Source organism: Calliopsis andreniformis, unplaced genomic scaffold (genome assembly GCF_051401765.1).
Source record: "Calliopsis andreniformis isolate RMS-2024a unplaced genomic scaffold, iyCalAndr_principal scaffold0025, whole genome shotgun sequence".
NCBI classification, from domain to species: Eukaryota; Metazoa; Arthropoda; class Insecta; order Hymenoptera; family Andrenidae; genus Calliopsis; species Calliopsis andreniformis.
Window position 1 is genome coordinate 4,928,211 of NW_027480434.1, and position 72,089 is coordinate 5,000,299.

The following is a 72,089-nucleotide window of genomic DNA, read 5'->3' on the forward strand; positions in this document are numbered from 1 at the left end:
GCCTAGGTTGCTCGGAATGTAGAAATGACCATAAGTTGCATACTCATTGCAATTATTCGTTTTATACGATGGAAAAATTGTTGTATTTATATTGTATTTTATGCTTCTGGCGTTGACTTCTACGGCCCTATATATTCGATCTGGTGGAGCAATGCTTCAGAGTTAAGTCTAGGATGCCCGAAACGCCGAAATGATCATTACTTTCACGCTTGTTGCAATTATTCCTGTTATACGATGAAAAGACTGTTGTATTTTTATTGTATTTAAATGCTTCAGGCGTGGACTTCTGAGGCCGTACCTATGCGATGTGGTGGAAGGACGCCATACAGTGAAGCCTAGGTTGCCCGGAACGTAGAAATGACCACTACATTCACACTGTTTGCAATTATTCATTTAATCCGATGGAAATGCTGTTGTATTTATATCGTATTTTATGCTTCGGGCGTTGACTTCTTAGGCCCTAACATTTCGATCTGGTGGAGCAACGCCCGACAGTGAAGCCTAGGTTGCCTCGAACGTAGAAATGACCATCACTTTCACACGGGTTGCAATTATTCCTGTTATAGGATGGAAAGACTGTTGTATTTTTATTGTATTTTATTCTTCTGGTGTTGACTTCTTAGGCCCTAACTATTCGATCTGGTGGAGCAACGCCCTAGAGTGAAGCCTAGGTTGCCCGGAACGTAGAAATGACCATAACTTTCACACTGGTTACAATTATTTGTTTTATACGATGGAAAAGCTGTTGTATTTATATCGTATTTTATGCTTCTGGCGTTGACTTCTAAGGACCTAACTATTCGATCTGGTTCGAGCAACGCCCTAGAGTGAAACCTAGGTTACCCGGAACGTAGAAATGACCAGTACTTTCATACTGTTTGCAGTTATTCCTGTGATACGATGGAAAAACTTTTGCATCTTTATTGTATTTTATGCTTCTGGAGTTGACTTCTAAGGCCCTAACTGTTTGATCTGGTGGAGCAACGCCCTAGAGGGAAGCCTAGGTTGCCCGGAACGTAGAAATGTCCATATCTTTCACACTGTTTGCAATTATTCATTTTATACGATGGCAAAGCTGTTGTATTTATATTGTATTTTATGCTTCTGGCGTTGAGTTCTTAGGCCCTAACTATTCGATCTGGTGGAGCAACGCCTCAGAGTTAAGTCTGGGATGCCCGAAACGCCGAAATGATCATTACTTTCACGCTTGTTGCAATTATTCCTGTTATACGATGAAAAGACTGTTGTAGTTTTATTGTATTTTATGCTTCAGGCGTGGACTTCTGAGGCCGTAGCTATTCGATGTGGTGGAAGAACGCCATACAGTAAAGCCTAGGTTGTCGGGAACTTAGAAATGACCATAAGTTTCGTACTGGTGCGAATTATTCCTTTTATACGATGAAAAAGCTGTTGTATTTATATCGTATTTTATGCTTCTGGCGTTCACCTCTTAGGCCCTAACAATTCGATCTGGTGGAACAACGCCCTAGAGTGAAGCCTAGGTTGCTCGGAATGTAGAAATGACCATAACTTTCACACTGGTTGCAATTATTCGTTTTATACGATGGAAAAACTGTTGCATCTTTATCGTATTTTATGCTTCTGGCGTTGACTTCTTAGGCCGTAACTATTCGATCTGGTGGAGCAACGCCCTAGAGTGCCGCCTAGGTTGCCTGGAAGGTAGAAATGACAATCACATTCACACGAGTTGCAATTATTCCTGTTATAGGATGGAAAGACTGTTGTATTTATATTGTACTTTATGCTTCTAGCGTTGACTTCTGAGGCCGTTGCTATTCGATGTGATGGAAGAACGCCATAGAGTGAAGCCTAGGTAGCCCGGAACGTAGAAATGTCCATATCTTTCACTGTTTGCAATTATTCAATTTATACGATGGAAAAACTGTTGCCTCTTTATCGTATTTTATGCTTCTGGCGTTGACTTCTTAGGCCGTAACTATTCGATCTGGTGGAACAACGGCCTAGGGTGTAGCCTAGGTTGCGCGGAACCTAGAAATGACCATAACTTTTACACTGGTAGCAATTATTCGTTTTATACAATGGAAAAACTGTTCTATTTATTTTGTATTTAATGCTTCGGGCGTTGGCTTCAAAGGCCCTAACTGTTTGATCTGGTGGAGCAACGCCCTAGAGTGAAGCCTAGGTTGCCCGGAACGTAGAATAGACCATAACTTTCACACTGATTGCAATTATTCGTTTTATACGATGGAACAGCTGTTGTATTTATATCGTATTTTATGCTTCTGGCGTTGACTTCTAAGGACCTAACTTTTCAGTCTGGTGGAGCAATGCCCTAGAGTGAAGCCTAGGTTGCTCGGACTGTAGAAATGACCATAAGTTGCATACTGGTTGCAATTATTCGTTTTATACGATGGAAAAACTGTTGTATTTATATTGTATTTTATGCTTCTGGCGTTGACCTCTAAGGCCCTTAATATTCGATCTGGTGGAGCAATGCCTCAGAGTTAAGTCTAGGATGCCCGAAACGCCGAAATGATCATTACTTTAACGCTTGTTGCAATTATTCCTGTTATACGATGAAAAGACTGTTGTATTTTTATTGTATTTTATGCTTCAGGTGTGGACTTCTGAGGCTGTAGCTATTCGCTGTGGTGGAAGAACGCCATACAGTGAAGCCTAGGTTGCCCGGAACGTAGAAATGACCACTACTTTCACACTGTTTGCAATTATTCATTTAATACGATGGAAATGCTGTTGTATTTATATCGTATTTTATGCTTCGGGCGTTGACTTCTTAGGGCCTAACATTTCGATCTGGTGGAGCAACGCCCGACAGTGAAGCCTATGTTGCCTGGAACGTAGAAATGACCATCACTTTCACACGGGTTGCAATTATTCCTGTTATAGGATGGAAAGACTGTTGTATTTTTATTGTATTTTATTCTTCTGTTGTTGACTTCTTAGGCCCTAACTATTCGATCTGGTGGAGCAACGCCCTAGAGTGAAGCTTAGGTTGCCGGGAACGTAAAAATGACCATAACTTCCACACTGGTTGCAATTATTCGTTTTATACGATGTAAAAGCTGTTGTATTTATATCGTATTTTATGCTTCTGGCGTTGACTTCTTAGGCCCTAGCTATTCGACCTGGTGGAGCAACGCCATAGAGTGAAGCCAAGGTTGCCCGGAACGTAGAATAGACCATAACTTTCACACTGATTGCAATTATTCGTTTTATACGATGGAACAGCTGTTGTATTTATATCGTATTTTATGCTTCTGGCGTTGACTTCTAAGGACCTAACTATTCGATCTGGAGGAGCAACGCCCTAGAGTGAAGCCTAGGTTGCCCGGAACGTAGAAATGACCATAACTTTCACACTGGTTGCTATTATTCGTTTTATACGATGGAATAACTGTTGTACTTATATTGTATTTTATCCTTATGGCGTTGAATTCTAAGTCCATAGCTATTCGATCTGGTAGAGCAACGCCCTAGAGTGAAACCTAGGTTTTCCGGAACGTAGAAATGACCCGTACATTCACACTGGTTGCAGTTATGCCTGTTAAACGATGGAAAAACTGTTGCATCTTTATTGTATTTTATGCTTCTGGCGTTGACTTCTAAGGCCCTAGCTATTCGATTTGGTGGAGCACCGCCCTAGAGTGAAGCCTAGGTTGCCCGGAACGTAGAAATGACCATAACTTTCACACTGATTGCAATTATTCGTTTTATACAATGGAAAGACTGTTGCATCTTTATCGTATTTTATGCTTCTGGCGCTGACTTCTTAGGCCGTAACTATTCGATCTGGTGGACCAACGCCCTGGAGTGAAACCTGGGTTGCCCGGAACGTAGAAATGACCACTACTATCACACTGGTTGCCAATTATTCCTGCTATACGATGGAAAAACAGTTGTATTTTTATTGCATTTTATGCTTCTGGAGTTACACTTCTTAGGCCGTAACTATTCGATCTGGTGGAGCAACGCCCTGGAGTGAAACCTAGGTTGCCTGGAACGTAGAAATGACCACTACTATCACACTGGTTGCAAATTATTCCTGCTATACGATGGAAAAACAGTTGTATTTTTATTGCATTTTATGCTTCTGGCGTTGACTTCTTAGGCCCTAACTATTCGATCTGGTGGAACAACGCCGTAGAGTGAAGCCTAGGTTGCCCGGAACGTAGAAATGACCATTACTTTCACACTGTTTGCAATTATTCCTTTTATACGATGGAACAGCTGTTGTATTTACATCGTATTTTATGCTTCTGGCGTTGACTTCTAAGGACATAACTATTCGATCTGGTGGAGCAACGCCCTAGTGCGAAACCTAGGTTACCCGGAACGTAGAAATGACCAGTACTTTCATACTGTTTGCAGTTATTCCTGTGATACGATGGAAAAACATTTGCATCTTTATTGTATTTTATGCTTCTGGCGTTGACTTCTAAGGCCCTAGCTATTCGATTTGTTGGAGCACCGCCCTAGAGTGAAGCCTAGGTTGCCCGGAACGTAGAAATGAGCATAACTTTCACACTGATTGCAATTATTCGTTTTATACAATGGAAAGACTGTTGCATCTTTATCGTATTTTATGCTTCTGGCGCTGACTTCTTAGGCCGTAACTATTCGATCTGGTGGAGCAACGCCCTGGAGTGAAACCTGGGTTGCCCGGAACGTAGAAATGACCACTACTATCACACTGGTTGCCAATTATTCCTGCTATACGATGGAAAAACAGTTGTATTTTTATTGCATTTTATGCTTCTGGCGTTCACTTCTTAGGCCCTAACTATTCGATCTGGTGGAACAACGGCCTAGGGTGAAGCCTAGGTTGCCCGGAACGTAGAAATGACCATAACTTTTACACTGGTAGCAATTATTCGTTTTATACAATGGAAAAACTGTTCTATTTATTTTGTACTTAATGCTTCGGGCGTTGACTTCTAAGGCACTAACTGTTTGATCTGGTGGAGCAACGCCCTAGAGTGAAGCCTAGGTTGCCCGGAACGTAGAAATGACCATAACTTTCACACTGGTTACAATTATTTGTTTTATACGATGGAAAAGCTGTTGTATTTAAATCGTATTTTATGCTTCTGGCGTTGACTTCTTAGGCCCTAACTATTCCATCTGGTGGAACAACGCCCTAGGGTAAAGTCCAGGTTGCGCGGAACGTAGAAATGACCATAACTTTCACACTGGTAGCAATTATTCGTTTTATACAATGGAAAAACCGTTCTATTTATTTTGTATTTTATGCTTCGGGCGTTGACTTCTAAGGCCCTAACTATTCCATCTGGTGGAGCAACGCCCTAGATTGAAGCCTAGGTTGCCCGGGAAGTAGAAATGACCAGCACTTTCTCACTGGTTGCAATTATTCCTGTTACACGATGGAAAAACTGTTGCACCTTTATTGTGTTTTATGCTTCTGGCGTCGACTTCATAGGCCCTAGCAATTCCATCTTGTGGAACAACACCCTACAGTGAAGCCTAGGTTGCCCGGAACGTAGAAGTGACCATTACTTCCACACTGTTTGCAAATATACATTATATACGATGGAAAAGCTGTTGTACTTATATTGTAATTGATGCTACTGGCGTTGACTTCTTAGGCCCTAACTATTTGTTCTGGCGGAGCACGACCCTAGAGTGAAGCCTAGGTTGCCCGGAACGTAGAAATGACCATCACTTTCACACTCGTTGCAATTATTCCTGTTATACGGTGGAAAAACTCTTGTATATTTATTGTATTTTATGCTTCGGGCGTTGACATCTAAGGCCCTGTCTATTCGATCTGGTCGAGCAATGCCCTAGAGTGAAGCCTAGGTTGCTCGGAACGTAGAAATGACCATAACTTTCACACTGGTAGCATTTATTCGTTTTATACAATGGAAAAACCGTTCTATTTATTTTGTATTTTATGCTTCGGGCATTGACTTCTAAGGCCCTAACTATTCCATCTGGTGGAGCAACGCCCTAGAGTGCAGCCTAGGTTGCCTGGAACGTAGAAATGATAATTACTTTCACACGGGTTGCAATTATTCCTGTTACAGTATGGAAAGACTGTTGTATTTATATTGTATTTTATGCTTCTAGCGTTGACTTCTGAGGCCGTTGCTATTCGATGTGGTGGAAGAACGCCATAGAGTGAAGCCTAGGTAGCCCGGAACGTAGAAATGTCCATATCTTTCACTGTTTGCAATTATTCATTTTATACGATGGAAAAACTGTTGCCTCTTTATCGTATTTTATGCTTCTGGAGTTACACTTCTTAGGCCGTAACTATTCGATCTTGTGGAGCAACGCCCTGGAGTGAAACCTAGGTTGCCCGGAACGTAGAAATGACCACTACTATCACACTGGTTGCAAATTATTCCTGCTATACGATGGAAAAACTGTTGTATTTTTATTGCATTTTATGCTTCTGGCGTTCACTTCTTAGGCCCTAACTATTCGATCTGGTGGAACAACGCTGTAGAGTGAAGACTAGGATGCCCGGAACGTAGAAATGACCATTACTTTCACACTGTTTGCAATTATTCCTTTTGTACGATTGAACAGCTGTTGTATTTATATTGTATTTTATGCTTCTGGCGTTGACTTCTAAGGACCTAACTATTCGATCTGGAGGAGCAACGCCCTAGAGTGAAGCCTAGGTTGCCCGGAACGTAGAAATGACCATATCTTTCACACTGGTTGCTATTATTCGTTTTATACGATGCAAAAACTGTTATATTCATATTGTATTTTATGCTTCTGGCGTTGACTTCTAAGGCCCTAACTATTCGATCTTGTGGAACAACGCCCTAGAGTGAAGCCTAGGTTGCCTGGAACGTAGAAATGACCATTACTTTCACAATGTCTGCAATTATTCATTTTATACGGTGGAAAAACTGTTGTACTTATATTGTATTTTATCCTCTTGGCGTTGATTTCTAAGTCCCTAACTATTCAATCTGGTGGAGCAACGCCCTAGAGTGACGCCTAGGTTGCCCGGAACGTAGAAATGACCATTACTTTTACAATGTATGCAACTATTCATTTTATACGATGGAATAACTGTTGTACTTATATTGTATTTTATCCTTATGGCGTTGAATTCTAAGTCCATAGCTATTCGATCTGGTAGAGTAACGCCCTAGAGTGAAACCTAGGTTATCCGGAACGTAGAAATGACCCGTACATTCACACTGGTTGCAGTTATTCCTGTTAAACGATGGAAAAACTGTTGCATCTTTATTGTATTTTATGCTTCTCGCGCTGACTTCGAAGGCCGTAACTATTCGATCTGGTGGAGCAACGCCCTAGGGTGAAGGGTAGGTTGCGCGGAACGTAGCAATGACCATAACTTTCACACTGGTAGCAATTATTCGTTTTATACGATGTAAAATCTGTTGTATTTATATCGTATTTTATGCTTCTGGCGTTAACTTCTTAGGCCCTAACTATTCGACCCGGTGGAGCAACGCTCTAGAGTGAAGCTTAGGTTGCCGGGAACGTAAAAATGACCATAACTTCCACACTGGTTGCAATTATTCGTTTTATACGATGTAAAAGCTGTTGTATTTATATCGTATTTTATGCTTCTGGCGTTGACTTCTTAGGCCCTAACTATTCGACCTGGTGGAGCAACGCCCTAGAGTGAAACCTAGGTTGCCCGGAACGTAGAAATGACCATTACATTCACACTGGTTGCAATTATTCCTGTTATACGATGGAAAAACTGTTGTATTTTTATTGTATTCTATGCTTCTGGCGTTTAATTCTAAGTCGCTAGCTGTTTGATCTGGTGGAGCAACGCCCTAGAGTGACGCCTAGGTTGCCCGGAACGTAGAAATGACCATTACTTTTACAATGTTTGCAACTATTCATTTTATACGATGGAATAACTGTTGTACTTATATTGTATTTTATCCTTATGGCGTTGAATTCTAAGTCCATAGCTATTCGATCTGGTAGAGCAACGCCCTAGAGTGAAACCTAGGTTATCCGGAACGTAGAAATGACCCGTACATTCACACTGGTTGCAATTATTACTGTTATACGATGGAAAAACTGTTGCATCTTTATTGTATTTTATGCTTCTGGTGTTGACTTCTTAGGCCCTAACTATTCGATCTGGTGGAGCAACGCCCTAGAGTGAAGCCTAGGTTGCCCGGAACGTAGAAATGACCAAAACTTTCACACTGGTAGCAATTATTCGTTTTATACGATGGAAAAGCTGTAGTATTTATATCGTATTTTATGCTTCTGGCGTCGACTTCTTAGGCCCTAACTATTCCATCTGGTGGAACAACGCCCTGGAGTGAAGCCTAGGTTGCCCGGAACGTAGAAATGACCATAACTTTCACACTGGTAGCAATTATTCGTTTTATACATGGAAAAACTGTTCTATTTATCTTGTATTTTATGCTTCCGGCGTTGACTTCTACTGAACTACCTATTCGATCTGGTGGAGCAACACCCTACACTGAAGCTTAGGTTGCCCGGTACGTAGATATGACCATAACCTTCACACAGGTTGCAATTATCCGTTTTGTACGATGGAAAGACTGTTGTATTTATTTTGTAGTTTATGCTTCTGGCGTTGACTACTAAGGCCATAGCTCCACGATCTGGTGGAGCAACGCCTCAGAGTTAAGCCTAGGATGCCCGAAACGTCGAAATGATCATTACTTTCGCACTGGTTGCAATAAGTCATGCTATACGATGGAAAAACTGTTGCATTCTTATTGTATTTTATGCTTCTGGCGTTGACTTCTAAGGCCGTAGCTATTAGCTGTGGGGGAGCAACGCCCTAGAGTGACGCCTAGGTTGCTCGGACCGTAGAAATGACCATTACTTTCACACTGGTTGCAATTATTCCTGTTACACGGTGGAAAAACTCTTGTATATTTATTGTGTTTTATGCTCCTGGCGTTGACTTCTTAGGCACAAACTATTCCATCTGGTGGAACAACGCCCTAGAGTGAAGCCAAGGTTGCCCGGAACGTAGAAATGACCAGCACTTTCTCACTGGTTGCAGTTATTCGTTTTATACAATGGAAAAACTGTTGTATTTGTTTTGCATTTTATGCTTCAGGCGCTGACTTCTAAGGCCCTAACTATTCGATCTGCTGGAGCAACGCCCTAGAGTGATGCCTAGGCTGCGCGGGAAGTAGAAATGACCATAACTTTCACACTGGTTGCTATTATTCGTTTTATACGATGGAAAAGCTGTTATATTTATATTGCATTTTATGCTTCTGGCATTGAATTCTAACTCCCTAGCTACTCCATCTGGTGGAGCAACACCCTAGTGTGAAGCCTAGGTTGCGCGGAACGTAGAAATAACCATTACTTCCACACTGATTGCAAATATACATTACATATGATGGAAAAGCTGTTGTACTTATATTGTAATTTATGCTTCTGGCGTTGGCTTCTTAGGCACTAACCATTCGATCTGGTGGAACAACGCCCTAGAGTGAAGCCTAGGTTGCCCGGCACGTAGAAATGACCATTACCTTCACACTGGTTGCAATTATTACTGTTATACGATGGAAAAACTGTTGCATCTTTATTGTATTTTATGCTTCTGGTGTTGACTTCTTAGGCCCTAACTATTCGATCTGGTGGAGCAACGCCTTAGAGTGAAGCCTAGGTTGCCCGGAACGTAGAAATGACCAAAACTTTCACACTGGTAGCAATTATTCGTTTTATACGATGGAAAAGCTGTAGTATTTATGTCGTATTTTATGCTTCTGGCGTCGACTTCTTAGGCCCTAACTATTCCATCTGGTGGAACAACGCCCTGGAGTGAAGCCTAGGTTGCCCGGAACGTAGAAATGACCATAACTTTCACACTGGTAGCAATTATTCGTTTTATACATGGAAAAACTGTTCTATTTATCTTGTATTATATGCTTCCGGCGTTGACTTCTACTGAACTACCTATTCGATCTGGTGGAGCAACACCCTACACTGAAGCTTAGGTTGCCCGGTACGTAGATATGACCATAACCTTCACACAGGTTGCAATTATCCGTTTTGTACGATGGAAAGACTGTTGTATTTATTTTGTAGTTTATGCTTCTGGCGTTGACTACTAAGGCCATAGCTCCTCGATCTGGTGGAGCAACGCCTCAGAGTTAAGCCTAGGATGCCCGAAACGTCGAAATGATCATTACTTTCGCACTGGTTGCAATAAGTCATGCTATACGATGGAAAAACTGTTGCATTCTTATTGTATTTTATGCTTCTGGCGTTGACTTCTAAGGCCGTAGCTATTAGCTGTGGGGGAGCAACGCCCTAGAGTGACGCCTAGGTTGCTCGGACCGTAGAAATGACCATTACTTTCACACTGGTTGCTATTATTCGTTTTATACCATGGAAAAGCTATTCTATTTATATTGCATTTTATGCTTCTGGCATTGAATTCTAAGTCCCTAGCTATTCGATCTGGTGGAGCAACGCCCTAGAGTGAAGTCTAAGTTGCCCGGAACGTAGAAATGACCAAAACTTTCACACTGGCAGCAATTTTTCGTTTTATACGATGGAAAAGCTGTAGTATTTATATCGTATTTTATGCTTGTGGCGTTGACTTCTTAGGCCCTAACTATTCCATCTGGTGGAACAACGCCCTAGGGTGAAGCCTAGGCTGCCCGGAACGTAAAAATGACCATAACTTTCACACTGGTGGCAATTATACGTTTTATACGATGGAAAGATTTTTGTATTTATTTTGTAGTTTATGCTTATGGCGTTGACTTCTAAGGCCCTAACTCTTCGATCTGGTGCAGGAACGCCTCAGAGTTAAGCCTAGGATGCCCGAAACGTCGAAATGATCATTACTTTCGCACTGTTTGCAATTAGTCATGCTATACGATGGAAAAACTGTTGCTCTTTTATTGTATTTTATGCTTCTGGCGTTGACTTCTAAGGCCGTTGCTCTTAGCGGTGGTGGAGCAACGCCCTAGAGTGACGTCTAGGTTGCACGGAACGTAGAAATGACCATAACTTTCACACTGGTAGCAATTATTCGTTTTATACGATGGAAAAGCTGTAGTATTTATATCGCATTTTATGCTTCTGGCGTTGACTTCTTAGACCCTAACTATTCCATCTGGTGGAACAACGCCCTGGAGTGAAGCCTAGGTTGCCCGGAACGTAGAAATGACCATAACTTTCACACTGGTAGCAATTATTCGTTTTATACGATGGAAAAGCTGTAGTATTTATATCGTATTTTATGCATCTGGCGTTGACATCTAAGGCCCTAACTATTCGATCTGGTGGAGCAAGGCCCTAGAGTGAAGCGTAGGTTGCCCGGAACATAGAAATGACCAGTACTTTCACACTAGTTGCAGTTATTCGTTTTATACAATGAAAAACTGTTCTATTTATTTTGCATTTTATGCTTCGGGCGCTGACTTCTAAGGCCCTAACTATTCGATCTGGTGGAGCAACGCCCTAGAGTGAAGCCTAGGTTGCCCGGGAAGTAGAAATGACCATAACTTTCACACTGGTTGCAATTATTCCTGTTACACGATGGAAATACTGTTGCACCTTTATTGCGTTTTATGCTTCCTGCGTTGACTTCATAGGCCCTAACTATTCGATCTGGTGGAGCAACGTCCTAGAGTGAAGCCTAGGTTGACCGGAACGTAGAAATGACCATAACTTTCACACTGGTTTCCATTATTCGTTTTATACGATGGAAAAGCTGTTGTATTTGTATCGTATTTTATGCTTCTGGCGTTGACTTCTTAGGCCCTAACTGTTCCATCTGGTGGAACAACGCCCTAGAGTGAAGCCTAGGTTGCCCGGAACGTAGAAGTGACCATTACTTCCACACTGCTTGCAAATATACATTATATACGATGGAAAAGCTGTTGTACTTATATTGTAATTGATGCTACTGGCGTTGACTTCTTAGGCCCTAACTATTTGATCTGGTGGAGCACCGCCCTAGAGTGAAGCCTAGGTTGCCCGGAACGTAGAACATACCATTACCTTCACACTGGTTGCAATTATTCCTGTTATACGATGGAAAAACTGTTGCACCTTTATTGTATTTTATGCTTCTGGCGTTGACTTCATAGGCCCTAACTATTCGATCTGGTGGAGCAACGTCCTAGAGTGAAGCCTAGGTTGACTGGAACGTAGAAATGACCATAACTTTCACACTGGTTACCATTATTCGTTTTATACGATGGAAAAGCTGTTGTATTTATATCGTATTTTATGCTTCTGGCGTTGACTTTTAAGGCCGTAGCTATTAGATGTGGTGGAGCAACGCCCTTGAGTGTCGCATAGGTTGCCCGGAACGTAGAAATGACCATTACTTTCACAATTTTTGCAAATATACATTTTATACGATGGAAAAACTGTTGCACTTATATAGTATTTTAGCTTTCTGGCGTTGAATTATAAGTCCCTAGCTATTCTATCTGGTGGAGCAACGCCCTAGAGTGAAACCTAGGTTACCCGGAACGTAGAAATGACCAGTACTTTCACACTGGTTGCAATTATACCTGTCACACGATGGAAAAACTGTTGCACCTTTATTGCGTTTTATGCTTCTGGCGTTGACTCCATAGGCCCTAACTATTCGACCTGGTGGAGCAACGTCCTAGAGTGAAGCCTAGGTTGACCGGAACGTAGAAATGACCATAACTTTCACACTGGTTTCCATTATTCGTTTTATACGATGGAAAAGCTGTTGTATTTATATCGTATTTTATGCTTCTGGCGTTGACTACTAAGGTCATAAATCCTCGATCTGGTGGAGCAACGCCTCAGAGTTAAGCCTAGGATGCCCGATACTTCGAAATGATCATTACTTTCGCACTGGTTGCAATTAGTCATGCTATACGATGGAAAAAGTGTTGCATTCTTCTTGTATTTTATACTTCTGGCGTTGACTTCTAAGGGCGTAGCTATTAGCCGTGTGGGAGCAACGCCCTAGAGTGACGCCTAGGTTGCTCGGAACGTAGAAGTGACCATTACTTCCACACTGTTTGCAAATATACATTATATACGATGGAAAAGCTGTTGTACTTATATTGTAATTGATGCTACTGGCGTTGACTTCTTATGCCCTAACTATTTGATCTGTTGGAGCACCGCCCTAGAGTGAAGCCTAGGTTGCCCGGAACGTAGAACATACCATTACCTTCACACTGGTTGCAATTACTCCTGTTATACGATGAAAGAGCTGTTGCACCTTTATTGTATTTTATGCTTCTGGCGTTGACTTCATAGGCCCTAACTATTCGATCTTGTGGAGCAACGTCCTAGAGTGAAGCCTAGGTTGACTGGAACGTAGAAATGACCATAACTTTCATACTGGTTACCATTATTCGTTTTATACGATGGGAAAGCTGTTGTATTTATATCGTATTTTATGATTCTGATGTTGACTTTTAAGGCCATAGCTCTTAGATGTGGTGGAGCAACGCCCTTGAGTGTCGCATAGGTTGCCCGGAACGTAGAAATGGCCATTACTTTCACAATTTTTGCAAGTATACATTTTATACAATGGAAAAACTGTTGTAATTATATAGTATTTTAGCCTTCTGGCGTTGAATTATAAGTCCCTAGCTATTCTATCTGGTGGAGCAACGCCCTAGAGTGAAACCTAGGTTACCCGGATCTTAGAAATGACCAGTACTTTCACACTGGTTGCAGTTATTCCTGTTATACGATGGAAAAACTGTTGCACCTTTATTGTATTTTATGCATCTGGCGTTGACATCTAAGGCCCTAACTATTCGATCTGGTGGAGCAATGCCCTAGAGTGAAGCCTAGGTTGCTCGGAACGTTGAAATGACCATAACTTTCACACTGGTTGCCATTATTTGTTTTCTACGATGGAAAAGCTGTTGTATTTGTATCGTATTTTATGGTTCTGGCGTTGACTTCTTAGGCCCTATCTATTCCATCTGGTGGAACAACGCCCTAGGGTCAAGCCCAGGTTGCCCGGAACGTAGAAATGACCATAACGTTCACACTGGTAGCAATTATTCGTTTTACACATGGAAAAACTGTTCTATTTTTTTGTATTTTTTGCTTCGGGCGTTGACTTCCAAGGCCCTAGCTATTCGATCTGGTGGAGCAACGCCCTAGAGTGAAACCTAGGTTACCCGGAACGTAGAAATGACCAGTACTTTCACACTGGTTGCAGTTATTCGTTTTATACAATGGAACAACTGTTCTATTTATTTTGCATTTTATGCTTCGGGCGTTGACTTCTAATGCCCTAACTATTCAATCTGGTGGAGCAACGCCCTAGAGTGAAGCCTAGGTTGCCCGGGAAGTAGAAATGACCATGACTTTCACACTGGTAGCAATTATTCGTTTTATACATGGAAAAACTGTTCTATTTATTTTGTATTTCATGCTTCTGGCGTTGTCTTCTAAGGCCCTAACTACTCGATCTGGTGGAGTAATGCCTCACAGTTAAGTCTAGGATGCCCGAAACGCCGAAATGATCATTACTTTTACACTGGTTGCAATTATTCATGCTATACGATGGAAAAACTGTTGCATTCTTGTTGTATTTTCTGTTTCTGGCTTCGATTTCTAAGGTCCTAGCTATTCGATCTGGTGGGGCAACGTCCAAGAGTGAAGCCTATGTTGCCCGTAACGCAGAAATGACCATAACTTTCACACTGGTTGCAATTACTCGTTTTATACAATGGAAAAACTGTTGTATCTGCATTGTATTTTATGCTTCTGGCGTTGACTTCTAAGGCCGTAGCTATTCGATCTGGTGGAGCAGCGCCCTAGGGTGAAGCCTAGGTTGCCCGGAACATAGAAATGACCAGTACTTTCACACTGGTTGCAGTTATACGTTTTATACAATGAAAAACTGTTCTATTTATTTTGTATTTCATGCTTCTGCCGGTGACTTCTAAGGCCCTAACTTTTCCATCTGGTGGAACAACGCACTAGGGTGAAGCCTAGGTAGCCCGGAACGTAGAAATGTCCATAACTTTCACACTGGTAGCAATTATTCGTTTTATACATGGAAAAACTGTTCTATTTATTTTGTATTTCATGCTTCTGGCGTTGACTTCTAAGGCCCTAACTATTCGAACTGGTAGAGGAACGCCCTAGAGTGCAGCCTAGGTAGCCCGGAACGTAGAAATGATCATAACTTTCACACTGGTTGCTATTATTCGTTTCATACGATGGAAAAGCTGTTATATTTATATTGTATTTTATGCTTCTGGCGTTGACTTCTTAGGCCATAACTTTTCGATCTGGTGGTACAACGCCCTAGAGCGAAGCCTAGGTTGCCCGGAACGTAGAAATGACCATCACTTTCACACTGGTTGCAATTATTCCTGTTACACGGTGGAAAAACTTTTGTATATTTATTGTGTTTTATGCTTCTGGCGTTGACTTCTTAGGCCCTAACTATTCGATCTGGTGGAGCAACGTCCTAGAGTGAAGCCTAGGTTGCGCGGAACGTAGAAATGACCATAGCTTTCACACTGGCTACCATTATTCGTTTTATACGATGGAAAAGCTGTTGTATTTATATCGTATTTTATGCTTCTGGCGTCGACTTCTAAGGCCCTAACTTTTCCATCTGGTGGAACAACGCACTACGGTGAAGCCTAGGTTGCCCGGAACGTAGAAATGTCCATAACGTTCACACTGGTAGCAATTATTCGTTTTACAGATGGAAAGACTGTTCTATTTTTTTGTATTTTATGCTTCGGGCGTTGACTTCTAAGGCCGTAGCTATTCGATCTGGTGGAGCAACGCCCTAGAGTGAAACCTAGGTTAGCCGGAACGTAGAAATGACCAGTACTTTCACACTGGTTGCAGTTATTCGTTTTATACAATGGAACAACTGTTCTATTTATTTTGCATTTTATGCTTCGGGCGTTGACTTCTAATGCCCTAACTATTCAATCTGGTGGAGCAACGCCCTAGAGTGAAGCCTAGGTTGCCCGGGAAGTAGAAATGACCATGACTTTCAAACTGGTAGCAATTATTCGTTTTATACATGGAAAAACTGTTCTATTTATTTTGTATTTCATGCTTCTGGCGTTGTCTTCTAAGGCCCTAACTACTCGATCTGGTGGAGTAATGCCTCACAGTTAAGTCTAGGATGCCCGAAACGCCGAAATGATCATTACTTTCACACTGGTTGCAATTATTCATGCTATACGATGGAAAAACTGTTGCATTCTTGTTGTATTTTCTGTTTCTGGCTTCGATTTCTAAGGTCCTAGCTATTCGATCTGGTGGGGCAACGTCCAAGAGTGAAGCCTATGTTGCCCGTAACGCAGAAATGACCATAACTTTCACACTGGTTGCAATTACTCGTTTTATACAATGGAAAAACTGTTGTATCTGCATTGTATTTTATGCTTCTGGCGTTGACTTCTAAGGCCGTAGCTATTCGATCTGGTGGAGCAGCGCCCTAGGGTGAAGCCTAGGTTGCCCGGAACGTAGAAATGACCATAACTTTCGCACCGGTAGCAATTATTCGTTTTATGCGATGGAAAAACTGTTCTATTTACTTTGTTTTGTATGCTTCGTGCGTTGACTTGTAAGGCCCTAACTATTCCATCTGGTGGAACAACGCCCTAGGGTGAAGCCTAGGTTGCCCGGAACATAGAAATGACCAGTACTTTCACACTGGTTGCAGTTATACGTTTTATACAATGAAAAACTGTTCTATTTATTTTGTATTTCATGCTTCTGCCGGTGACTTCTAAGGCCCTAACTTTTCCATCTGGTGGAGCAACGCACTAGGGTGAAGCCTAGGTAGCCCGGAACGTAGAAATGTCCATAACTTTCACACTGGTAGCAATTATTCGTTTTATACATGGAAAAACTGTTCTATTTATTTTGTATTTCATGCTTCTGGCGTTGACTTCTAAGGCCCTAACTATTCGAACTGGTGGAGGAACGCCCTAGAGTGCAGCCTAGGTAGCCCGGAACGTAGAAATGATCATAACTTTCACACTGGTTGCTATTATTCGTTTCATACGATGGAAAAACTGTTATATTTATATTGTATTTTATGCTTCTGGCGTTGACTTCTTAGGCCATAACTTTTCGATCTGGTGGTACAACGCCTAGAGCGAAGCCTAGGTTGCCCGGAACGTAGAAATGACCATCACTTTCACACTGGTTGCAATTATTCCTGTTACACGGTGGAAAAACTTTTGTATATTTATTGTGTTTTATGCTTCTGGCGTTGACTTCTTAGGCCCTAACTATTCGATCTGGTGGAGCAACGTCCTAGAGTGAAGCCTAGGTTGCGCGGAACGTAGAAATGACCATAGCTTTCACACTGGCTACCATTATTCGTTTTATACGATGGAAAAGCTGTTGTATTTATATCGTATTTTATGCTTCTGGCGTCGACTTCTAAGGCCCTAACTTTTCCATCTGGTGGAACAACGCACTACGGTGAAGCCTAGGTTGCCCGGAACGTAGAAATGTCCATAACGTTCACACTGGTAGCAATTATTCGTTTTACAGATGGAAAGACTGTTCTATTTTTTTGTATTTTATGCTTCGGGCGTTGACTTCTAAGGCCGTAGCTATTCGATCTGGTGGAGCAACGCCCTAGAGTGAAACCTAGGTTACCCGGAACGTAGAAATGACCAGTACTTTCACACTGGTTGCAGTTACTCCTGTTATACGATGGAAGAACTGTTGCACCTTTATTGTATTTTATGCATCTGGCGTTGACATCTAAGGCCCTAACTATTCGATCTGGTGGACCAATGCCCTAGAGTGAAGCCTAGGTTGCTCGGAACGTAGAAATGACCATAACTTTCACACTGGTTGCCATTATTCGTTTTCTACGATGGAAAAGCTGTTGTATTTGTATCGTATTTTATGCTTCTGGCGTTGATTTCTAAGTCCCTAGCCATTCGATCCGGTGGAGCAACGCGCTAGAGTGAAACCTAGGTTACCCGGAACGTAGAAATGACCTGCACTTTCACACTGGTTGCAGTTATTCGTTTTATACAATGGAAAAACAGTTCTATTTATTTTGCACTTTATGCTCCGGGCGTTGACTTCTAAGGCCCTAACTATTCGATCTGGTGGAGCAACGCCCTAGAGTGAAGCCTAGGTTGCCCGGAACGTAGAAATGACCATCACTTTCACACTGGTTGCAATGATCCCTGTTACACGGTGGAAAAACTCTTGTATATTTATTGTGTTTTATGCTTCTGGCGTTGACTTCTTAGGCCCAAACTATTCCATCTGGTGGAACAACGCCCTAGGGTGAAGCCTAGGTTGCCCAGAACGTAGAAATGACCATAACTTTCATACTGGTAGCAATTATTCGTTTTATACGATGGAAAAGCTGTAGTATTTATATCGTATTTTATGCTTCTGGCGTTAACTTCTAATGCCCTAACTATTCGATCTGGTGGAGCAATGCCCTAGAGTGAAGCCTAGGTTGCTCGGAACGTTGAAATGACCATAACTTTCACACTGGTTGCCATTATTTGTTTTCTACGATGGAAAAGCTGTTGTATTTGTATCGTATTTTATGGTTCTGGCGTTGACTTCTTAGGCCCTAACTATTCCATCTGGTGGAACAACGCCCTAGGGTCAAGCCCAGGTTGCCCGGAACGTAGAAATGACCATAACGTTCACACTGGTAGCAATTATTCGTTTTACACATGGAAAAACTGTTCTATTTTTTTGTATTTTTTGCTTCGGGCGTTGACTTCCAAGGCCCTAGCTATTCGATCTGGTGGAGCAACGCCCTAGAGTGAAACCTAGGTTACCCGGAACGTAGAAATGACCAGTACTTTCACACTGGTTGCAGTTATTCGTTTTATACAATGGAACAACTGTTCTATTTATTTTGCATTTTATGCTTCGGGCGTTGACTTCTAATGCCCTAACTATTCAATCTGGTGGAGCAACGCCCTAGAGTGAAGCCTAGGTTGCCCGGGAAGTAGAAATGACCATGACTTTCACACTGGTAGCAATTATTCGTTTTATACATGGAAAAACTGTTCTATTTATTTTGTATTTCATGCTTCTGGCGTTGTCTTCTAAGGCCCTAGCTACTCGACCTGGTGGAGTAATGCCTCACAGTTAAGTCTAGGATGCCCGAAACGCCGAAATGATCATTACTTTTACACTGGTTGCAATTATTCATGCTATACGATGGAAAAACTGTTGCATTCTTGTTGTATTTTCTGTTTCTGGCTTCGATTTCTAAGGTCCTAGCTATTCGATCTGGTGGGGCAACGTCCAAGAGTGAAGCCTATGTTGCCCGTAACGCAGAAATGACCATAACTTTCACACTGGTTGCAATTACTCGTTTTATACAATGGAAAAACTGTTGTATCTGCATTGTATTTTATGCTTCTGGCGTTGACTTCTAAGGCCGTAGCTATTCGATCTGGTGGAGCAGCGCCCTAGGGTGAAGCCTAGGTTGCCCGGAACGTAGAAATGACCATAACTTTCGCACCGGTAGCAATTATTCGTTTTATGCGATGGAAAAACTGTTCTATTTACTTTGTTTTGTATGCTTCGTGCGTTGACTTGTAAGGCCCTAACTATTCCATCTGGTGGAACATCGCCCTAGGGTGAAGCCTAGGTTGCCCGGAACATAGAAATGACCAGTACTTTCACACTGGTTGCAGTTATACGTTTTATACAATGAAAAACTGTTCTATTTATTTTGTATTTCATGCTTCTGCCGGTGACTTCTAAGTCCCTAACTTTTCCATCTGGTGGAGCAACGCACTAGGGTGAAGCCTAGGTAGCCCGGAACGTAGAAATGTCCATAACTTTCACACTGGTAGCAATTATTCGTTTTATACATGGAAAAACTGTTCTATTTATTTTGTATTTCATGCTTCTGGCGTTGACTTCTAAGGCCCTAACTATTCGAACTGGTGGAGGAACGCCCTAGAGTGCAGCCTAGGTAGCCCGGAACGTAGAAATGATCATAACTTTCACACTGGTTGCTATTATTCGTTTCATACGATGGAAAAACTGTTATATTTATATTGTATTTTATGCTTCTGGCGTTGACTTCTTAGGCCATAACTTTTCGATCTGGTGGTACAACGCCTAGAGCGAAGCCTAGGTTGCCCGGAACGTAGAAATGACCATCACTTTCACACTGGTTGCAACTATTCCTGTTACACGGTGGAAAAACTTTTGTATATTTATTGTGTTTTATGCTTCTGGCGTTGACTTCTTAGGCCCTAACTATTCGATCTGGTGGAGCAACGTCCTAGAGTGAAGCCTAGGTTGCGCGGAACGTAGAAATGACCATAGCTTTCACACTGGCTACCATTATTCGTTTTATACGATGGAAAAGCTGTTGTATTTATATCGTATTTTATGCTTCTGGCGTCGACTTCTAAGGCCCTAACTTTTCCATCTGGTGGAACAACGCACTACGGTGAAGCCTAGGTTGCCCGGAACGTAGAAATGTCCATAACGTTCACACTGGTAGCAATTATTCGTTTTACAGATGGAAAGACTGTTCTATTTTTTTGTATTTTATGCTTCGGGCGTTGACTTCTAAGGCCGTAGCTATTCGATCTGGTGGAGCAACGCCCTAGAGTGAAACCTAGGTTACCCGGAACGTAGAAATGACCAGTACTTTCACACTGGTTGCAGTTACTCCTGTTATACGATGGAAGAACTGTTGCACCTTTATTGTATTTTATGCATCTGGCGTTGACATCTAAGGCCCTAACTATTCGATCTGGTGGACCAATGCCCTAGAGTGAAGCCTAGGTTGCTCGGAACGTAGAAATGACCATAACTTTCACACTGGTTGCCATTATTCGTTTTCTACGATGGAAAAGCTGTTGTATTTGTATCGTATTTTATGCTTCTGGCGTTGATTTCTAAGTCCCTAGCCATTCGATCCGGTGGAGCAACGCGCTAGAGTGAAACCTAGGTTACCCGGAACGTAGAAATGACCTGCACTTTCACACTGGTTGCAGTTATTCGTTTTATACAATGGAAAAACAGTTCTATTTATTTTGCACTTTATGCTCCGGGCGTTGACTTCTAAGGCCCTAACTATTCGATCTGGTGGAGCAACGCCCTAGAGTGAAGCCTAGGTTGCCCGGAACGTAGAAATGACCATCACTTTCACACTGGTTGCAATGATCCCTGTTACACGGTGGAAAAACTCTTGTATATTTATTGTGTTTTATGCTTCTGGCGTTGACTTCTTAGGCCCAAACTAATCCATCTGGTGGAACAACGCCCTAGGGTGAAGCCTAGGTTGCCCAGAACGTAGAAATGACCATAACTTTCATACTGGTAGCAATTATTCGTTTTATACGATGGAAAAGCTGTAGTATTTATATCGTATTTTATGCTTCTGGCGTTAACTTCTAATGCCCTAACTATTCGATCTGGTGGAGCAATGCCCTAGAGTGAAGCCTAGGTTGCTCGGAACGTTGAAATGACCATAACTTTCACACTGGTTGCCATTATTTGTTTTCTACGATGGAAAAGCTGTTGTATTTGTATCGTATTTTATGGTTCTGGCGTTGACTTCTTAGGCCCTAACTATTCCATCTGGTGGAACAACGCCCTAGGGTCAAGCCGAGGTTGCCCGGAACGTAGAAATGACCATAACGTTCACACTGGTAGCAATTATTCGTTTTACACATGGAAAAACTGTTCTATTTTTTTGTATTTTTTGCTTCGGGCGTTGACTTCCAAGGCCCTAGCTATTCGATCTGGTGGAGCAACGCCCTAGAGTGAAACCTAGGTTACCCGGAACGTAGAAATGACCAGTACTTTCACACTGGTTGCAGTTATTCGTTTTATACAATGGAACAACTGTTCTATTTATTTTGCATTTTATGCTTCGGGCGTTGACTTCTAATGCCCTAACTATTCAATCTGGTGGAGCAACGCCCTAGAGTGAAGCCTAGGTTGCCCGGGAAGTAGAAATGACCATGACTTTCACACTGGTAGCAATTATTCGTTTTATACATGGAAACACTGTTCTATTTATTTTGTATTTCATGCTTCTGGCGTTGTCTTCTAAGGCCCTAGCTACTCGACCTGGTGGAGTAATGCCTCACAGTTAAGTCTAGGATGCCCGAAACGCCGAAATGATCATTACTTTTACACTGGTTGCAATTATTCATGCTATACGATGGAAAAACTGTTGCATTCTTGTTGTATTTTCTGTTTCTGGCTTCGATTTCTAAGGTCCTAGCTATTCGATCTGGTGGGGCAACGTCCAAGAGTGAAGCCTATGTTGCCCGTAACGCAGAAATGACCATAACTTTCACACTGGTTGCAATTACTCGTTTTATACAATGGAAAAACTGTTGTATCTGCATTGTATTTTATGCTTCTGGCGTTGACTTCTAAGGCCGTAGCTATTCGATCTGGTGGAGCAGCGCCCTAGGGTGAAGCCTAGGTTGCCCGGAACGTAGAAATGACCATAACTTTCGCACCGGTAGCAATTATTCGTTTTATGCGATGGAAAAACTGTTCTATTTACTTTGCTTTGTATGCTTCGTGCGTTGACTTGTAAGGCCCTAACTATTCCATCTGGTGGAACAACGCCCTAGGGTGAAGCCTAGGTTGCCCGGAACATAGAAATGACCAGTAGTTTCACACTGGTTGCAGTTATACGTTTTATACAATGAAAAACTGTTCTATTTATTTTGTATTTCATGCTTCTGCCGGTGACTTCTAAGTCCCTAACTTTTCCATCTGGTGGAGCAACGCACTAGGGTGAAGCCTAGGTAGCCCGGAACGTAGAAATGTCCATAACTTTCACACTGGTAGCAATTATTCGTTTTATACATGGAAAAACTGTTCTATTTATTTTGTATTTCATGCTTCTGGCGTTGACTTCTAAGGCCCTAACTATTCGAACTGGTGGAGGAACGCCCTAGAGTGCAGCCTAGGTAGCCCGGAACGTAGAAATGATCATAACTTTCACACTGGTTGCTATTATTCGTTTCATACGATGGAAAAACTGTTATATTTATATTGTATTTTATGCTTCTGGCGTTGACTTCTTAGGCCATAACTTTTCGATCTGGTGGTACAACGCCTAGAGCGAAGCCTAGGTTGCCCGGAACGTAGAAATGACCATCACTTTCACACTGGTTGCAACTATTCCTGTTACACGGTGGAAAAACTTTTGTATATTTATTGTGTTTTATGCTTCTGGCGTTGACTTCTTAGGCCCTAACTATTCGATCTGGTGGAGCAACGTCCTAGAGTGAAGCCTAGGTTGCGCGGAACGTAGAAATGACCATAGCTTTCACACTGGCTACCATTATTCGTTTTATACGATGGAAAAGCTGTTGTATTTATATCGTATTTTATGCTTCTGGCGTCGACTTCTAAGGCCCTAACTTTTCCATCTGGTGGAACAACGCACTACGGTGAAGCCTAGGTTGCCCGGAACGTAGAAATGTCCATAACGTTCACACTGGTAGCAATTATTCGTTTTACAGATGGAAAGACTGTTCTATTTTTTTGTATTTTATGCTTCGGGCGTTGACTTCTAAGGCCGTAGCTATTCGATCTGGTGGAGCAACGACCTAGAGTGAAACCTAGGTTACCCGGAACGTAGAAATGACCAGTACTTTCACACTGGTTGCAGTTACTCCTGTTATACGATGGAAGAACTGTTGCACCTTTATTGTATTTTATGCATCTGGCGTTGACATCTAAGGCCCTAACTATCCGATCTGGTGGACCAATGCCCTAGAGTGAAGCCTAGGTTGCTCGGAACGTAGAAATGACCATAACTTTCACACTGGTTGCCATTATTCGTTTTCTACGATGGAAAAGCTGTTGTATTTGTATCGTATTTTATGCTTCTGGCGTTGATTTCTAAGTCCCTAGCCATTCGATCCGGTGGAGCAACGCGCTAGAGTGAAACCTAGGTTACCCGGAACGTAGAAATGACCTGTACTTTCACACTGGTTGCAGTTATTCGTTTTATACAATGGAAAAACAGTTCTATTTATTTTGCACTTTATGCTCCGGGCGTTGACTTCTAAGGCCCTAACTATTCGATCTGGTGGAGCAACGCCCTAGAGTGAAGCCTAGGTTGCCCGGAACGTAGAAATGACCATCACTTTCACACTGGTTGCAATGATCCCTGTTACACGGTGGAAAAACTCTTGTATATTTATTGTGTTTTATGCTTCTGGCGTTGACTTCTTAGGCCCAAACTATTCCATCTGGTGGAACAACGCCCTAGGGTGAAGCCTAGGTTGCCCAGAACGTAGAAATGACCATAACTTTCATACTGGTAGCAATTATTCGTTTTATACGATGGAAAAGCTGTAGTATTTATATCGTATTTTATGCTTCTGGCGTTAACTTCTAATGCCCTAACTATTCAATCTGGTGGAGCAACGCCCTAGAGTGAAGCCTAGGTTGCCCGGGAAGTAGAAATGACCATAACTTTCACACTGGTAGCAATTATTCGTTTTATACATGGAAAGACTGTTCTATTTATTTTGTATTTTATGCTTCTGGCGTTGACTTTTAAGGCCGTAGCTATTAGATGTGGTGGAGCAACGCCCTTGAGTGTCGCATAGGTTGCCCGGAACGTAGAAATGACCATTACTTTCACAATTTTTGCAAATATACATTTTATACGATGGAAAAACTGTTGCACTTATATAGTATTTTAGCCTTCTGGCGTTGAATTATAAGTCCCTAGCTATTCTATCTGGTGGAGCAACGCCCTAGAGTGAAACCTAGGTTACCCGGATCGTAGAAATGACCAGTACTTTCACACTGGTTGCAGTTATTCCTGTTATACGATGGAAAAACTGTTGCACCTTTATTGTATTTTATGCATCTGGCGTTGACATCTAAGGCCCTAACTATTCGATCTGGTGGAGCAATGCCCTAGAGTGAAGCCTAGGTTGCTCGGAACGTTGAAATGACCCTTAACTTTCACACTGGTTGCCATTATTTGTTTTCTACGATGGAAAAGCTGTTGTATTTGTATCGTATTTTATGCTTCTGGCGTTGACTTCTTAGGCCCTAACTATTCCATCTGGTGGAACAACGCCCTAGGGTCAAGCCCAGGTTGCCCGGAACGTAGAAATGACCATAACGTTCACACTGGTAGCAATTATTCGTTTTACACATGGAAAAACTGTTCTGTTTTTTTGTATTTTTTGCTTCGGGCGTTGACTTCCAAGGCCCTAGCTATTCGATCTGGTGGAGCAACGCCCTAGTGTGAAACCTAGGTTACCCGGAACGTAGAAATGACCAGTACTTTCACACTGGTTGAAGTTATTCGTTTTATACAATGGAACAACTGTTCTATTTATTTTGCATTTTATGCTTCGGGCGTTGACTTCTAATGCCCTAACTATTCAATCTGGTGGAGCAACGCCCTAGAGTGAAGCCTAGGTTGCCCGGGAAGTAGAAATGACCATAACTTTCACACTGGTAGCAATTATTCGTTTTATACATGGAAAAACTGTTCTACTTATTTTGTATTTCATGCTTCTGGCGTTGACTTCTAAGGCCCTAACTACTCGATCTGGTGGAGTAATGCCTCACAGTTAAGTCTAGGATGCCCGAAACGCCGAAATGATCATTACTTTTACACTGGTTGCAATTATTCATGCTATACGATGGAAAAACTGTTGCATTCTTGTTGTATTTTCTGTTTCTGGCTTCGATTTCTAAGGTCCTAGCTATTCGATCTGGTGGGGCAACGTCCAAGAGTGAAGCCTATGTTGCCCGTAACGCAGAAATGACCATAACTTTCACACTGGTTGCAATTACTCGTTTTATACAATGGAAAAACTGGTGTATCTGTATTGTATTTTATGCTTCTGGCGTTGACTTCTAAGGCCGTAGCTATTCGATCTGGTGGAGCAGCGCCCTAGGGTGAAGCCTAGGTTGCCCGGAACGTAGAAATGACCATAACTTTCGCACCGGTAGCAATTATTCGTTTTATGCGATGGAAAAACTGTTCTATTTACTTTGTTTTGTATGCTTCGTGCGTTGACTTGTAAGGCCCTAACTATTCCATCTGGTGGAACAACGCCCTAGGGTGAAGCCTAGGTTGCCCGGAACATAGAAATGACCAGTACTTTCACACTGGTTGCAGTTATACGTTTTATACAATGAAAAACTGTTGTATTTATTTTGTATTTCATGCTTCTGCCGGTGACTTCTAAGGCCCTAACTTTTCCATCTGGTGGAACAACGCACTAGGATGAAGCCTAGGTTGCCCGGAACGTAGAAATGTCCATAACTTTCACACTGGTAGCAATTATTCGTTTTATACATGGAAAAACTGTTCTATTTATTTTGTATTTCATGCTTCTGGCGTTGACTTCTAAGGCCCTAACTATTCGAACTGGTGGAGGAACGCCCTAGAGTGCAGCCTAGGTAGCCCGGAACGTAGAAATGATCATAACTTTCACACTGGTTGCTATTATTCGTTTCATACGATGGAAAAACTGTTATATTTATATTGTATTTTATGCTTCTGGCGGTGACTTCTTAGGCCATAACTTTTCGATCTGGTGGTACAACGCCCTAGAGCGAAGCCTAGGTTGCCCGGAACGTAGAAATGACCATCACTTTCACACTGGTTGCAATTATTCCTGTTACACGGTGGAAAAACTCTTGTATATTTATTGTGTTTTATGCTTCTGGCGTTGACTTCTTAGGCCCTAACTATTCGATCTGGTGGAGCAACGTGCTAGAGTGAAGCCTAGGTTGCGCGGAACGTAGAAATGACCATAGCTTTCACACTGGCTACCATTATTCGTTTTATACGATGGAAAAGCTGTTGTATTTATATCGTATTTTATGCTTCTGGCGTCGACTTCTAAGGCCCTAACTTTTCCATCTGATGGAACAACGCACTACGGTGAAGCCTAGGTTGCCCGGAACGTAGAAATGTCCATAACGTTCACACTGGTAGCAATTATTCGTTTTACACATGGAAAGACTGTTCTATTTTTTTGTATTTTATGCATCGGGCGTTGACATCTAAGGCCCTAACTATTCAATCTGTTGGAGCAACGCCCTAGGGTGAAGCCTAGGTTTCCCGGAAAGTAGAAATGACGTTAACTTTCACACTGGTTGCTATTATCCGTTCTATACGATGGAAAAACTGTTATATTTATATTGTATTTTATGCTTCGGGCGTTGACTTCTAAGGCCCTAGCTGTTTGATCTGGTGGAGCAACGCCCTAGAGTGAAGCCTAGGTTGCCCGGAACGTAGAAATGACCATAACTTTCACACTGGTTGCAATTATTCCTGTTATAGAATGGAAAGACTGTTGTATTTTTATTGTATTTTATGCTTCAGGCGTTGACTTCTGAGGCCGTAGCTATTCGATGTGATGGAAGAACGCCATAGTGTGAAGCCTGGGTTGCCCGGAACGTAGAAATGACCATAACTTTCATACTGGTTGCAATTATTCGTTTTATACGATGGAAAAACTGATCTATTTATTTTGTATTTTATGCTTCTGGCGTTGCCTTCTTAGGCCCTAGCTGTTCGATCTGGTGGAACAACGCCCTAGAGTGAAGCCTAGGTTACCCGGAACGTAGAAGTGACCAGTACTTTCACACTGTTTGCAGTTATTCCTGCCATACGATGGAAAAACTGTTGCATCTTTATTGAATTTTATGCTTCTGGCGTTGACTTCTAAGGCCCTAACTATTCTATCTAGTTGATCAACGCCCTAGAGTGAAGCCTAGGTTGCCCGGAACGTAGAAATGACCATCACTTCCATACTGGTAGCAATTATTCGTTTTATACGATGGAAAAACTGTTGTGTTTATATTGTATTTTATGCTACTGGCGTTGACTTCTAAGGCACTAACTATTCGGTCTGGTGGAGCAACGACCTAGAGTGAGGCCTAGGTTCCCCGGAACGTAGAAATGACCATCACTTTCAAACTGGTTGCTATTATTCCTGTTATAGGATGGAAAGACTGTTGTATTTTTATTGTACTTTAGGCTTCAGGCGTTGACTTCTGAGGCCGTAGCTATTCGATGTGGTGGAAGAACGCCATAGAGTGAAGCCTGGGTTGCCCGGAACGTAGAAATGACCATAACTTTCATACTGGTTGCAATTATTCGTTTTATATGATGAAAGAACTGTTGTATTTATATTGTATTTTATGGTACTGGCGTTCACTTCTTAGGCCCTAGCTATTCGATCTGGTGGAACAACGACCTGGGGTGAAGCCTAGGTTGCCCGGAACGTAGAAATGACGATAACTTTCACACTGGTTGCAATTATTCGTTTTATACGATGGAAAAGCTGTTGTATTTATAACGTATTTTATGCTTCTGGCGTTGCCTTCTTAGGCCGTAACCATTCGATCTGGTGGAGCAACGCCCTGGAGTGAAGCCTAGGTTGCGCGGAACGTAGAATTGGCCATCACTTTCAAACTGGTTGCAATTATTCCTGTTAGACGATGGAAAAACTGTTGTATTTATATTGTATTTTATGCTTCGGGCGTTGACTGCTAAGGCCCTAACTATTCAATCTGTTGGATCAACGCCCTAGAGTGAAGCCTAGGTTGCTCGGAATTTAGAAATGACCATAACTTTCACACTGGCTGAAATTATTTGTTTAATACGATGGAAAAGCTGTTGCATCTTCATTGTATTTTATGATTCTGGCGTTGACTTCTAAGGCCCAAACTATTCGATCTGGTGGAGCAACGCCCTAGGGTGTAGCCCAGGTTGCCCGGAAAGTAGAAATGACCACAACTTTCATACTGGTTGTATTTACTCGTTTTATATGATAGAAAAACTGCTGTATTTATATTGTATTTTATGCTTCTGGTGTTCACTTCTTAGGCCCTAACTATTCGATCTGGTGGAACAACGCCCTGGGGTGAAGCCTAGGTTGCCGGAACGTAGAAATGACCATAACTTTCACACTGGTTGCTATTATTCGTTTTATACGATGGAAAAACTGTTCTATTTATTTTGTATTTTATGCATCGGGCGTTGACTTCTAAGGAACTAACTGTTTGATCTGGTGGAGCAACGCCCTAGAGTGAAGCCTAGGTTGCCCGGAACGTAGAAATGACCAGTACTTTCACACTGGTTGCAGTTACTCCTGTTATACGATGGAAGAACTGTTGCACCTTTATTGTATTTTATGCATCTGGCGTTGACATCTAAGGCCCTAACTATTCGATCTGGTGGACCAATGCCCTAGAGTGAAGCCTAGGTTGCTCGGAACGTAGAAATGACCATAACTTTCACACTGGTTGCCATTATTCGTTTTCTACGATGGAAAAGCTGTTGTATTTGTATCGTATTTTATGCTTCTGGCGTTGATTTCTAAGTCCCTAGCCATTCGATCCGGCGGAGCAACGCGCTAGAGTGAAACCTAGGTTACCCGGAACGTAGAAATGACCTGTACTTTCACACTGGTTGCAGTTATTCGTTTTATACAATGGAAAAACAGTTCTATTTATTTTGCACTTTATGCTCCGGGCGTTGACTTCTAAGGCCCTAACTATTCGATCTGGTGGAGCAACGCCCTAGAGTGAAGCCAAGGTTGCCCGGAACGTAGAAATGACCAGCACTTTCACACTGGTTGCAATTATTTGTTTTATACAATGGAAAAACTGTTCTATTTATTTTGCATTTTATGCTTCGGGCGCTGACTTCTAAGGCCCTAACTATTCAATCCGTTGGAGCAACGCCCTAGGGTGAAGCCTAGGTTGCTCGGAAAGTAGAAATGACCATAAGTTTCATACTGGTTGCAATTATTCGTTTTATACGATGGAAAAACTGTTGTACTTATATTGTATTTTATGCTTCAGGCGTTGACTTCTGAGGCCGTAGCTATTCGATGTGGTGGAACAACGCCCTAGGGTGAATCCTAGGTTGCCCGGAACGTAGAACTGACCATCACTTTCAAACTGGTTGCAATTAATCCTGTTATACGATGGAAAAACTGTTGTATTTATATTGCATTTTATGCTTCTGGCGTTCACTTCATAGGCTCTAACTATTCGATCTGGTGGAACAACGGCCTAGGGTGAACCCTAGGTTGCCCGGAACGTAGAAATGACCATAACTTTTACACTGGTAGCAATTATTCGTTTTATACAATGGAAAAACTGTTCTATTTATCTTGTATTAGGTGCTACGGGCGTTGGCTTCTAAGGCCCTAACTGTTTGATCTGGTGGAGCAAAGCCCTAGAGTGAAGCCTAGGTTGCCGGAAACGTAGAAATGACCATAACTTTCACACTGGATGCTATTATTCGTTCTATACGATGGAAAAACTGTTATATTTATGTTGTATCTTATGCTTCTGGCTTTGACTTCTTAGGCCCTAACAATGCGATCTGGTGGAACAACGCCCTAGAGTGAAGCCTAGGTTGCCTGGAACGTACAAATGACCATCACTTTCACACGGGTTGCAATTATTCCTGTTATAGGATGGAAAGACTGTTGTATTTTTATTGTATTTTATGCTTCAGGCGTTGACTTCTGAGGCCGCCCCTATTCGATGTGGTGGAAGAACGCCATAGAGTGAATCCTAGGTTGCCCTGAACGTAGAAATGACCATAACTTTCATACTGGTTGCAATTATTCGATTTATATGATGGAAGAACTGTTGTATTTATATTGTATTTTATGCTGCTGGCGTTCACTTCTTAGGCCCTAACTATTCGATCTGGTGGAACAACGACCTGGGGTGAAGCCTAGGTTGCCCGGAACGTAGAAATGACCATAACTTTCACACTGGTGGCAATTATTCGTTTTACACGATGGAAAAACTGTTCTATTTATTTTGTATTTTATGCATCGGGCGTTGACATCTAAGGCCCTAACTATTCAATCTGTTGGAGCAACGCCCTAGGGTGAAGCCTAGGTTTCCCAGAAAGTAGAAATGACGTTAACTTTCACACTGGTTGCTATTATCCGTTCTATACGATGGAAAAACTGTTATATTTATATTGTATTTTATGCTTCGGGCGTTGACTTCTAAGGCCCTAGCTGTTTGATCTGGTGGAGCAACGCCCTAGAGTGAAGCCTAGGTTGCCCGGAACGTAGAAATGACCATAACTTTCACACTGGTTGCAATTATTCCTGTTATAGAATGGAAAGACTGTTGTATTTTTATTGTATTTTATGCTTCAGGCGTTGACTTCTGAGGCCGTAGCTATTCGATGTGGTGGAAGAACGCCATAGTGTGAAGCCTGGGTTGCCCGGAACGTAGAAATGACCATAACTTTCATACTGGTTGCAATTATTCGTTTTATACGATGGAAAAACTGTTCTATTTATTTTGTATTTTATGCTTCTGGCGTTGCCTTCTTAGGCCCTAGCTGTTCGATCTGGTGGAACAACGCCCTAGAGTGAAGCCTAGGTTACCCGGAACGTAGAAGTGACCAGTACTTTCACACTGTTTGCAGTTATTCCTGCCATACGATGGAAAAACTGTTGCATCTTTATTGAATTTTATGCTTCTGGCGTTGACTTCTAAGGCCCTAACTATTCTATCTAGTTGATCAACGCCCTAGAGTGAAGCCTAGGTTGCCCGGAACGTAGAAATGACCACAACTTTCATACTGGTTGGATTTACTCGTTTTATATAATAGAAAAACTGCTGTATTTATATTGTATTTTATGCTTCTGGCGTTCACTTCTTAGGCCCTAGGTATTAGATCTGGTGGAACAACGCCCTGGGGTGAAGCCTAGGTTGCCGGAACGTAGAAATGACCATAACTTTCACACTGGTTGCTATTATTCGTTTTATACGATGGAAAAACTGTTCTATTTATTTTGTATTTTATGCTTCGGGCTTTGACTTCTAAGGAACTAACTGTTTGATCTGGAGGAGCAACGCCCTAGAGTGAAGCCTAGGTTGCCCGGAACGTAGAAACGACCATAACTTTCACACTGGATGCTATTATTCGTTGTATACGATGGCAAAACTGTTATGTTTATATTGCATCTTATGCTTCTGGCGTTGACTTCTTAGGCCCTAACAATTCGATCTGGTGGAACAACGCCCTAGAGTGAAGCCTAGCTTGCCTGGAACGTACAAATGACCATCACCTTCACACGGGTTGCAATTATTCCAGTTATAGGATGGAAAGACTGTTGTATTTTTATTGTATTCTATGCTTCAGGCGTTGACTTCTGAGTCCGTAGCTATTCGATGTGGTGGAAGAACGCCCTAGAGTGAAGCCTAGGTTGCCCGGAACGTAGAAATGACCATAACTTTCACACTGGATGCTATTATTCGTTTTATACGATGGAAAAGCTGTTGTATTTATATCGTATTTTATGCTTCTGGCGTTGTCTTCTTAGGCCGTAACCATTCGATCTGGTGGAGCAACGCCCAGGAGTGAAGCCTAGGTTGCGCGGAACGTAGAAATGACCAGTACTTTCACACTGGTTGCAGTTACTCCTGTTATACGATGGAAGAACTGTTGCACCTTTATTGTATTTTATGCTTCTGGCGTTGACTTCTTAGGCCCTAACAATTCGATCTGGTGGAACAACGCCCTAGAGTGAAGCCTAGCTTGCCTGGAACGTACAAATGACCATCACCTTCACACGGGTTGCAATTATTCCAGTTATAGGATGGAAAGACTGTTGTATTTTTATTGTATTCTATGCTTCAGGCGTTGACTTCTGAGGCTGTAGCTATTCGATGTGGTGGAAGAACGCCATAGAGTGAAGCATGGGTTGCCCGGAACGTAGAAATGACCATAACTTTCATACTGGTTGCAATTATTCGTTTTATATGATGGAAAAACTGTTGTATCGATATTGTATTTTATGCTTCTGGCGTTGACTTCTAAGGCACTAACTATTCGATCTGGTGGAGCAACGCCCTAGGCGTGAAGCCTAGGTTGCCCGGAAAGTAGAAATGACCACAACTTTCATACTGGTTGTATTTACTCGTTTTATATGATAGAAAAACTGCTGTATTTATATTGTATTTTATGCTTCTGGCGTTCACTTCTTAGGCCCTAACTATTCGATCTGGTGGAACAACGCCCTGGGGTGAAGCCTAGGTTGCCGGAACGTAGAAATGACCATAACTTTCACACTGGTTGCTATTATTCGTTCTATACGATGGAAAAACTGTTACATTTATATTGTATCTTATGCTTCTGGCTTTGACTTCTTAGGCCCTAACAATTCGATCTGGTGGAACAACGCCCTAGAGTGAAGCCTAGGTTGCCTGGAACGTACAAATGACCATCACTTTCACACGGGTTGCAATTATTCCTGTTATAGGATGGAAAGACTTTTGTATTTTTATTGTATTTTAGGCTTCAGGCGTTGACTTCTGAGGCCGCCGCTATTCGATGTGGTGGAAGAACGCCATAGAGTGAAGCCTAGGTTGCCCTGAACGTAGAAATGACCATAACTTTCATACTGGTTGCAATTATTCGATTTATATGATGGAAGAACTGTTGTATTTATATTGTATTTTATGCTGCTGGCGTTCACTTCTTAGGCCCTAACTATTCGATCTGGTGGAACAACGACCTGGGGTGAAGCCTAGGTTGCCCGGAACGTTGAAATGACGTTAACTTTCATACCGGTTGCAATTATTCGTTTTATACGACGGAAAAACAGTTCTATTTATTTTGTATTTTATGCTTCAGCCGTGGACTTCTAAGGCACTAACTATTCGATCTGTTGGAGCAACGCCCTAGGGTGTAGCCTGGGTTGCCCGGAAAGTAGAAATGACCACAACTTTCATACTGGTTGCAATTACTCGTTTTATATGATGGAAAAACTGTTGTATTTATATTGTATTTTATGCTTCTGGCGTTGACTTCTTAGGCCCTAACAATTCGATCTGGTGGAACAACGCCCTAGAGTGAAGCCTAGGTTGCCTGGAACGTATTAATGACCATCACTTTCACACGGGTTGCAATTATTCCAGTTATAGGATGGAAAGACTGTTGAATTTTTATTGTATTCTATGCTTCAGGCGTTGACTTCTGAGGCCGTAGCTATTCGATGTGGTGGAAGAACGCCATAGAGTGAAGCCTAGGTTGCCCGGAACGTAGAAATGACCATAACCTTCATACTGGTTGCAATTATCCGTTTTATATGATGGAAGATCTGTTGTATTTATATTGTATTTCATGCTGCTGGCGTTCACTTCTTAGGCCCTAACTATTCGATCTGGTGGAACAACTACCTGGGGTGAAGCCTAGGTTGCCCGGTACGCAGAAATGACCATAACTTTCACACTGGTGGCAATTATTCGTTTTACACGATGGAAAAACTGTTCTATTTATTTTGTATTTTATGCATCGGGCGTTGACATCTAAGGCCCTAACTATTCAATCTGTTGGAGCAACGCCCTAGGGTGAAGCCTAGGTTGCCCGGAAAGTAGAAATGACGTTAACTTTCACACTGGTTGCTATTATCCGTTCTATACGATGGAAAAACTGTTATATTTATATTGTATTTTATGCTTCGGGCGTTGACTTCTAAGGCCCTAGCTGTTTGATCTGGTGGAGCAACGCCCTAGAGTGAAGCCTAGGTTGCCCGGAACGTAGAAATGACCATAACTTTCACACTGGTTGCAATTATTCCTGTTATAGAATGGAAAGACTGTTGTATTTTTATTGTATTTTATGCTTCAGGCGTTGACTTCTGAGGCCGTAGCTATTCGATGTGGTGGAAGAACGCCATAGAGTGAAGCCTGGGTTGCCCGGAACGTAGAAATGACCATAACTTTCCTACTGGTTGCAATTATTCGTTTTATACGATGGAAAAACTGTTCTATTTATTTTGTATTTTATGCTTCTGGCGTTGCCTTCTTAGGCCCTAGCTGTTCGATCTGGTGGAACAACGCCCTAGAGTGAAGCCTAGGTTACCCGGAACGTAGAAGTGACCAGTACTTTCACGCTGTTTGCAGTTATTCCTGCCATACGATGGAAAAACTGTTGCATCTTTATTGAATTTTATGCTTCTGGCGTTGACTTCTAAGGCCCTAACTATTCTATCTAGTTGATCAACGCCCTAGAGTGAAGCCTAGGTTGCTCCGAATGTAGAAATGACCATAACATTCACACTGGTTGAAATTATTCGTTTTATACGATGGAAAAACTGTTATATTTATATTGTATTTTATGCTTCTGGCGTTGATTTCTTAGGCCCTAACCATTCAATCTGGTGGAACAACGCCCTAGAGTGAGGCATAGGTTGCCCGGAACGTAGAAATGACCATCACTTCCATACTGGTAGCAATTATTCGTTTTATACGATGGAAAAACTGTTTTGTTTATATTGTATTTTATGCTTCTGGCGTTGACTTCTAAGGCACTAACTATTCGACCTGGTGGAGCAACGCCCTAGAGTGAGGCCTAGGTTCCCCGGAACGTAGAAATGACCATCACTTTCAAACTGGTTGCTATTATTCCTGTTATAGGATGGAAAGACTGTTGTATTTTTATTGTATTTTAGGCTTCAGCCGTTGACTTCTGAGGCCGTAGCTATTCGATGTGGTGGAAGAACGCCATAGAGTGAAGCCTGGGTAGCCCGGAACGTAGAAATGACCATAACTTTCATACTGGTTACAATTATTCGTTTTATATGATGGAAGAACTGTTGTATTTATATTGCATTTTATGCTTCTGGCGTTGTCTTCTTAGGCCGTAACCATACGATCTGGTGGAGCAACGCCCTGGAGTGAAGCCTAGGTTGCGCGGAACGTAGAATTGGCCATCACTTTCAAACTGGTTGCAATTATTCCTGTTAGACGATGGAAAAACTGTTGTATTTATATTGTATTTTATGCTTCGGGCGTTGACTGCTAAGGCCCTAACTATTCAATCTGTTGGATCAACGCCCTAGAGTGAAGCCTAGGTTGCTCTGAATGTAGAAATGACCATAACTTTCACACTGGCTGAAATTATTCGTTTAATACGATGGAAAAGCTGTTGCATCTTCATTGTATTTTATGATTCTGGCGTTGACTTCTAAGGCCCAAACTATTCGATCTGGTGGAGCAACGCCCTAGGGTGTAGCCCAGGTTGCCCGGAAAGTAGAAATGACCACAACTTTCATACTGGTTGGATTTACTCGTTTTATATGATAGAAAAACTGCTGTATTTATATTGTATTTTATGCTTCTGGCGTTCACTTCTTAGGCCCTAGGTATTAGATCTGGTGGAACAACGCCCTGGGGTGAAGCCTAGGTTGCCGGAACGTAGAAATGACCATAACTTTCACACTGGTTGCTATTATTCGTTTTATACGATGGAAAAACTGTTCTATTTATTTTGTATTTTATGCTTCGGGCTTTGACTTCTAAGGAACTAACTGTTTGATCTGGAGGAGCAACGCCCTAGAGTGAAGCCTAGGTTGCCCGGAACGTAGAAATGACCATAACTTTCACACTGGATGCTATTATTCGTTGTATACGATGGCAAAACTGTTATGTTTATATTGCATCTTATGCTTCTGGCGTTGACTTCTTAGGCCCTAACAATTCGATCTGGTGGAACAACGCCCTAGAGTGAAGCCTAGCTTGCCTGGAACGTACAAATGACCATCACCTTCACACGGGTTGCAATTATTCCAGTTATAGGATGGAAAGACTGTTGTATTTTTATTGTATTCTATGCTTCAGTTGTTGACTTCTGAGGCCGTAGCTATTCGATGTGGTGGAAGAACGCCCTAGAGTGAAGCCTAGGTTGCCCGGAACGTAGAAATGACCATAACTTTCACACTGGATGCTATTATTCGTTGTATACGATGGCAAAACTGTTATGTTTATATTGCATCTTATGCTTCTGGCGTTGACTTCTTAGGCCCTAACAATTCGATCTGGTGGAACAACGCCCTAGAGTGAAGCCTAGGTTGCCTGGAACGTACAAATGACCATCACTTTCACACGGGTTGCAATTTTCCCTGTTATAGGACGGAGAGACTGTTGTATTTTTCTTGAATTTTATGCTTCAGGCGTTGACTTCTGAGGCCGTAGCTATTCGATGTGGTGGAAGAACGCCATAGAGTGAAGCCTGGGTAGCCCGGAACGTAGAAATGACCATAACTTTCATACTGGTTGCAATTATTCGTTTTATATGATGGAAGAACTGTTGTATTTATATTGCATTTTATGCTACTGGCGTTCACTTCTTAGGCCCTAACTATTCGATCTGGTGGAGCAACGCTCTAGAGTGAAGCCTAGGTTGCCCGGAACGTAGAAATGACCATAACTTTCACACTGGTTGCAATTATTCGTTTTATACGATGGAAAAGCTGTTGTATTTATATCGTATTTTATGCTTCTGGCGTTGTCTTCTTAGGCCGTAACCATTCGATCTGGTGGAGCAACGCCCAGGAGTGAAGCCTAGGTTGCGCGGAACGTAGAATTGGCCATCACTTTCAAACTGGTTGCAATTATTCCTGTTAGACGATGGAAAAACTGTTGTATTTATATTGTATTTTATGCTTCGGGCGTTGACTGCTAAGGCCCTAACTATTCAATCTGTTGGATCAACGCCCTAGAGTGAAGCCTAGGTTGCTCTGAATGTAGAAATGACCATAACTTTCACACTGGCTGAAATTATTCGTTTAATACGATGGAAAAGCTGTTGCATCTTCATTGTATTTTATGATTCTGGCGTTGACTTCTAAGGCCCAAACTATTCGATCTGGTGGAGCAACGCCCTAGGGTGTAGCCCAGGTTGCCCGGAAAGTAGAAATGACCACAACTTTCATACTGGTTGGATTTACTCGTTTTATATGATAGAAAAACTGCTGTATTTATATTGTATTTTATGCTTCTGGCGTTCACTTCTTAGGCCCTAGGTATTAGATCTGGTGGAACAACGCCCTGGGGTGAAGCCTAGGTTGCCGGAACGTAGAAATGACCATAACTTTCACACTGGTTGCTATTATTCGTTTTATACGATGGAAAAACTGTTCTATTTATTTTGTATTTTATGCTTCGGGCTTTGACTTCTAAGGAACTAACTGTTTGATCTGGAGGAGCAACGCCCTAGAGTGAAGCCTAGGTTGCCCGGAACGTAGAAATGACCATAACTTTCACACTGGATGCTATTATTCGTTGTATACGATGGCAAAACTGTTATGTTTATATTGCATCTTATGCTTCTGGCGTTGACTTCTTAGGCCCTAACAATTCGATCTGGTGGAACAACGCCCTAGAGTGAAGCCTAGCTTGCCTGGAACGTACAAATGACCATCACCTTCACACGGGTTGCAATTATTCCAGTTATAGGATGGAAAGACTGTTGTATTTTTATTGTATTCTATGCTTCAGGCGTTGACTTCTGAGGCCGTAGCTATTCGATGTGGTGGAAGAACGCCCTAGAGTGAAGCCTAGGTTGCCCGGAACGTAGAAATGACCATAACTTTCACACTGGATGCTATTATTCGTTGTATACGATGGCAAAACTGTTATGTTTATATTGCATCTTATGCTTCTGGCGTTGACTTCTTAGGCCCTAACAATTCGATCTGGTGGAACAACGCCCTAGAGTGAAGCCTAGCTTGCCTGGAACGTACAAATGACCATCACCTTCACACGGGTTGCAATTATTCCAGTTATAGGATGGAAAGACTGTTGTATTTTTATTGTATTCTATGCTTCAGGCGTTGACTTCTGAGGCTGTAGCTATTCGATGTGGTGGAAGAACGCCATAGAGTGAAGCATGGGTTGCCCGGAACGTAGAAATGACCATAACTTTCATACTGGTTGCAATTATTCGTTTTATATGATGGAAAAACTGTTGTATCGATATTGTATTTTATGCTTCTGGCGTTGACTTCTAAGGCACTAACTATTCGATCTGGTGGAGCAACGCCCTAGGCGTGAAGCCTAGGTTGCCCGGAACGTAGAAATGACCATAATTTTCACACTGGTTGCTTTTATTCTTTCTATACGATGGAATAACTGTTATATTTATATTGTATCTTATGCTTCTGGCGTTGACTTCTTAGGCCCTAACAATTCGATCTGGTGGAACAACGCCCTAGAGTGATGCCTAGGTTGCCTGGAACGTACAAATGACCATCACTTTCACAAGGGTTGCAATTATTCCTGTTATAGGATGGAAAGACTGTTGTATTTTTATTGTATTTTATGCTTCAGGCGTTGACTTCTGAGGCCGCAGCTATTCGATGTGGTGGAAGAAGGCCATAGAGTGAAGCCTAGGTTGCCCGGAACGTAGAAATGACCATCACTTTCAAACTGGTTGCAATTAATCCTTTTATACGATGGAAAAACTGTTGTATTTTTATTGCATTTTATGCTTCGGGCATTAACTTCTAAGGCCCTAACTATTCAATCTGTAAGAGCAACGCCCTAGGGTGTAGCCTAGGTTGCCCGTAAAACAGAAATAACCCTAGCTTTCATACTGGTTGCAATTATTCGTTTTGTATGATGGAAAAACTGTTGTATTTATATTGTATTTTATGCTTCTGGCGTTCACTTCTTAGGCCCTAACTATTCGATCTGGTGGAATAACGACCTATGGTGAAGCCTAGGTTGACCGGAACGTAGAAATGACCATAACTTTCACACCGGTAGCAATTATTTGTTTTACACGATGGAAAAACTGTTCTATTTATTATGTATTTTATGCATCGGGCGTTGACTTCTAAGGCCCTAACTATTCAATCTGTTGGAGCAACGCCCTAGAGTGAAGCCTAGGTTGACCGGAACGTAGAAATGACCATAACTTTCACACCGGCAGCAATTATTCGTTTTACACGATGGATAAACTGTTCTATTTGTTTTGTATTTTATGCATCGGGCGTTGTCTTCTTAGGCCCTAACAATTCGATCTGGTGGAACAACGCCCTAGAGTGAAGCCTAGGTTGCCTGGAACGTACAAATGACCATCACTTTCACACGGGTTGCAATTTTCCCTGTTATAGGACGGAGAGACTGTTGTATTTTTATTGAATTTTATGCTTCAGGCGTTGACTTCTGAGGCCGTAGCTATTCGATGTGGTGGAAGAACGCCATAGAGTGAAGCCTGGGTTGCCCGGAACGTAGACATGACCATAACTTTCACACTGGTTGCTATTATTCGTTTTATACGATGGAAAAACTGTTCTATTTATTTTGTATTTTATGCTTCGGGCTTTGACTTCTAAGGAACTAACTGTTTGATCTGGAGGAGCAACGCCCTAGAGTGAAGCCTAGGTTGCCCGGAACGTAGAAATGACCATAACTTTCACACTGGATGCTATTATTCGTTGTATACGATGGCAAAACTGTTATGTTTATATTGCATCTTATGCTTCTGGCGTTGACTTCTTAGGCCCTAACAATTCGATCTGGTGGAACAACGCCCTAGAGTGAAGCCTAGCTTGCCTGGAACGTACAAATGACCATCACCTTCACACGGGTTGCAATTATTCCAGTTATAGGATGGAAAGACTATTGTATTTTTATTGTATTCTATGCTTCAGGCGTTGACTTCTGAGGCCGTAGCTATTCGATGTGGTGGAAGAACGCCATAGAGTGAAGCATGGGTTGCCCGGAACGTAGAAATGACCATAACTTTCATACTGGTTGCAATTATTCGTTTTATATGATGGAAAAACTGTTGTATTGATATTGTATTTTATGCTTATGGCGTTGACTTCTAAGGCACTAACTATTCGATCTGGTGGAGCAACGCCCTAGGCGTGAAGCCTAGGTTGCCCGGAACGTAGAAATGACCATAATTTTCACACTGGTTGCTTTTATTCTTTCTATACGATGGAATAACTGTTATATTTATATTGTATCTTATGCTTCTGGCGTTGACTTCTTAGGCCCTAACAATTCGATCTGGTGGAACAACGCCCTAGAGTGAAGCCTAGGTTGCCTGGAACGTACAAATGACCATCACTTTCACACGGGTTGCAATTTTCCCTGTTATAGGACGGAGAGACTGTTGTATTTTTCTTGAATTTTATGCTTCAGGCGTTGACTTCTGAGGCCGTAGCTATTCGATGTGGTGGAAGAACGCCATAGAGTGAAGCCTGGGTAGCCCGGAACGTAGAAATGACCATAACTTTCATACTGGTTGCAATTATTCGTTTTATATGATGGAAGAACTGTTGTATTTATATTGCATTTTATGCTACTGGCGTTCACTTCTTAGGCCCTAACTATTCGATCTGGTGGAGCAACGCTCTAGAGTGAAGCCTAGGTTGCCCGGAACGTAGAAATGACCATAACTTTCACACTGGTTGCAATTATTCGTTTTATACGATGGAAAAGCTGTTGTATTTATATCGTATTTTATGCTTCTGGCGTTGTCTTCTTAGGCCGTAACCATTCGATCTGGTGGAGCAACGCCCAGGAGTGAAGCCTAGGTTGCGCGGAACGTAGAATTGGCCATCACTTTCAAACTGGTTGCAATTATTCCTGTTAGACGATGGAAAAACTGTTGTATTTATATTGTATTTTATGCTTCGGGCGTTGACTGCTAAGGCCCTAACTATTCAATCTGTTGGATCAACGCCCTAGAGTGAAGCCTAGGTTGCTCTGAATGTAGAAATGACCATAACTTTCACACTGGCTGAAATTATTCGTTTAATACGATGGAAAAGCTGTTGCATCTTCATTGTATTTTATGATTCTGGCGTTGACTTCTAAGGCCCAAACTATTCGATCTGGTGGAGCAACGCCCTAGGGTGTAGCCCAGGTTGCCCGGAAAGTAGAAATGACCACAACTTTCATACTGGTTGGATTTACTCGTTTTATATGATAGAAAAACTGCTGTATTTATATTGTATTTTATGCTTCTGGCGTTCACTTCTTAGGCCCTAGGTATTAGATCTGGTGGAACAACGCCCTGGGGTGAAGCCTAGGTTGCCGGAACGTAGAAATGACCATAACTTTCACACTGGTTGCTATTATTCGTTTTATACGATGGAAAAACTGTTCTATTTATTTTGTATTTTATGCTTCGGGCTTTGACTTCTAAGGAACTAACTGTTTGATCTGGAGGAGCAACGCCCTAGAGTGAAGCCTAGGTTGCCCGGAACGTAGAAATGACCATAACTTTCACACTGGATGCTATTATTCGTTGTATACGATGGCAAAACTGTTATGTTTATATTGCATCTTATGCTTCTGGCGTTGACTTCTTAGGCCCTAACAATTCGATCTGGTGGAACAACGCCCTAGAGTGAAGCCTAGCTTGCCTGGAACGTACAAATGACCATCACCTTCACACGGGTTGCAATTATTCCAGTTATAGGATGGAAAGACTGTTGTATTTTTATTGTATTCTATGCTTCAGGCGTTGACTTCTGAGGCCGTAGCTATTCGATGTGGTGGAAGAACGCCCTAGAGTGAAGCCTAGGTTGCCCGGAACGTAGAAATGACCATAACTTTCACACTGGATGCTATTATTCGTTGTATACGATGGCAAAACTGTTATGTTTATATTGCATCTTATGCTTCTGGCGTTGACTTCTTAGGCCCTAACAATTCGATCTGGTGGAACAACGCCCTAGAGTGAAGCCCAGCTTGCCTGGAACGTACAAATGACCATCACCTTCACACGGGTTGCAATTATTCCAGTTATAGGATGGAAAGACTGTTGTATTTTTATTGTATTCTATGCTTCAGGCGTTGACTTCTGAGGCTGTAGCTATTCGATGTGGTGGAAGAACGCCATAGAGTGAAGCATGGGTTGCCCGGAACGTAGAAATGACCATAACTTTCATACTGGTTGCAATTATTCGTTTTATATGATGGAAAAACTGTTGTATCGATATTGTATTTTATGCTTCTGGCGTTGACTTCTAAGGCACTAACTATTCGATCTGGTGGAGCAACGCCCTAGGCGTGAAGCCTAGGTTGCCCGGAACGTAGAAATGACCATAATTTTCACACTGGTTGCTTTTATTCTTTCTATACGATGGAATAACTGTTATATTTATATTGTATCTTATGCTTCTGGCGTTGACTTCTTAGGCCCTAACAATTCGATCTGGTGGAACAACGCCCTAGAGTGATGCCTAGCTTGCCTGGAACGTACAAATGACCATCACCTTCACACGGGTTGCAATTATTCCAGTTATAGGATGGAAAGACTGTTGTATTTTTATTGTATTCTATGCTTCAGGCGTTGACTTCTGAGGCTGTAGCTATTCGATGTGGTGGAAGAACGCCATAGAGTGAAGCATGGGTTGCCCGGAACGTAGAAATGACCATAACTTTCATACTGGTTGCAATTATTCGTTTTATATGATGGAAAAACTGTTGTATCGATATTGTATTTTATGCTTCTGGCGTTGACTTCTAAGGCACTAACTATTCGATCTGGTGGAGCAACGCCCTAGGCGTGAAGCCTAGGTTGCCCGGAACGTAAAAATGACCATAATTTTCACACTGGTTGCTTTTATTCTTTCTATACGATGGAATAACTGTTATATTTGTATTGTATCTTATGCTTCTGGCGTTGGCTTCTTAGGCCCTAACAATTCGATCTGGTGGAACAACGCCCTAGAGTGATGCCTAGGTTGCCTGGAACGTACAAATGACCATCACTTTCACAAGGGTTGCAATTATTCCTGTTATAGGATGGAAAGACTGTTGTATTTTGATTGTATTTTATGCTTCAGGCGTTGACTTCTGAGGCCGCAGCTATTCGATGTGGTGGAAGAAGGCCATAGAGTGAAGCCTAGGTTGCCCGGAACGTAGAAATGACCATCACTTTCAAACTGGTTGCAATTAATCCTTTTATACGATGGAAAAACTGTTGTATTTTTATTGCATTTGATGCTTCGGGCATTAACTTCTAAGGCCCTAACTATTCAATCTGTAAGAGCAACGCCCTAGGGTGTAGCCTAGGTTGCCCGTAAAACAGAAATAACCCTAGCTTTCATACTGGTTGCAATTATTCGTTTTGTATGATGGAAAAACTGTTGTATTTATATTGTATTTTATGCTTCTGGCGTTCACTTCTTAGGCCCTAACTATTCGATCTGGTGGAATAACGACCTATGGCGAAGCCTAGGTTGACCGGAACGTAGAAATGACCATAACTTTCACACCGGTAGCAATTATTTGTTTTACACGATGGAAAAACTGTTCTATTTATTATGTATTTTATGCATCGGGCGTTGACTTCTAAGGCCCTAACTATTCAATCTGTTGGAGCAACGCCCTAGAGTGAAGCCTAGGTTGACCGGAACGTAGAAATGACCACAACTTTCACACCGGCAGCAATTATTCGTTTTACACGATGGAAAAACTGTTCTATTTGTTTTGCATTTTATGCATCGGGCGTTGTCTTCTTAGGCCCTAACAATTCGATCTGGTGGAACAACGCCCTAGAGTGAAGCCTAGGTTGCCTGGAACGTACAAATGACCATCACTTTCACACGGGTTGCAATTTTCCCTGTTATAGGACGGAGAGACTGTTGTATTTTTATTGAATTTTATGCTTCAGGCGTTGACTTCTGAGGCCGTAGCTATTCGATGTGGTGGAAGAACGCCATAGAGTGAAGCCTGGGTTGCCCGGAACGTAGACATGACCATAACTTTCATACTGGTTGCAATTATTCGTTTTATATGATGGAAAAACTGTTGTATTTATATTGTATTTTATGCTTCTGGCGTTGACTTCTAAGGCACTAACCATTCGATCTGGTGGAGCAACGCTCTAGAGTGAAGCCTAGGTTGCCCGGAACGTAGAAATGACCATCACTTTCACATGGGTTGCAATTATTCCTGTTATAGGATGGAAAGACTGTTGTATTTTTATTGTATTTTAGGCTTCAGCCGTTGACTTCTGAGGCCGTAGCTATTCGATGTGGTGGAAGAACGCCATAGAGTGAAGCCTGGGTAGCCCGGAACGTAGAAATGACCATAACTTTCATACTGGTTGCAATTATTCGTTTTATATGATGGAAGAACTGTTGTATTTATATTGCATTTTATGCTACTGGCGTTCACTTCTTAGGCCCTAACTATTCGATCTGGTGGAGCAACGCTCTAGAGTGAAGCCTAGGTTGCCCGGAACGTAGAAATGACCATAACTTTCACACTGGTTGCAATTATTCGTTTTATACGATGGAAAAGCTGTTGTATTTATATCGTATTTTATGCTTCTGGCGTTGTCTTCTTAGGCCGTAACCACTTGATCTGGTGGAGCAACGCCCTGGAGTGAAGCCTAGGTTGCGCGGAACGTAGAATTGGCCATCACTTTCATACTGGTTGCAATTATTCGTTTTATATGATGGAAGAACTGTTGTATTTATATTGTATTTTATGGTACTGGCGTTCACTTCTTAGGCCCTAGCTATTCGATCTGGTGGAACAACGACCTGGGGTGAAGCCTAGGTTGCCCGGAACGTAGAAATGACGATAACTTTCACACTGGTTGCAATTATTCGTTTTATACGATGGAAAAGCTGTTGTATTTATAACGTATTTTATGCTTCTGGCGTTGCCTTCTTAGGCCGTAACCATTCGATCTGGTGGAGCAACGCCCTGGAGTGAAGCCTAGGTTGCGCGGAACGTAGAATTGGCCATCACTTTCAAACTGGTTGCAATTATTCCTGTTAGACGATGGAAAAACTGTTGTATTTATATTGTATTTTATGCTTCGGGCGTTGACTGCTAAGGCCCTAACTATTCAATCTGTTGGATCAACGCCCTAGAGTGAAGCCTAGGTTGCTCGGAATGTAGAAATGACCATAACTTTCACACTGGCTGAAATTATTCGTTTAATACGATGGAAAAGCTGTTGCATCTTCATTGTATTTTATGATTCTGGCGTTGACTTCTAAGGCCCAAACTATTCGATCTGGTGGAGCAACGCCCTAGGGTGTAGCCCAGGTTGCCCGGAAAGTAGAAATGACCACAACTTTCATACTGGTTGTATTTACTCGTTTTATATGATAGAAAAACTGCTGTATTTATATTGTATTTTATGCTTCTGGCGTTCACTTCTTAGGCCCTAACTATTCGATCTGGTGGAACAACGCCCTGGGGTGAAGCCTAGGTTGCCGGAACGTAGAAATGACCATAACTTTCACACTGGTTGCTATTATTCGTTTTATACGATGGAAAAACTGTTCTATTTATTTTGTATTTTATGCTTCGGGCGTTGACTTCTAAGGAACTAACTGTTTGATCTGGTGGAGCAACGCCCTAGAGTGAAGCCTAGGTTGCCCGGAACGTAGAAATGACCATAACTTTCACACTGGATGCTATTATTCGTTCTATACGATGGAAAAACTGTTATATTTATATTGTATCTTATGCTTCTGGCTTTGACTTCTTAGGCCCTAACAATTCGATCTGGTGGAACAACGCCCTAGAGTGAAGCCTAGGTTGCCTGGAACGTACAAATGACCATCACTTTCACACGGGTTGCATTTATTCCTGTTATAGGATGGAAAGACTGTTGTATTTTTATTGTATTTTATGCTTCAGGCGTTGACTTCTGAGGCCGCCGCTATTCGATGTGGTGGAAGAACGCCATAGAGTGAAGCCTAGGTTGCCCTGAACGTAGAAATGACCATAACTTTCATACTGGTTGCAATTATTCGATTTATATGATGGAAGAACTGTTGTATTTATATTGTATTTTATGCTGCTGGCGTTCACTTCTTAGGCCCTAACTATTCGATCTGGTGGAACAACGACCTGGGGTGAAGCCTAGGTTGCCCGGAACGTTGAAATGACGTTAACTTTCATACCGGTTGCAATTATTCGTTTTATACGACGGAAAAACAGTTCTATTTATTTTGTATTTTATGCTTCAGCCGTGGACTTCTAAGGCACTAACTATTCGATCTGTTGGAGCAACGCCCTAGGGTGTAGCCTGGGTTGCCCGGAAAGTAGAAATGACCACAACTTTCATACTGGTTGCAATTACTCGTTTTATATGATGGAAAAACTGTTGTATTTATATTGTATTTTATGCTTCTGGCGTTGACTTCTTAGGCCCTAACAATTCGATCTGGTGGAACAACGCCCTAGAGTGAAGCCTAGGTTGCCTGGAACGTACAAATGACCATCACTTTCACACGGGTTGCAATTATTCCAGTTATAGGATGGAAAGACTGTTGAATTTTTATTGTATTCTATGCTTCAGGCGTTGACTTCTGAGGCCGTAGCTATTCGATGTGGTGGAAGAACGCCATAGAGTGAAGCCTAGGTTGCCCGGAACGTAGAAATGACCATAACCTTCATACTGGTTGCAATTATCCGTTTTATACGATGGAAAAGCTGTTGTATTTATATCGTATTTTATGCTTCTGGCGTTGTCTTCTTAGGCCGTAACCATTCGATCTGGTGGAGCAACGCCCTGGAGTGAAGCCTAGGTTGCGCGGAACGTAGAATTGGCCATCACTTTCAAACTGGTTGCAATTATTCCTGTTAGACGATGGAAAAACTGTTGTATTTATATTGTATTTTATGCTTCGGGCGTTGACTGCTAAGGCCCTAACTATTCAATCTGTTGGATCAACGCCCTAGAGTGAGGCCTAGGTTCCCCGGAACGTAGAAATGACCATCACTTTCAAACTGGTTGCTATTATTCCTGTTATAGGATGGAAAGACTGTTGTATTTTTATTGTATTTTAGGCTTCAGCCGTTGACTTCTGAGGCCGTAGCTATTCGATGTGGTGGAAGAACGCCATAGAGTGAAGCCTGGGTAGCCCGGAACGTAGAAATGACCATAACTTTCATACTGGTTGCAATTATTCGTTTTATATGATGGAAGAACTGTTGTATTTATATTGCATTTTATGCTACTGGCGTTCACTTCTTAGGCCCTAACTATTCGATCTGGTGGAGCAACGCTCTAGAGTGAAGCCTAGGTTGCCCGGAACGTAGAAATGACCATAACTTTCACACTGGTTGCAATTATTCGTTTTATACGATGGAAAAGCTGTTGTATTTATATCGTATTTTATGCTTCTGGCGTTGTCTTCTTAGGCCGTAACCATTCGATCTGGTGGAGCAACGCCCTGGAGTGAAGCCTAGGTTGCGCGGAACGTAGAATTGGCCATCACTTTCAAACTGGTTGCAATTATTCCTGTTAGACGATGGAAAAACTGTTGTATTTATATTGTATTTTATGCTTCGGGCGTTGACTGCTAAGGCCCTAACTATTCAATCTGTTGGATCAACGCCCTAGAGTGAAGCCTAGGTTGCTCTGAATGTAGAAATGACCATAACTTTCACACTGGCTGAAATTATTCGTTTAATACGATGGAAAAGCTGTTGCATCTTCATTGTATTTTATGATTCTGGCGTTGACTTCTAAGGCCCAAACTATTCGATCTGGTGGAGCAACGCCCTAGGGTGTAGCCCAGGTTGCCCGGAAAGTAGAAATGACCACAACTTTCATACTGGTTGGATTTACTCGTTTTATATGATAGAAAAACTGCTGTATTTATATTGTATTTTATGCTTCTGGCGTTCACTTCTTAGGCCCTAGGTATTAGATCTGGTGGAACAACGCCCTGGGGTGAAGCCTAGGTTGCCGGAACGTAGAAATGACCATAACTTTCACACTGGTTGCTATTATTCGTTTTATACGATGGAAAAACTGTTCTATTCATTTTGTATTTTATGCTTCGGGCTTTGACTTCTAAGGAACTAACTGTTTGATCTGGAGGAGCAACGCCCTAGAGTGAAGCCTAGGTTGCCCGGAACGTAGAAATGACCATAACTTTCACACTGGATGCTATTATTCGTTGTATACGATGGCAAAACTGTTATGTTTATATTGCATCTTATGCTTCTGGCGTTGACTTCTTAGGCCCTAACAATTCGATCTGGTGGAACAACGCCCTAGAGTGAAGCCTAGCTTGCCTGGAACGTACAAATGACCATCACCTTCACACGGGTTGCAATTATTCCAGTTATAGGATGGAAAGACTGTTGTATTTTTATTGTATTCTATGCTTCAGGCGTTGACTTCTGAGGCCGTAGCTATTCGATGTGGTGGAAGAACGCCATAGAGTGAAGCCTAGGTTGCCCGGAACGTAGAAATGACCATAACCTTCACACTGGTTGAAATTATTCGTTTTATACGGTGGAAAAACTGTTATATTTATATTGTATTTTATGCTTCTGGCGTTGATTTCTAAGGCCCTAACTATTCAATCTGGTGGAACAACGCCCTAGAGTGAGGCATAGGCTGCCCGGAGCGTAGAAATGACCATCACTTCCATACTGGTAGCAATTATTCGTTTTATACGATGGAAAAACTGTTGTATTTATATTGTATTTTATGATTCTGGCGTTGACTTCTAAGGCACTAACAATTCGATCTGGTGGAGCAACGCTCTAGAGTGAAGCCTAGGTTGCCCGGAACGTAGAAATGACCATCACTTTCACACGGGTTGCAATTATTCCTGTTAAAGGACGGAAAGACTGTTGTATTTTTATTGTATTTTATGCTTCAGGCGTTGACTTCTGAGGCTGTAGCTATTCGATGTGGTGGAAGAACGCCATAGAGTGAAGCATGGGTTGCCCGGAACGTAGAAATGACCATAACTTTCATACTGGTTGCAATTATTCGTTTTATATGATGGAAAAACTGTTGTATTTATATTGTATTTTATGCTTCTGGCGTTGACTTCTAAGGCACTAACTATTCGATCTGGTGGAGCAACGCCCTAGGCGTGAAGCCTAGGTTGCCCGGAACGTAGAAATGACCATAATTTTCACACTGGTTGCTTTTATTCTTTCTATACGATGGAATAACTGTTATATTTATATTGTATCTTATGCTTCTGGCGTTGACTTCTTAGGCCCTAACAATTCGATCTGGTGGAACAACGCCCTAGAGTGATGCCTAGGTTGCCTGGAACGTACAAATGACCATCACTCTCACAAGGGTTGCAATTATTCCTGTTATAGGATGGAAAGACTGTTGTATTTTTATTGTATTTTATGCTTCAGGCGTTGACTTCTGAGGCCGCAGCTATTCGATGTGGTGGAAGAAGGCCATAGAGTGAAGCCTAGGTTGCCCGGAACGTAGAAATGACCATCACTTTCAAACTGGTTGCAATTAATCCTTTTATACGATGGAAAAACTGTTGTATTTTTATTGCATTTTATGCTTCGGGCATTAACTTCTAAGGCCCTAACTATTCAATCGGTAAGAGCAACGCCCTAGGGTGTAGCCTAGGTTGCCCGTAAAGCAGAAATAACCCTAGCTTTCATACTGGTTGCAATTATTCGTTTTGTATGATGGAAAAACTGTTGTATTTATATTGTATTTTATGCTTCTGGCGTTCACTTCTTAGGCCCTAACTATTCGATCTGGTGGAATAACGACCTATGGTGAAGCCTAGGTTGACCCGAACGTAGAAATGACCATAACTTTCACACCGGTAGCAATTATTTGTTTTACACGATGGAAAAACTGTTCTATTTATTATGTATTTTATGCATCGGGCGTTGACTTCTAAGGCCCTAACTATTCAATCTGTTGGAGCAACGCCCTAGAGTGAAGCCTAGGTTGACCGGAACGTAGAAATGACCATAACTTTCACACCGGCAGCAATTATTCGTTTTACACGATGGAAAAACTGTTCTATTTGTTTTGTATTTTATGCATCGGGCGTTGTCTTCTTAGGCCCTAACAATTCGATCTGGTGGAACAACGCCCTAGAGTGAAGCCTAGGTTGCCTGGAACGTACAAATGACCATCACTTTCACACGGGTTGCATTTATTCCTGTTATAGGATGGAAAGACTGTTGTATTTTTATTGTATTTTATGCTTCAGGCGTTGACTTCTGAGGCCGCCGCTATTCGATGTGGTGGAAGAACGCCATAGAGTGAAGCCTAGGTTGCCCTGAACGTAGAAATGACCATAACTTTCATACTGGTTGCAATTATTCGATTTATATGATGGAAGAACTGTTGTATTTATATTGTATTTTATGCTGCTGGCGTTCACTTCTTAGGCCCTAACTATTCGATCTGGTGGAACAACGACCTGGGGTGAAGCCTAGGTTGCCCGGAACGTTGAAATGACGTTAACTTTCATACCGGTTGCAATTATTCGTTTTATACGACGGAAAAACAGTTCTATTTATTTTGTATTTTATGCTTCAGCCGTGGACTTCTAAGGCACTAACTATTCGATCTGTTGGAGCAACGCCCTAGGGTGTAGCCTGGGTTGCCCGGAAAGTAGAAATGACCACAACTTTCATACTGGTTGCAATTACTCGTTTTATATGATGGAAAAACTGTTGTATTTATATTGTATTTTATGCTTCTGGCGTTGACTTCTTAGGCCCTAACAATTCGATCTGGTGGAACAACGCCCTAGAGTGAAGCCTAGGTTGCCTGGAACGTACAAATGACCATCACTTTCACACGGGTTGCAATTATTCCAGTTATAGGATGGAAAGACTGTTGAATTTTTATTGTATTCTATGCTTCAGGCGTTGACTTCTGAGGCCGTAGCTATTCGATGTGGTGGAAGAACGCCATAGAGTGAAGCCTAGGTTGCCCGGAACGTAGAAATGACCATAACCTTCATACTGGTTGCAATTATCCGTTTTATACGATGGAAAAGCTGTTGTATTTATATCGTATTTTATGCTTCTGGCGTTGTCTTCTTAGGCCGTAACCATTCGATCTGGTGGAGCAACGCCCTGGAGTGAAGCCTAGGTTGCGCGGAACGTAGAATTGGCCATCACTTTCAAACTGGTTGCAATTATTCCTGTTAGACGATGGAAAAACTGTTGTATTTATATTGTATTTTATGCTTCGGGCGTTGACTGCTAAGGCCCTAACTATTCAATCTGTTGGATCAACGCCCTAGAGTGAGGCCTAGGTTCCCCGGAACGTAGAAATGACCATCACTTTCAAACTGGTTGCTATTATTCCTGTTATAGGATGGAAAGACTGTTGTATTTTTATTGTATTTTAGGCTTCAGCCGTTGACTTCTGAGGCCGTAGCTATTCGATGTGGTGGAAGAACGCCATAGAGTGAAGCCTGGGTAGCCCGGAACGTAGAAATGACCATAACTTTCATACTGGTTGCAATTATTCGTTTTATATGATGGCAGAACTGTTGTATTTATATTGCATTTTATGCTACTGGCGTTCACTTCTTAGGCCCTAACTATTCGATCTGGTGGAGCAACGCTCTAGAGTGAAGCCTAGGTTGCCCGGAACGTAGAAATGACCATAACTTTCACACTGGTTGCAATTATTCGTTTTATACGATGGAAAAGCTGTTGTATTTATATCGTATTTTATGCTTCTGGCGTTGTCTTCTTAGGCCGTAACCATTCGATCTGGTGGAGCAACGCCCTGGAGTGAAGCCTAGGTTGCGCGGAACGTAGAATTGGCCATCACTTTCAAACTGGTTGCAATTATTCCTGTTAGACGATGGAAAAACTGTTGTATTTATATTGTATTTTATGCTTCGGGCGTTGACTGCTAAGGCCCTAACTATTCAATCTGTTGGATCAACGCCCTAGAGTGAAGCCTAGGTTGCTCTGAATGTAGAAATGACCATAACTTTCACACTGGCTGAAATTATTCGTTTAATACGATGGAAAAGCTGTTGCATCTTCATTGTATTTTATGATTCTGGCGTTGACTTCTAAGGCCCAAACTATTCGATCTGGTGGAGCAACGCCCTAGGGTGTAGCCCAGGTTGCCCGGAAAGTAGAAATGACCACAACTTTCATACTGGTTGGATTTACTCGTTTTATATGATAGAAAAACTGCTGTATTTATATTGTATTTTATGCTTCTGGCGTTCACTTCTTAGGCCCTAGGTATTAGATCTGGTGGAACAACGCCCTGGGGTGAAGCCTAGGTTGCCGGAACGTAGAAATGACCATAACTTTCACACTGGTTGCTATTATTCGTTTTATACGATGGAAAAACTGTTCTATTCATTTTGTATTTTATGCTTCGGGCTTTGACTTCTAAGGAACTAACTGTTTGATCTGGAGGAGCAACGCCCTAGAGTGAAGCCTAGGTTGCCCGGAACGTAGAAATGACCATAACTTTCACACTGGATGCTATTATTCGTTGTATACGATGGCAAAACTGTTATGTTTATATTGCATCTTATGCTTCTGGCGTTGACTTCTTAGGCCCTAACAATTCGATCTGGTGGAACAACGCCCTAGAGTGAAGCCTAGCTTGCCTGGAACGTACAAATGACCATCACCTTCACACGGGTTGCAATTATTCCAGTTATAGGATGGAAAGACTGTTGTATTTTTATTGTATTCTATGCTTCAGGCGTTGACTTCTGAGGCCGTAGCTATTCGATGTGGTGGAAGAACGCCATAGAGTGAAGCCTAGGTTGCCCGGAACGTAGAAATGACCATAACCTTCACACTGGTTGAAATTATTCGTTTTATACGGTGGAAAAACTGTTATATTTATATTGTATTTTATGCTTCTGGCGTTGATTTCTAAGGCCCTAACTATTCAATCTGGTGGAACAACGCCCTAGAGTGAGGCATAGGCTGCCCGGAGCGTAGAAATGACCATCACTTCCATACTGGTAGCAATTATTCGTTTTATACGATGGAAAAACTGTTGTATTTATATTGTATTTTATGATTCTGGCGTTGACTTCTAAGGCACTAACAATTCGATCTGGTGGAGCAACGCTCTAGAGTGAAGCCTAGGTTGCCCGGAACGTAGAAATGACCATCACTTTCACACGGGTTGCAATTATTCCTGTTAAAGGACGGAAAGACTGTTGTATTTTTATTGTATTTTATGCTTCAGGCGTTGACTTCTGAGGCTGTAGCTATTCGATGTGGTGGAAGAACGCCATAGAGTGAAGCATGGGTTGCCCGGAACGTAGAAATGACCATAACTTTCATACTGGTTGCAATTATTCGTTTTATATGATGGAAAAACTGTTGTATTTATATTGTATTTTATGCTTCTGGCGTTGACTTCTAAGGCACTAACTATTCGATCTGGTGGAGCAACGCCCTAGGCGTGAAGCCTAGGTTGCCCGGAACGTAGAAATGACCATAATTTTCACACTGGTTGCTTTTATTCTTTCTATACGATGGAATAACTGTTATATTTATATTGTATCTTATGCTTCTGGCGTTGACTTCTTAGGCCCTAACAATTCGATCTGGTGGAACAACGCCCTAGAGTGATGCCTAGGTTGCCTGGAACGTACAAATGACCATCACTCTCACAAGGGTTGCAATTATTCCTGTTATAGGATGGAAAGACTGTTGTATTTTTATTGTATTTTATGCTTCAGGCGTTGACTTCTGAGGCCGCAGCTATTCGATGTGGTGGAAGAAGGCCATAGAGTGAAGCCTAGGTTGCCCGGAACGTAGAAATGACCATCACTTTCAAACTGGTTGCAATTAATCCTTTTATACGATGGAAAAACTGTTGTATTTTTATTGCATTTTATGCTTCGGGCATTAACTTCTAAGGCCCTAACTATTCAATCGGTAAGAGCAACGCCCTAGGGTGTAGCCTAGGTTGCCCGTAAAGCAGAAATAACCCTAGCTTTCATACTGGTTGCAATTATTCGTTTTGTATGATGGAAAAACTGTTGTATTTATATTGTATTTTATGCTTCTGGCGTTCACTTCTTAGGCCCTAACTATTCGATCTGGTGGAATAACGACCTATGGTGAAGCCTAGGTTGACCGGAACGTAGAAATGACCATAACTTTCACACCGGTAGCAATTATTTGTTTTACACGATGGAAAAACTGTTCTATTTATTATGTATTTTATGCATCGGGCGTTGACTTCTAAGGCCCTAACTATTCAATCTGTTGGAGCAACGCCCTAGAGTGAAGCCTAGGTTGACCGGAACGTAGAAATGACCATAACTTTCACACCGGCAGCAATTATTCGTTTTACACGATGGAAAAACTGTTCTATTTGTTTTGTATTTTATGCATCGGGCGTTGTCTTCTTAGGCCCTAACAATTCGATCTGGTGGAACAACGCCCTAGAGTGAAGCCTAGGTTGCCTGGAACGTACAAATGACCATCACTTTCACACGGGTTGCAATTTTCCCTGTTATAGGACGGAGAGACTGTTGTATTTTTATTGAATTTTATGCTTCAGGCGTTGACTTCTGAGGCCGTAGCTATTCGATGTGGTGGAAGAACGCCATAGAGTGAAGCCTGGGTTGCCCGGAACGTAGACATGACCATAACTTTCATACTGGTTGCAATTATTCGTTTTATATGATGGAAAAACTGTTGTATTTATATTGTATTTTATGCTTCTGGCGTTGACTTCTAAGGCACTAACCATTCGATCTGGTGGAGCAACGCTCTAGAGTGAAGCCTAGGTTGCCCGGAACGTAGAAATGACCATCACTTTCACATGGGTTGCAATTATTCCTGTTAAAGGACGGAAAGACTGTTGTATTTTTATTGTATTTTATGCTTCAGGCGTTGACTTCTGAGGCTGTAGTTATTCGATGTGGTGGAAGAACGCCATAGAGTGAAGCATGGGTTGCCCGGAACGTAGAAATGACCATAACTTTCACACCGGTTGCAATTATTCGTTTAATATGATGGAAAAACTGTTGTATTTATATTGTATTTTATGCTTCTGGCGTTGACTTCTAAGGCACTAACTATTCGATCTGGTGGAGCAACGCCCTAGGCGTGAAGCCTAGGTTGCCCGGAACGTAGAAATGACCATAATTTTCACACTGGTTGCTATTATTCTTTCTATACGATGGAATAAATGTTATATTTATATTGCATTTTATGCTTGTGGCGTTGACTTCTAAGGCACTAACCATTCGATCTGGTGGAGCAACGCTCTAGAGTGAAGCCTAGGTTGCCCGGAACGTAGAAATGACCATCACTTTCACACGGGTTGCAATTATTCCTGTTAAAGGACGGAAAGACTGTTGTATTTTTATTGTATTTTATGCTTCAGGCGTTGACTTCTGAGGCCGTAGCTATTCGATGTGGTGGAAGAACGCCATAGAGTGAAGCATGGGTTGCCCGGAACGTAGAAATGACCATAACTTTCATACTGGTTGCAATTATTCGTTTTATATGATGGAAAAACTGTTGTATTTATATTGTATTTTATGCTTCTGGCGTTGACTTCTAAGGCACTAACTATTCGATCTGGTGGAGCAACGCCCTAGGCGTGAAGCCTAGGTTGCCCGGAACGTAGAAATGACCATAACTTTCACACTGGTTGCTTTTATTCTTTCTATACGATGGAATAACTGTTATATTTATATTGTATCTTATGCTTCTGGCGTTGACTTCTTAGGCCCTAACAATTCGATCTGGTGGAACAACGCCCTAGAGTGATGCCTAGGTTGCCTGGAACGTACAAATGACCATCACTTTCACAAGGGTTGCAATTATTCCTGTTATAGGATGGAAAGACTGTTGTTTTTTTATTGTATTTTATGCTTCAGGCGTTGACTTCTGAGGCCGCAGCTATTCCATGTGGTGGAAGAACGCCTTAGAGTGAAGCCTAGGTTGCCCGGAACGTAGAAATGACCATAACTTTCATACTGGTTGCAATTATTCGTTTTATATGATGGAAAAACTGTTGTATTTATATTGCATTTTATGCTTCTGGTGTTGACTTCTAAGGCACTAACCATTCGATCTGGTGGAGCAACGCTCTAGAGTGAAGCCTAGGTTGCCCGGAACGTAGAAATGACCATCACTTTCACACGGGTTGCAATTATTCCTGTTAAAGGACGGAAAGACTGTTGTATTTTTATTGTATTTTATGCTTCAGGCGTTGACTTCTGAGGCCGTAGGTATTCGATGTGGTGGAAGAACGCCATAGAGTGAAGCATGGGTTGCCCGGAACGTAGAAATGACCATAACTTTCATACTGGTTGCAATTATGCGTTTTATATGATGGAAAAACTGTTCTATTTATTTTGTATTTTATGCTTCGGGCGTTGACTTCTAAGGCCCTAACTGGTTGATCTGGTGGAGCAACGCCCTAGGTGTGACGCCTAGGTTGCCCGGAACGTAGAAATGACCATAAATTTCACACTGGTTTCTATTATTCTTTCTATACGATAGAATAACTGTTATATTTATATTGTATCTTATGCTTCTGGCGTTGACTTCTTAGGCCCTAGCAATTCGATCTGGTGGAACAACGCTCTAGAGTGAAGCCTAGGTTGCCCGGAACGTAGAAATGACCATCACTTTCACACGGGTTGCAATTATTCCTGTTATAGGACGGAAAGACTGTTGTATTTTTATTGTATTTTATGCTTCAGGCGTTGACTTCTGAGGCCGTTGCTATTCGATGTAGTGGTAGAACGCCATAGAGTGAAGCCTAGGTTGCCCGGAACGTAGAAATGACCTTAACTTTCACACTGGTTGCAATTATTCGTTTTATATGATGGAAGAACTGTTGTACTTATATTGTATTTTATTCTGCTGGCGTTGACTTCTAAGGCCCTAACTATTCTATCTGGTGGATCAACGCCCTAGAGTGAAGCCTAGGTTGCTCCGAATGTAGAAATGACAATAACATTCACACTGGTTGAAATTATTCGTTTTATATGATGGAAAAACTGTTGTATTTATATTGTATTTTATGCTTCTGGCGTTGACTCCTAAGGCACTAAGCATTCGATCTGGTGGAGCAACGCTCTAGAGTGAAGCCTAGATTGCCGGAACGTAGAAATGATCATAACTTTCACACTGGTTGCTATTATTCGTTTTATACGATGGAAAGACTGTTCTATTTATTTTGTATTTTATGCTTCTGGCGTTGCCTTCTTAGGCCGTTGCTATTCGATGTAGTGGAAGAACGCCATAGAGTGATGCCTAGGTTGCCCGGAACGTAGAAATGTCCATAACTTTCATACTGGTTGCTATTATTCGTTTTATACGATGGAAAAACTGTTGTATTTTTATTGAATTTTATGCTTCAGGCGTTGACTTCTGAGGCCGTAGCTATTCGATGTGGTGGAAGAACGCCATAGAGTGAAGCCTGGGTTGCCCGGAACGTAGACATGACCATAACTTTCATACTGGTTGCAATTATTCGTTTTATATGATGGAAAAACTGTTGTATTTATATTGTATTTTATGCTTCTGGCGTTGACTTCTAAGGCACTAACCATTCGATCTGGTGGAGCAACGCTCTAGAGTGAAGCCTGGGTTGCCCGGAACGTAGAAATGACCATCACTTTCACACGGGTTGCAATTATTCCTGTTAAAGGACGGAAAGACTGTTGTATTTTTATTGTATTTTATGCTTCAGGCGTCGACTTCTGAGGCCGTAGCTATTCGATGTGGTGGAAGAACGCCATGGAGTGAAGCCTAGGTTGCCCGGAACGTAAAAATGACCATAACTTTCATACTGGTTGCAATTATCCGTTTTATATGATGGAAGAACTGTTGTATTTATATTGTATTTTATGCTGCTGGCGTTCACTTCTTAGGCCCTAACTATTCGATCTGGTGGAGCAACGCTCTAGAGTGAAGCCTAGGTTGCCCGGAACGTAGAAATGACCATCACTTTCACACGGGTTGCAATTATTCCTGTTATAGGACGGAAAGACTGTTGTATTTTTATTGTATTTTATGCTTCAGGCGTTGACTTCTGAGGCCGTTGCTATTCGATGTAGTGGTAGAACGCCATAGAGTGATGCCTAGGTTGCCCGGAACGTAGAAATGTCCATAACTTTCATACTGGTTGCATTTATTCGTTTTATACGATGGAAAAACTGTTGTATTTATATTGTATTTTATGCTTCTTGCGCTGACTTCTAAGGCACTAACTATTCGATCTGGTGGAGCAACGCTCTAGAGTGAAGCCTAGGTTGCCCGGAACGTAGAAATGACCATCACTTTCAAACTGGTTGCAATTATTCCTGTTATATGATGGAAAAACTGTTGTATTTATATTGTATTTTATGCTTCGGGCGTTGACTGCTAAGGCCCTAACTATTCAATCTGTTGGATCAATGCCCTAGAGTGTAGCCTAGGTTGCTCGGAATGTAGAAATGACCATAACATTCACACTGGTTGTAATTATTCGTTTAATACGATGGAAAAGCTGTTGCATCTTTATTGTATTTTATGATTCTGGCGTTGACTTCTAAGGCCCTAACTATTCAATCTGGTGGAGCAACGCCCTAGAGTGAGGCCTAGGTTGCCCGGAACATAGAAATGACCATCACTTCCATACTGGCAGCAATTATTCCTTTTATACGATGGAAAAACTGTTATATTTATATTGTATCTTATGCTTCTGGCGTTGACTTCTTAGGCCCTAACAATTCGATCTGGTGGAACAACGCCCTAGAGTGAAGCCTAGGTTGCCTGGAACGTTCAAATGACCATCACTTTCACACGGGTTGCAATTATTCCAGTTATAGGATGGAATGACTGTTGTATTTTTATTGTATTTTATGCTTCAGGCGTTGACTTCTGAGGCCGTAGCTATTCGATGTGGTGGAAGAACGCCATAGAGTGAAGCCTGGGTTGCGCGGCACGTAGACATAACCATAACTTTCATACTGGTTGCAATTATTCGTTTTATATGATGGAAAAACTGTTGTATTTATATTGTATTTTATGCTTCTGGCGTTGACTTCTAAGGCACTAACTATTCGATCTGGTGGAGCAACGCTCTAGAGTGAAGCCTAGGCTGCTCGGAATGTAGAAATGACCATAACATTCACACTGGTTGTAATTATTCGTTTAATACGATGGAAAAGCTGTTGCATCTTTATTGTATTTTATGATTCTGGCGTTGACTTCTAAGGCCCTAACTATTCAATCTGGTGGAACAACGCCCTAGAGTGAGGCCTAGGTTGCCCGGAACATAGAAATGACCATCACTTCCATACTGGTAGCAATTATTCGTTTTATACGATGGAAAAACTGTTGTGTTTATATTGTATTTTATGCTTCTGGCGTTGGCTTCTAAGGCACTAACTATTCGATCTGGTGGAGCAACGCCCTAGAGTGCAGCCTAGGTTCCCCGGAACGTAGAAATGACCATCACTTTCAAACTGGTTGCAATTATACCTGTTATAGGATGGAAAGACTGTTGTATTTTTATTGTATTTTATGCTTCAGGCGTTGACTTCTGAGGCCGTAGCTATTCGATGTGGTGGAAGAACGCCATAGAGTGAAGCCTGGGTTGCGCTGAACGTAGACATAACCATAGCTTTCATAATGGTTGCAATTATTCGTTTTATATGATGGAAAAACTGTTGTATTTATATTGTATTTTATGCTTCTGGCGTTGACTTCTAAGGTACTGACTATTCGATCTGGTGGAGCAACGCTCTAGAGTGAAGCCTAGGTTGCCCGGAACGTAGAAATGACCATCACTTTCACACGGGTTGCAATTATTCCTGTTATAGGACGGAAAGACTGTTGTATTTTTATTGTATTTTATGCTTCAGGCGTTGACTTCTGAGGCCGTTGCTATTCGATGTAGTGGAAGAACGCCATAGAGTGATGCCTAGGTTGCCCGGAACGTAGAAATGTCCATAACTTTCATACTGGTTGCTATTATTCGTTTTATACGATGGAAAAACTGTTGTATTTATATTGTATTTTATGCTTCTTGCGCTGACTTCTAAGGCACTAACTATTCGATCTGGTGGAGCAACGCTCTAGAGTGAAGCCTAGGTTGCCCGGAACGTAGAAATGACCATCACTTTCAAACTGGTTGCAATTATTCCTGTTATATGATGGAAAAACTGTTGTATTTATATTGTATTTTATGCTTCGGGCGTTGACTGCTAAGGCCCTAACTATTCAATCTGTTGGATCAACGCCCTAGAGTGTAGCCTAGGTTGCTAAGAATGTAGAAATGACCATAACATTCACACTGATTGTAATTATTCGTTTAATACGATGGAAAAGCTGTTGCATCTTTATTGTATTTTATGATTCTGGCGTTGACTTCTAAGGCCCTAACTATTCAATCTGGTGGAGCAACGCCCTCGAGTGAGGCCTAGGTTGCCCGGAACATAGAAATGACCATCACTTCCATACTGGTAGCAATTATTCGTTTTATACGATGGAAAAACTGTTGTGTTTATATTGTATTTTATGCTTCTGGCGTTGACTTCTAAGGCACTAACTATTCGATCTGGTGGAGCAACGCCCTAGAGTGAAGCCTAGGTTCCCCGGAACGTAGAAATGACCATCACTTTCAAACTGGTTGCAATTATACCTGTTATAGGATGGAAAGACTGTTGTATTTTTATTGTATTTTGTGCTTCAGGCGTTGACTTCTGAGGCCGTAGTTATTCGATATGGTGGAAGAACGCCATAGAGTGAAGCCTAGGTTGCCCGGAACGTAGAAATGACCATAACTTTCATACTGGTTGCAATTATTCGTTTTATATGATGGAAAAACTGTTGTATTTAAATTGTATTTTATGCTTCTGGCGTTGACTTCTAAGGTACTAACTATTCGATCTGGTGGAGCAACGCTCTAGAGTGAAGCCTAGGTTGCCCGGAACGTAGAAATGACCATCACTTTCACACGGGTTGCAATTATTCCTGTTATAGGACGGAAAGACTGTTGTATTTTTATTGTATTTTATGCTTCAGGCGTTGACTTCTGAGGCCGTTGCTATTCGATGTAGTGGAAGAACGCCATAGAGTGATGCCTAGGTTGCCCGGAACGTAGAAATGTCCATAACTTTCATACTGGTTGCAATTATTCGTTTTATACGATGGAAAAACTGTTGTATTTATATTGTATTTTATGCTTTTTGCGCTGACTTCTAAGGCACTAACTATTCGATCTGGTGGAGCAACGCTCTAGAGTGAAGCCTAGGTTGCCCGGAACGTAGAAATGACCATCACTTTCAAACTGGTTGCAATTATTCCTGTTATATGATGGAAAAACTGTTGTATTTATATTGTATTTTATGCTTCGGGCGTTGACTGCTAAGGCCCTAACTATTCAATCTGTTGGATCAACGCCCTAGAGTGTAGCCTAGGTTGCTCGGAATGTAGAAATGACCATAACATTCACACTGATTGTAATTATTCGTTTAATACGATGGAAAAGCTGTTGCATCTTTATTGTATTTTATGATTCTGGCGTTGACTTCTAAGGCCCTAACTATTCAATCTGGTGGAGCAACGCCCTAGAGTGAGGCCTAGGTTGCCCGGAACATAGAAATGACCATCACTTCCATACTGGTAGCAATTATTCGTTTTATACGATGGAAAAACTGTTGTGTTTATATTGTATTTTATGTTTCTGGCGTTGACTTCTAAGGCACTAACTATTCGATCTGGTGGAGCAACGCCCTAGAGTGAAGCCTAGGTTCCCCGGAACGTAGAAATGACCATCACTTTCAAACTGGTTGCAATTATTCCTGTTATAGGATGGAAAGACTGTTGTATTTTTATTGTATTTTGTGCTTCAGGCATTGACTTCTGAGGCCGTAGTTATTCGATGTGGTGGAAGAACGCCATAGAGTGAAGCCTAGGTTGCCCGGAACGTAGAAATGACCATAACTTTCATACTGGTTGCAATTATTCGTTTTATATGATGGAAGAACTGTTGTATTTATATTGTATTTTATTCTGCTGGCGTTCACTTCTTAGGCCCTAACTATTCGATCTGGTGGAACAACGCCCAGGGGTGAAGCCTAGGTTGCCGGAACGTAGAAATGATCATAACTTTCACACTGGTTGCTATTATTCGTTTTATACGATGGAAAAACTGTTCTATTTATTTTGTATTTTATGCTTCTGGCGTTGCCTTCTTAGGCCCTAACTGTTCGATCTGGTGGAACAACGCCCTAGAGTGAAGCCTAGGTTACCCGGAACGTAGAAATGACCAGTACTTTCACAATGTTTGCAGTTATTCCTGCTATACGATGGAAAAACTGTTGCATCTTTATTGAATTTTATGCTTCTGGCGTTGACTTCTAAGGCCCTAACTATTCTATCTGGCGGATCAACGCCCTAGAGTGAAGCCTAGGTTGCTCCGAATGTAGAAATGACCATAACATTCACACTGGTTGAAATTATTCGTTTTAAGCGATGGAAAAACTGTTACATTTATATTGTATTTTATGCTTCTGGCGTTGATTTCTTAGGCCCTAACTATTCAATCTGGTGGAACAACGCCCTAGAGTGAGGCCTAGGTTGCCCGGAACGTAGAAATGACCATCACTTCCATACTGGTAGCAATTACTCGTTTTGTACGATGGAAAAACTGTTGTGTTTATATTGTATTTTATGCTTCTGGCGTTGACTTCTAAGGCACTAACTATTCGATCTGGTGGAGCTACGCCCTAGAGTGGAGCCTAGGTTCCCCGGAACGTAGAAATGACCATCACTTTCAAACTGGTTGCAATTATTCCTGTTTTAGGATGGAAAGACTGTTGTATTTTTATTGTATTTTATGCTTCAGGCGTTGACTTCTGAGGGCGTTGCTATTCGATGTAGTGGAAGAACGCCATAGTGTGAAGCCTAGGTTGCCCGGAACGTAGAAATGACCATAACTTTCATACTGATTGCAATTATTCGTTTTATACGATGGAAAAACTGTTGTATTTATATTGTATTTTATGCTTCTGGCGTTGACTTCTAAGGCACTAACTATTCGATCTGGTGGAGCAACGCTCTAGAGTGAAGCCTAGGTTGCCCGGAACGTAGAAATGACCATCACTTTCAAACTGGTTGCAATTATTCCTGTTATATGATGGAAAAACTGTTGTATTTATATTGTATTTTATGCTTCGGGCGTTGACTGCTAAGGCCCTAACTATTCAGTCTGTTGGATCAACGCCCTAGAGTGAAGCCTAGGTTGCTCGGAATGTAGAAATGACCATAACATTCACACTGGTTGAAATTATTCGTTTAATACGATGGAAAAGCTGTTGCATCTTTATTGTATTTTATGATTCTGGCGTTGACTTCTAAGGACCTAACTATTCGATCTGGTGGAGCAACGCCCTAGAGTGAAGCCTAGTTTGCCCCGAACGTAGAGATGACGTTAACTTTCATACTGGTTGCAATTATTCGTTTTATACGATGGAAAAACTGTTCTATTTATTTTGTATTTTATGCTTCAGGCGTTGACTTCTGAGGCCGCAGCTATTCGATGTGTTGGATGAACGCCATAGAGTGAAGCCTAGGTTGCTCCGAATGTAGAAATGACCATAACATTCACACTGGTTGAAATTATTCGTTTTAAGCGATGGAAAAACTGTTACATTTATATTGTATTTTATGCTTCTGGCGTTGATTTCTTAGGCCCTAACTATTCAATCTGGTGGAACAACGCCCTAGAGTGAGGCCTAGGTTGCCCGGAACGTAGAAATGACCATCACTTCCATACTGGTAGCAATTACTCGTTTTGTACGATGGAAAAACTGTTGTGTTTATATTGTATTTTATGCTTCTGGCGTTGACTTCTAAGGCACTAACTATTCGATCTGGTGGAGCTACGCCCTAGAGTGGAGCCTAGGTTCCCCGGAACGTAGAAATGACCATCACTTTCAAACTGGTTGCAATTATTCCTGTTTTAGGATGGAAAGACTGTTGTATTTTTATTGTATTTTATGCTTCAGGCGTTGACTTCTGAGGGCGTTGCTATTCGATGTAGTGGAAGAACGCCATAGTGTGAAGCCTAGGTTGCCCGGAACGTAGAAATGACCATAACTTTCATACTGATTGCAATTATTCGTTTTATACGATGGAAAAACTGTTGTATTTATATTGTATTTTATGCTTCTGGCGTTGACTTCTAAGGCACTAACTATTCGATCTGGTGGAGCAACGCTCTAGAGTGAAGCCTAGGTTGCCCGGAACGTAGAAATGACCATCACTTTCAAACTGGTTGCAATTATTCCTGTTATATGATGGAAAAACTGTTGTATTTATATTGTATTTTATGCTTCGGGCGTTGACTGCTAAGGCCCTAACTATTCAATCTGTTGGATCAACGCCCTAGAGTGAAGCCTAGGTTGCTCGGAATGTAGAAATGACCATAACATTCACACTGGTTGAAATTATTCGTTTAATACGATGGAAAAGCTGTTGCATCTTTATTGTATTTTATGATTCTGGCGTTGACTTCTAAGGACCTAACTATTCGATCTGGTGGAGCAACGCCCTAGAGTGAAGCCTAGTTTGCCCCGAACGTAGAGATGACGTTAACTTTCATACTGGTTGCAATTATTCGTTTTATACGATGGAAAAACTGTTCTATTTATTTTGTATTTTATGCTTCAGGCGTTGACTTCTGAGGCCGCAGCTATTCGATGTGTTGGATGAACGCCATAGAGTGAAGCCTAGGTTGCCCGGAACGTAGAAATGACCATAACTTTCATACTGGTTGCAATTATTCGTTTTATGTGATGGAAGAACTGTTGTACTTATATTGTATTTTATTCTGCTGGCGTTCACATCTTAGGTCCTAACTATCCGATCTGGTGGAACAACGCCCCGGGGTGAAGCCTAGGTTGCCGGAACGTAGAAATGATCATAACTTTCACACTGGTTGCTATTATTCGTTTTATACGATGGAAAGGCTGTTCTTTTTATTTTGTATTTTATGCTTCTGGCGTTGCCTTCTTAGGTCCTAACTGTTCGGTCTGGTGGAACAACGCCCTAGAGTGAAGCCTAGGTTACCCGGAACGTAGAAATGACCAGTACTTTCACACTGTTTGCAGTTATTCCTGCTATACGATGGAAAAACTGTTGCATCTTTATTGAATTTTATGCTTCTGGCGTTGACTTCTAAGGCCCTAACTATTCTATCTGGTGGATCAACGCGCTAGGGTGAAGCCTAGGTTGCTCCGAATGTAGAAATGACCATAACATTCACACTGGTTGCAATTACTCGTTTTATACGATTGAAAAGCTGTTGTATTTATATTCTATTTTATGCTTCTGGCGTTGACTTCTTATGCCCTAACTATTCCATCTGGTGGAAGAACGCCCTATGGTGAAGCCTAAGTTGCCCGGAACGTAGAAATGACCATAACTTTCACACCGGTACCAATTATTCGTCCTATACGATGGAAAAACTGTTATACTTATATTGTATCTTATGCTTCTGGCGTTGACTTCTTAGGCCCTAACAATTGGATCTGGTGGAACAACGCCCTAGAGTGATGCCTAGGTTGCCTGGAACGTACAAATGACCATCACTTTCACAAGGGTTGCAATTATTCCTGTTATAGGATGGAAAGACTGTTGTATTTTTATTGTATTTTATGCTTCAGGCGTTGACTTCTGAGGCCGCAGCTATTCGATGTGGTGGAAGAACGCCATAGAGTGAAGCCTAGGTTGCCCGGAACGTAGAAATGACCATAACTTTCATACTGGTTGCAATTATTCGTTTTATATGATGGAAGATCTGTTGTATTTATATTGTATTTTATGCTGCTGGCGTTCATTTCTTAGGCCCTAACTATTCGATCTGGTGGAACATCGCCCCGCGGTGAAGCCTAGGTTGCCGGAACGTAGAAATGATCATAACTTGCACACTGGTTGCCATTATTCGTTTTATACTATGGAAAAACTGTTCTATTTATTTTGTATTTTATGCTTCGGGCGTTGACTTCTAAGGAACTAACTGTTTGTTCTGGTGGAGCAACGCCCTAGAGTGAAGCCTAGGTTGCCCGGAACGTAGAAATGACCATAACTTTCACACTGGATGCTATTATTCGTTCTATACGATGGAATAACTGTTATATTTATATTGTATCTTATGCTTCTGGCGTTGACTTCTTAGGCCCTAACAATTCGATCTGGTGGAACAACGCCCTAGAGTGAAGCCTAGGTTGCCTGGAACGTTCAAATGACCATCACTTTCACACGGGTTGCAATTATTCCAGTTATAGGATGGAATGACTGTTGTATTTTTATTGTATTTTATGCTTCAGGCGTTGACTTCTGAGGCCGTAGCTATTCGATGTGGTGGAAGAACGCTATAGAGTGAAGCCTAGGTTGCCCGGGACGTAAAAATGACCATAACTTTCATACTGGTTGCAATTATTCGTTTTATACGATGGAAAAACTGTTGTATTTATATTGTATTTTATGCTTCTGGCGTTGACTTCTAAGGCACTAGCTATTCGATCTGGTGGAGCAACGCTCAAGAGTGAAGCCCAGGTTGCCCGGAACGTAGAAATGAACATCACTTTCAAACTGGTTGCAATTATTCCTGTTATATGATGGAAAAACTGTTGTATTTATATTGTATTTTATGCTCTGGGCGTTGACTGCGAAGGCCCGAACTATTCAATCTGTTGGATCAACGCCCTAGAGTGAAGCCTAGGTTGCTCGGAATGTAGAAATGACCATAACATTCACACTGGTTGAAAATATTCGTTTAATACGATGGAAAAGCTGTTGCATCTTTATAGTATTTTATGATTCTGGCGTTGACTTCTAAGGCCCTAACTATTCGATCTGGTGGAGCAACGCCCTAGAGTGAAGCCTAGGTTGCCCGGAACGTAGAAATGACGTTAACTTTCATACTGGTTGCAATTATTCGTTTTATACGATGGAAAAACAGTTCTATTTATTTTGTATTTTATGCTTCAGGCGTTGACTTCTGAGGCCGCAGCTATTCGATGTGGTGGAAGAACGCCATAGAGTGAAGCCTAGGTTGCCCGGAACGTAGAAATGACCATAACTTTCATACTGGTTGCAATTATTCGTTTTATATGATGGAAGATCTGTTGTATTTATATTGTATTTTATGCTGCTGGCGTTCATTTCTTAGGCCCTAACTATTCGATCTGGTGGAACATCGCCCTGGGGTGAAGCCTAGGTTGCCTGGAACGTTCAAATGACCATCACTTTCACACGGGTTGCAATTATTCCAGTTATAGGATGGAATGACTGTTGTATTTTTATGGTATTTTATGCTTCAGGCGTTGAGTTCTGAGGCCGTAGCTATTCGATGTGGTGGAAGAACGCTATAGAGTGAAGCCTAGGTTGCCCGGGACGTAAAAATGACCATAACTTTCATACTGGTTGCAATTATTCGTTTTATACGATGGAAAAACTGTTGTATTTATATTGTATTTTATGCTTCTGGCGTTGACTTCTAAGGCACTAGCTATTCGATCTGGTGGAGCAACGCTCAAGAGTGAAGCCCAGGTTGCCCGGAACGTAGAAATGAACATCACTTTCAAACTGGTTGCAATTATTCCTGTTATATGATGGAAAAACTGTTGTATTTATATTGTATTTTATGCTCTGGGCGTTGACTGCGAAGGCCCGAACTATTCAATCTGTTGGATCAACGCCCTAGAGTGAAGCCTAGGTTGCTCGGAATGTAGAAATGACCATAACATTCACACTGGTTGAAAATATTCGTTTAATACGATGGAAAAGCTGTTGCATCTTTATAGTATTTTATGATTCTGGCGTTGACTTCTAAGGCCCTAACTATTCGATCTGGTGGAGCAACGCCCTAGAGTGAAGCCTAGGTTGCCCGGAACGTAGAAATGACGTTAACTTTCATACTGGTTGCAATTATTCGTTTTATACGATGGAAAAACAGTTCTATTTATTTTGTATTTTATGCTTCAGGCGTTGACTTCAGAGGCCGCAGCTATTCGATGTGGTGGAAGAACGCCATAGAGTGAAGCCTAGGTTGCCCGGAACGTAGAAATGACCATAACTTTCATACTGGTTGCAATTATTCGTTTTATATGATGGAAGATCTGTTGTATTTATATTGTATTTTATGCTGCTGGCGTTCATTTCTTAGGCCCTAACTATTCGATCTGGTGGAACATCGCCCTGGGGTGAAGCCTAGGTTGCCGGAACGTAGAAATGATCATAACTTGCACACTGGTTGCCATTATTCGTTTTATACTATGGAAAAACTGTTCTATTTATTTTGTATTTTATGCTTCGGGCGTTGACTTCTAAGGAACTAACTGTTTGTTCTGGTGGAGCAACGCCCTAGAGTGAAGCCTAGGTTGCCCGGAACGTATAAATTACCATAACTTTCACACTGGATGCTATTATTCGTTCTATACGATGGAATAACTGTTATATTTATATTGTATCTTATGCTTCTGGCGTTGACTTCTTAGGCCCTAACAATTCGATCTGGTGGAACAACGCCCTAGAGTGAAGCCTAGGTTGCCTGGAACGTTCAAATGACCATCACTTTCACACGGGTTGCAATTATTCCAGTTATAGGATGGAATGACTGTTGTATTTTTATTGTATTTTATGCTTCAGGCGTTGACTTCTGAGGCCGTAGCTATTCGATGTGGTGGCAGAACGCTATAGAGTGAAGCCTAGGTTGCCCGGGACGTAAAAATGACCATAACTTTGATACTGGTTGCAATTATTCGTTTTATACGATGGAAAAACTGTTGTATTTATATTGTATTTTATGCTTCTGGCGTTGACTTCTAAGGCACTAGCTATTCGATCTGGTGGAGCAACGCTCAAGAGTGAAGCCTAGGTTGCCCGGAACGTAGAAATGAACATCACTTTCAAACTGGTTGCAATTATTCCTGTTATATGATGGAAAAACTGTTGTATTTATATTGTATTTTATGCTCTGGGCGTTGACTGCGAAGGCCCGAACTATTCAATCTGTTGGATCAACGCCCTAGAGTGAAGCCTAGGTTGCTCGGAATGTAGAAATGACCATAACATTCACACTGGTTGAAATTATTCGTTTAATACGATGGAAAAGCTGTTGCGTCTTTATAGTATTTTATGATTCTGGCGTTGACTTCTAAGGCCCTAACTATTCGATCTGGTGGAGCAACGCCCTAGAGTGAAGCCTAGGTTGCCCGGAACGTAGAAATGACGTTAACTTTCATACTGGTTGCAATTATTCGTTTTATACGATGGAAAAACAGTTCTATTTATTTTGTATTTTATGCTTCAGGCGTTGACTTCTGAGGCCGCAGCTATTCGATGTGGTGGAAGAACGCCATAGAGTGAAGCCTAGGTTGCCCGGAACGTAGAAATGACCATAACTTTCATACTGGTTGCAATTATTCGTTTTATATGATGGAAGATCTGTTGTATTTATATTGTATTTTATGCTGCTGGCGTTCATTTCTTAGGCCCTAACTATTAGATCTGGTGGAACATCGCCCTGGGGTGAAGCCTAGGTTGCCCCGAACGTAGAAATGACCATCACTTTCAAACTGGTAGCAATTATTCCTGTTATATGATGGAAAAACTGTTGTATTTATATTGTATTTTATGCTTCGGGCGTTGACTGCTAAGGCCCTAACTATTCAATCTGTTGGATCAACGCCCTAGAGTGTAGCCTAGGTTGCTCGGAATGTAGAAATGACCATAACATTCACACTGATTGTAATTATTCGTTTAATACGATGGAAAAGCTGTTGCATCTTTATTGTATTTTATGATTCTGGCGTTGACTTCTAAGGCCCTAACTATTCAATCTGGTGGAGCAACGCCCTAGAGTGAGGCCTAGGTTGCCCGGAACATAGAAATGACCATCACTTCCATACTGGTAGCAATTATTCGTTTTATACGATGGAAAAACTGTTGTGTTTATATTGTATTTTATGCTTCTGACGTTGACTTCTAAGGCACTAACTATTCGATCTGGTGGAGCAACGCCCTAGAGTGAAGCCTAGGTTCCCCGGAACGTAGAAATGACCATCACTTTCAAACTGGTTGCAATTATTCCTGTTATAGGATGGAAAGACTGTTGTATTTTTATTGTATTTTGTGCTTCAGGCGTTGACTTCTGAGGCCGTAGTTATTCGATGTGGTGGAAGAACGCCATAGAGTGAAGCCTAGGTTGCCCGGAACGTAGAAATGAACATAACTTTCACACTGGTTGCAATTATTCGTTTTATATGATGGAAAAACTGTTGTATTTATATTGTAGTTTATGCTTCTGGCGTTGACTTCTAAGGTACTAACTATTCGATCTGGTGGAGCAACGCTCTAGAGTGAAGCCTAGGTTGCCCGGAACGTAGAAATGACCATCACTTTCACACGGGTTGCAATTATTCCTGTTATAGGACGGAAAGACTGTTGTATTTTTATTGTATTTTATGCTTCAGGCGTTGACTTCTGAGGCCGTTGCTATTCGATGTAGTGGAAGAACGCCATAGAGTGATGCCTAGGTTGCCCGGAACGTAGAAATGTCCATAACTTTCATACTGGTTGCAATTATTCGTTTTATACGATGGAAAAACTGTTGTATTTATATTGTATTTTATGCTTCTTGCGCTGACTTCTAAGGCACTAACTATTCGATCTGGTGGAGCAACACTCTAGAGTGAAGCCTAGGTTGCCCGGAACGTAGAAATGACCATCACTTTCAAACTGGTTGCAATTATTCCTGTTATATGATGGAAAAACTGTTGTATTTATATTGTATTTTATGCTTCGGGCGTTGACTGCTAAGGCCCTAACTATTCAATCTGTTGGATCAACGCCCTAGAGTGTAGCCTAGGCTGCTCGGAATGTAGAAATGACCATAACATTCACACTGATTGTAATTATTCGTTTAATACGATGGAAAAGCTGTTACATCTTTATTGTATTTTATGATTCTGGCGTTGACTTCTAAGGCCCTAAATATTCAATCTGGTGGAGCAACGCCCTAGAGTGAGGCCTAGGTTGCCCGGAACATAGAAATGACCATCACTTCCATACTGGTAGCAATTATTTGTTTTATACGATGGAAAAACTGTTGTGTTTATATTGTATTTTATGTTTCTGGCGTTGACTTCTAAGGCACTAACTATTCGATCTGGTGGAGCAACGCCCTAGAGTGAAGCCTAGGTTCCCCGGAACGTAGAAATGACCATCACTTTCAAACTGGTTGCAATTATTCCTGTTATAGGATGGAAAGACTGTTGTATTTTTATTGTATTTTGTGCTTCAGGCGTTGACTTCTGAGGCCGTAGTTATTCGATGTGGTGGAAGAACGCCATAGAGTGAAGCCTAGGTTGCCCGGAACGTAGAAATGACCATAACTTTCATACTGGTTGCAATTATTCGTTTTATATGATGGAAGAACTGTTGTATTTATATTGTATTTTATTCTGCTGGCGTTCACTTCTTAGGCCCTAACTATTCGATCTGGTGGAACAACGCCCTGGGGTGAAGCCTAGGTTGCCGGAACGTAGAAATGATCATAACTTTCACACTGGTTGCTATTATTCGTTTTATACGATGGAAAAACTCTTCTA